We start from the raw sequence: 72,089 nt of genomic DNA on the forward strand, positions 1-72,089 counted from the left end.
GCGATCTGTTTTTCTGCACTTCAAGGGGGGAGATGCTGCTCAGGTTGGGGGCGTGGTCGCCCCAGTAGCAGGAGTCAACTTACGTCACTTGACGCCCCGGGCTGTGAACGGCTCGTTTACAGACCGTCTGTACGGCCAACCCAAACCACGAATCAACGACTCATTGTTTTCTTTTCATTCTCCGTGGGCTGGCAGACACCCCAGATAACAAAATATACGTGGAGGCAGGCTGAAAAGGTGCCTGGAGCATAATATGGGCCCTTTAAGATAAAAAAAATTGGTGCAGATGGGACCCAGCCCATTCACTCCTCTACAGTAGACTTTTTGTTCACATTTCCTTTTGAGCTACTTTATCAATCCCTGTTGTATCTTAAAGAGGACATCCTGGTCTTTCCAGTGATGTCTCTTGTGATAGGCTGGGTACTTCCTCTTCCTTTTCATCCAAAATGGATGACGTAGCAGTTCACACATTTTTGGAAGTCAAATATTGTTTATCTATTGTTTTTTTTACTATGATAATCATGTATGTTGTTGTTTATTAACATTAGAGTACACTACATCGGAATTATGTATTTAGTTCTGAGGGCAGTGAAATTATTTTGTTTTTGAAAAAATAACCCTTTCACAAATATCAATTATAGTGGACACCATGGCCATCTTAATGTACTGTTAATGTACTGTCAGACGATGAGAGGGACGAAGAGGAGTTTGAACCAGGCATAGAAGAAGAAGAAGAACAAGTAGAAGAAGAAGAAGAACAAGTAGAAGAAGAAGAAAAAGAAGCAGGAGGCTAAGATGAGCAGACAGAGACAGACGGGGACGAGGAACAATGTCGCCGTTTGTGGGCCAGGAGTTTTATCAGGTTCAGGATAATATATTCGGTTCCAGAAATTACCGACTTTTGACACTCACTCATCGTAACAAAGTACTATAAATAATATTTTTCACAGTAGATGAGTTATTCCATGTATAATGTAGACATATTGCTATGTATCAGTGTTAATTATAAGTGATCCTTCAAAGAAGGATCAAATAATGCAGTTTCAGTATGGACAACAGGAGACAATATTACACCTGACTGCATTATTCCTGTTATTAACTTTAATTTATTAGAGTTTGGTCACCATAATAGATTCACATATGGGCAACCTGGGCTTCCTGACTGACAACCCGTGCAGACTGGACAAACCAAATGCAAGATATTTCCCTGCAATACCAAAAAGATGAAATGCTTCCAGGATTGTCACTGCTAAAAAGTATATATGCAGAGGAAGAAATGAAGAAGAACCAAACTAGATTTTACATTTGACAAAAAATTATCAGTTCTAAACACTCAAAGGGACTCAAGGGTCCCATCAAACGATATGGACCTATAACGACAATTTGTTCAGTTTGAATAGAAAATATACTAAAAGCCTTGTAATCAACTAGCAAATGAACAATACAATTTAGATTTACAGCCATAATATGTTCATATTTTCATCTTCTAAGTTTGGCTGTATTTTCACACTAAAATGGTGCCGTGGTCCACTGCAGCGGACATTCTGTAAAATAAAAACTTTTTTTAGTAAGTCTAAATTGTAAGTTGTTTTGTTAACCCTAAAAAGATGTCACACAAAAAGAAAAATTGGAAGAGACAATTTTCCTTGGTTCCCCCGGAGGATATATTTTCTTTTCCAACTGTGTCTTTTGTATTGTGTTCTTCTTTTTACAACATGAATACACTTGCTAACGCAAAGCTTTCGCTGAATTTAAATATATATTCTTGTGGGGTAGGTTTGTAATTTGAAGGTAGTGTCAGATCAAAACAACGTTTAAGTGATTCCGGTGTGATGGCTGCCACTTTTTTTCCCCATTACCTTCTTTTTGACAACTGTGGTTTTGGTATTATCAGGTATCATCGGTTCATTACTTATTAGTCTACTGTTTGGCAATGCTATGCTGATTAGTTTTGTAGTTTTTGCTTTTCATTTAAATAGTTCTGTCATAGACAGAGATGTCATCTCCCTGTCTGAATGGCCTGATTAGCCACTATACTGATGCTTGATTGTGTTACGTTGACGTCTTTTATGGGCCCATGCAGTATTATTGGTATACGTATTTTTGGCACTATTTCATGAATAAAAATACTCCTCTAAAGAACCAACCTGTCTCTTTGGACTACCTGCTTGGTCCCCAACAGGCAGAATTTTCATTTACGCCACTGCAGTAAGTTTCAGAAAATCAGAGCCGTTCAGTGTATTGGGTATATTTATTTATTTTTTTTAATATTTTTTTTTGACATGCTATGTTTTTCAAGTTGTTTTACATTTACTTTGCACTTTGCACACACAACTGATGGGGGATAATAACGAATAAAACTCAGGGAAAGAAAGGCAGGATATACTGGAAGTTTATTTTAATAAAATCTGACAGTCCATCTCTTTACAGCAATAAAACAAAGACAGTAAAGTAAATATTGTTCGAACCAGTGCTGAAAACTTACTCTACACAACACTGCCCCCTGCTGTTTCCTCTTAACAAACAAAACAACAACACCAGCAATATAGCAAAAGTGATTTATAAAGTTGCATAAAATCGATTTAACAGGAGGGTAAAAAACACCATAAAAAAAACAGTTCCAGTTTAATAGGCTGAAGAATTAAGCCGTCATTACCTTGTTCACATGGATTTACAGCCGCGAGGACACGGTCCACTCGATTAATGGGTTTGCTTGAGAGCATTCGGTGCTGTTGTCATTGATCCCGGAACAAGTGTCGTACACCACTTTAATCTGCTAATGTTTTTATTCGCATTGATAAACAATAGCGAGGCTTCACCAAAATCAACCGTAGAAAGGAATCAGTTATTGTATATGCACAGTCAGTGTGCAGCAGAGACATTCATTTTGTATGTCTTGACAGTCACATGTTTAAATCAGTACGCTGATTAACAGAGCTCTGAAACTGTCAAATTTAAGAGACATATGATATTTGTAAACAAAAGCGCTGATATGCAAAACAGTGACGTGAGTTAAGAGAGCTGCTATATTAGACATGAGCAAAACATCCATCTTTTGTCAATGATATATTAAAACAGTGCACACAATGATTCAAAGTAAATTCATGTGCACTAGAGGTTAGTCTTACGCAAGTGCTGTTTGCACTGCGAAACAGCAGCACGAGTAAAGCCAGAAATAAAATATGGACATAAATACACGTGACGCCACAGTAGTGCAGGATATGAAGCAGCGCCCGGTGTTCAGACTGTGAGATGGACAATGTTGCCTATGTTTTTCCTCCTTATTCTGATCATCATCTTCCCGTCTGTTGCAACACAGTAGAGGAACAAAAACATGTAATTTTAAATATCATTATTTCCTGTTTATGATTCTATTAAACATACTTTTGCGTTCTCACAATAAAAAAAACATTGATTGAAATGATTTACACATCTATCAAAAATGCTTACACTAACTAATAAATTCATTTTTTTCCTTATAATTAAAACATGCATTCCAGAAAAAATCTCTTCAAATAATCTCACCCTTTCTGCCCCTGATGCACTTTTTGATGCAGTGCTTCCGGAACGTGAAGTTATTCTCGTTTCCTCCGCATCCGCTGTAGTGAAACACCTGGCACCTCTTGGTCTTGGGGTTGTACGCGAACCTCTTCTCTGCACCGTCACATGTCCCCGTGTCCACGGGACTGAAGCACACCCCTTTAGGCTTTGACTCTGTGAATCACAGTGAGAGACAGATAATGTAACAGTTGTTTTCACTGTAAATCGCCAATTCAGTCGGGAACCAAACCGATATGCATCATCCTGTACATTATCCTCTACATATTTAAATAACCTCAAACGACGCTCGCTGGCGTTTCATCGACATATTTGTAACTTATAACTCCACATGAGTTTGTGCACTCACAAATTAAGCTTCGGCATGACCTCGGCTCTCAGACTGACGGATTTGAAATGTAAAATAGATTTTATCATGGCTCCCCACAGGGCTGCGTGAGCGATCCTGGAGAAAAACCTACATATTCCAATCGTCAGAAACCTTGTTAGCACCCATTAATGATCCTTGACACAAGTGATGGACGTTGATTTTTAATTGTAAAAGTAGTGCATTCAAAACGTCCCACATGTACCTCATTATTACCTCATTTGTTGGATTGATTAGATTTGAGAAAAATGTCAATAAATAGTAATACTGTTACTACCTTATAACCATAAGGAGATAGATATCTATTGATGAATTGCTGTATTGGATGTGGAATTCGTAGAATTATTTGCCAACCGGCATAGTTTTGCATTACCCAAATTGTGCACAAAATGATTGAATCCAAAATGCGGTGTGATTTTTAATTCACTGAAATCCTCCCCCCCAATAAGCGCATAATAGAAAACACCTAACGAGCAAAAAGGATCCTTCCTGATGCTGAATGAAGGTGAAATAGTGGGAGTGTCGTTGGAGTATTTTTGGCCCTAGCCTGCAACGCCAATTTCAAAAGATGCATGCTTTCAGGATTAGGTTAGTTTATATTTCTCTGTTTGGACACAGGGGTCTGCAGCAGTGCAGCTTTCCCCACCGTCACTACAAGTGTCATTCACCATATCATCACAAGGTGTCAGTCTATCATCACAGTCCATGGTAACATCGGCTCGGTAAACCGACGAACAAGCTCATTTTACAGCTTTTGCAACTCAAATTCAAATACTACATTTTCAGGTCAGCAGTGAAAACAAATGTCACCTGATATTAATTATTGAAATGAATCATTACAAAGGGTTATTCGCTAAATGTGTCTCAAAGTAAGATCGGAATAAGTCATCCTTGGTCTCAGGAGATTTACTTTTCATAGCAGCCTTGTTTCTGAGAGACACTTTGTTACATAATGGAGATCCCGTTGCAGATAAGCACCACAAAAAAATAGTTTGGTAAGGAGGCAGAGCTACTGAGGATAACTCATCCTGAACATTCCCTCTGAATAACTTCTGATAGCAGTCGAGGTAAGGCAGGCCTGTGCTCTCCCACTGCAGCACAAAAAGAGCCCGGGAACACGGCAACCATGAAGTGACATTCCTCTCCCACACTGCTAACGCACAGTAACCAGTGAGTGGGAATGTGTGACAAATGGCCTGTGGGAAGGAGACACCGAAGCACTTTGGTTCTGCACGCTGCCTTTCACGACGGAAGCAATTTTTTTGCCAGCTGTCTTCCGTCTATGCATCGCTGCACCATCACTTTTTTCTTTTCTTTTCACAAAAACGTTATTGGCAGCACACAAGGGATTAATAAATCAAACTTGGGACGATCATTTAAAGGCGCAGTAAACGATTTTGGAGAGAGCTTGTCTCGCTCTTTGTTGTTGTTTTGAAGTGTTTAACCCAGGACCTCAGGTATGGCAGACCGACACGCGAACCACGCAATTGTGGCGGCATCCGCCAACACGTCTCTTGAGGTGTCGACGAGTGACGCTTACGAAATGCACTCGCGGTGTGGTGTGCTGCGGTCCGCACCATGTTTTAGATTTCATTTTACAGAGCCAGGGCTGAGCCAAAAACCCAGATTTTTTTTCGGCGCACACACAGAACCGACAGCTAGCGAACCGTGAAGCAATATTGGCAGATTTTTACAAAACCTGTGTTGCTTTACAAACACTAACTGTCCCTTTATATTGTGCCAAACTTTTGGTACTCTGCGATTTCACCCTGATGTTTTTAGTAAAACAGAAAAAAAAAACTGGCCTTTTACGGTGTTTTCAGACAGAAATTGAGTTGAATTTGACTGATCCAAAACAACCAGTGATCACACTCTTATAGCTTTACTCATCGAGTGTTTGCTTGGTGCATGCCTGTGTGTGGTTGTGTGGCGGCTCAGCCTCTGACTGATCTGAATGATGTTCTCCTGAGGTTGAACCAACCGAGGTGTGCGCGCAGGTTCATGCAGAGCCAGCGCTGCTAAAATCAGCTTCTGTCCGAACATTTAACATCCAAAGTCATATATTCTTACCTTCCGTCTCTTGAATAGTGTCATTCAGTTGCACTTGAGGTTGGAGTACAGCCAGTTCCTCTGAGAAAAAACATAACATAGTACATATCAAGAGATCGACAGAATCTCTGCTTGCCTGTCTGTCCTTCCATTGTTTCGACAACCACTCATCCGAATGACTTCAGACTCCCTGCGTGTATCTCTGAGGACCCAAGGAGGTGCAGCGTCAAATGTGAAGTTTTTCGGATGAGTAGTTCTCAAGAGGGGCGGAAAGAGGAACAACAGTTGAGGTCAGGGCTGGGGCGACACATCACAAAAGTGTGTCCATGTCAAAGCATGGGTTCCCTGCAACACAAGTTGCAGCCACAAAACCTACACAGCATCATCTGAAGTGTGGGAATACTTTAGACCGAAGCTCTGCTGATTTTTGGTCTATACATAGAATGAGTGCATGCATTTTTTTTTCTCCAAATATTTTGATTTTTCTTTTTCAGACAAGAAAAAAACAAGATACAAGACATTGACATTTTATACTTAAGGTACAGTGAGGTGTACATTCAGTCTTACCAGTTATTATGATTGGCTGGAGGGCATCAACTCTTCCAGCAGATTGTGTATGGATTTCTGGGGCCACAGTGGGTTTTGCTATATGGACAAAAAAAGTACATTCAACATTTGCGAAGGCGTCTCCGCTTAACATGAACGAGTCTGTGAGCCACCGTTTTTTTTACATCACCTATATTTAGAGCAAATCTCATTAACTCCCTGTGATCAGTTGTAATTAAAGGGAGTTTAATTTCATCAGTCTGGACAGGGTATTGTTACGAAAACAGATATCATCTACTGATGAAACCAGACAGAGTCATCTATCTGAAATCCATCAGCAAAATAGCTGAGGAAAAATAGAAAGTCACACAATGCTCTCCACCAAGGATTTTCACTACAACTGTCGGCACATTTGATCAGTTGGGCGACTTGCGCATTATTTTCTTTGACAATAAAGTAAGTCATCAACAACAACAAAGAGAGAGACAATCTATCTCCAAAACCGCTCACTGCCCCTTTAAGTCTGCCCTCATTGAGCGTGCTTTAAGGCGATTTTTAAATGCTTAATCAAGGTGCGATGTGATTTCACGGTCAACAGAAGTTGTTGTCAAGGTGGAACCATTTTTGATCGTGTCTCCACTCTGAAATGAGTTTTTTCCAGCTGTTGTGCCGTAGCTGTGATCTGCTGTGTAAATGCCTCCACTGCATACGGTCATGAGGTAAAGAAATGATTTCAAATTAAAGGACTTTTTTAAAGTCTTAGAATACTTCATATTTGTTTTATTTACAGATACAGATATGGGCAAGAGCCCTCGAGTTAGTGTACGTGGTTTTGAACAGAGCCTAACAATTCTGCCGCCGCGACAGTTGGGCTGTTTGCCAGACTTCACAGTAAAAGGTCAGTGGTTCCACGTGGCCTACCTGGGCTCTGACATTTCGCCTGGCACTCCGCCATGCTCCTGAAATTGTTGGCGTTGCCAAAGCAGCCGCCGTAGAAGAACTGCTTGCACTGCTGACTCTTGCTGTCAAAGAAGTAGCGTGTGACGAGCCCCCGACAGGGACCAGGAGCCTCTTGCAAATGGCACGGGTTCTTGTCGTCTGGGAAAAGAAGGAGGGAAAAAAAAGGATGTCAAAGAACCAAGAAACGACTTCATTGCCACACTGCAGTTGTGAGTTTGCTGCTGAGTGTTTCTTTTAAGGGCAGGACATGCAGCCGTTTTTTATCTTCATATTACATTTTGGTCAATTATATTTCAGATTTTTACTGCTTCACGGTGGGTTTGTTGCCAAACCTACTTCTACAGTCCCCATTATATCGTGTCACCTTCATGTTGTTTGCATTGATCAGCGTTACTTTCCAGTTTCTTCTAGATTCTCTTCTTTGAGTCGCCCCACTGAGCTCCACTAACAGGGACATCAATTTCCCTTTAAAAAGTAAAAAATTGAAACAAAAAAAAAGATGCACTTCATTGCCTCAGTAGAAGTTTTAGTTTCGCAGCATATGAGTTGTTCTGACAGATAATTTACTTTCTGCAGTATGAAACATCTTGCAACAAAGCCGGTGGGAGTTTTTGGTTCATGTATGTACGGTATGATGCAACGTCTGGAGCAGTGAATGACACATTGCATTTGAAAGAAAACCCATAGCAAAGGAAAACGGCATAAGAAGGGAAGACATACACCCATCCAAAACATCTGCCCAAACGATACATGGGCATCCCGTACTCTCTTCAGTTGCCTTGTCCCCGGGGAACCACATCTCCTCCTCTGCCGAGTCGATTCTTTTCCTCTCTGTCATATCTCTTTTACATCTTCCCTCGGCTCCCACTCCTTATTGCACATTTTATCACACTTATGTCATCATTCTGCATCTTTCGCTGTGAGAATTTTTCTGTCACTCTTTGTCAGAGTATTGTAAAATATGGTTTCCTGTTAGTCCGCCCTTCCTTGAACACATGATTTGCCAAATCCAACTTCTGTGTTTTTGAAAATATTTAAATGTCAAAGTTATTCCTTTTTTTCTTCAGTTCTCAGAAGGCAGTGTGTATATTGCATTCTCTTTGATCGGAGTTGTGTTACTTTGAACGTTGCCACCTTCTGAGCTGTTTTCGTGGATCCCTGCTGTTTATCCGAACAAGTCGTCACAACAGCTAAAAAATGCACGAGCCGCGGCGACAGGCGCGCACTTTACATGGGTCTGTATTACAATCACAAACCACGGCGGGGAATGCATCTCTTTATTCCAGTGAACTGGTTAAGTTTAGTGGCGTTGTTGACCAGCACAGTGCAACCTGACAACAGCAGAGTAGAGAGAGAGAAAAAGAGTGTGTGTGTGTGTGTGTGTGTGTGTGTGTGTCCAACCATGGAATGGTTACTGAATGGTTCACCACGCAGTATGTAAGAAGGTTACTGAATGGTTCACCACGCAGTATGTAAGAAGGTTACTGAATGGTTCACCACGCAGTATGTAAGAAGGTTACTGAATGGTTCACCACGCAATATGTAAGAAATAAACAAAGTGCTGTTCCAACTCCAGGCACTCCGGGTTTTTTTTCCATGATTAAATAAATGAGCCATCTCCATATTGAAAATCACGATGCTGCGCTAACCCTAACTCTCTGAATCTGTAGTCCAAAGCCTGTATTCATTTTACTTTATTTATTTATTTACCTATACAGGTATACGCGTAAACGAAACAAAGACGCTGTACAGTATTGTGCCGCTTTAGCAGAACATTGCTGCGTTTGCATCCTCTGTCACCACTGCACAAATGCAGCTTCATCATCTTACAGGGAGAGACAGGGGCTTTTCTTTTCACATGGAGATTAATTGTAAATATTGATTTGTCACCAAATTACATGCACGCGGATAAATGTTGTGCATTACTGGCCCGAAGTTTTGTATTTCCCAGCTGAGTAAACCCTAGGAAATAGAGTCTTGTGGCTGCTCGCCAAAGAAAACCTCAATATTTTAAGCAGAACAGGCTTCAAAACTGCTGATGCTTGACTTGATAGCTTACTTCAGAGTGGCTCTATATATATAAATATATACGATTATATATAAATATAATCGTATATTTTCTTTCTTGCCAAAAAGGTTCTGGACATTTTCAGGAGGGGCTGTATGTGAGAACGCAAACATTTCTCCAAACCTATGCGGAACCATTCCTGGCTGCCCCCTTGTCAAATTTCTGGCAAAATGTTCGAGTGAGCCCGTTTGAGAGCAGGAAAATCTCCGGAAGACTGTTGTTGAGTGTCGATGACGGAAAAAACTGCTTTCCACAGCGTGACTTATCATCATGTCCTGCCTCCTGCGTGCTCCACCCAGACACCACAGCATTGTTCCACAAAACTTCCTCTTTGTTCCCTCTCTGTTTTCAGACACACGAACTCCGGGAAAATTGGGTCCGGTCATTTCCTGGAGTTCGCCGTTCAAATAGGATGAACGCCGCAGAAGATAGTCCTAATCAGACATGTTCACATCCACAGGAACATTTAGGGGCTTGGCAGGGAAAGCAGCTTTCGTGTGAACGCATCCGACTCGGACAATCAATTTCCAAAAATGGGCGGAAAAAAATGGCCATTCACATATTTCGGAGTTCATGTCTGAAAACAGCTTAATCTTACTCTTGGCAAAACAGTGAAACCATTCCTTTAGGGCATGCAGCCAGCAAAGGTTTACAAGGAGATGGTGCCAATTAGCTGGAGGTGATTTGCTGCATAACAAAACACATCTCTATTTATGCTCAGTGAGGACAGCAGCTAATGGTTCCTAATGTTGGAGGATATCTAACACCAGCAAAACGGTTTGGTTTGTCTGTTAAGTCTCTGTGTAACCGCACTCTCTCGAAGGCAGGCCATCTAAATACATTTTATTGGGGTGACTTTGACTTGGGGAATGAGATGTGTCAAAGGGTCGTCGAGCACTCTCTCTCTCCAGAGCAATGCAGTGATGAATAATTCAGAAACACAATTCTCTATTAAAGCCGCGAAGGTGGAGGAGGTGATTTGTGTTTTGAGGAGAATTGTCGGTCAGCTCTCTTTTGGCCCGGGTGTGGATCACATCGTCCGCCGCTCCAGAGGGGTTTTCGGCTGCTCTCCAAAGAGAGGCTCGATATTCTACCAAAGCAGACTTCAACTTTTTAAGATGGACAGAGAGGATTTTGAGAAAAACCTTTTCGTGTTTGCTTTCATACTCAGGCCCCTTTTGTGTGGAGATGAAAAACGATAAGGTTTTAGCAGAACACTTTGTATGCCCCATCCCTCCCTTATCTCTGCCCAGTTACTTTCTCACTACTAACTTTCTTGATTCAATTTCCCTTAACATTCTTTGGAAGCTTTTTGTTGTTTAGCCTCTAAATGTGCTGACGCAGACTTGGCAAGGCCAAATGGAATAAAACATTTAGGAAGGATAAATGAACTCAGGCATTGAGACAAGTGGCCACTGGATGGAGACACATATCCGATCCTACAGACAGAAACTGACCTCAGCAATGCCAGGTTCTTTCCGTGATCCCAAACCATTACTAATGTATTCCTCATTACATTATAAAGATGTGAATAATGGAAGAGCTGTTTGCTGGTAATAGAGAGGCTGGGACTATATGGTAGGTGTGGTGTAATTACTGTAATGATTCATTTTCTGTCAATTTAGTAATTGATTAATCAACTAGTTATTTCGCCCACACTTCCTTAAGAATTCAACCTTTTTCCGCCACCTCCAGCAACATCATATTGTTTGTGCTGTTGTCTGTGCTCACAGACGGAGTACTAGCCCTGAGCCAAGGACAGAAAAAAAAAGTTCAACAGAGAATCACTGCGTTGCTGCCTCCTCGACTAAACAAGAGTTTGGGACACGGTGGCTATGACTCATTGCTGTTTCAACATTACATCACAGCGAGAAAGCGAAAGCCTTTGATAGGCTGCATAGATAAAAAAAAAAAACAACAACTCCCAGGCAGAATGAAAACAGAGCACTCCCCATATTGTCTTGTGACCTTTACAAGAACAGCCTTGCTTTAACTGTCCCTAGCCGTGTTATCACTATCACGCGAGGAGATGTGCTGTGACTTAAAGGGAAAATAATTCAAATAAGAGTGTGCCCACGAACAGTTGAAATGTCGCTGAATTGATGATAACAGCCCTGCTGCTCAGGATGGGTCGAATTGCACGCAGTGCACTATAACACATTTCGCCCCTGAGAAATGATTTCTGTAAGTTAACGGGGAGTGACATTTTCAAACGTCCGTAGCTGTTAAATCAAATCCCTCTTGCAAGGAGCCCAACCTCGCCCGCTTGTTAGCCTCTGAACGCAACGTGAAACTGGTTCCTCCACAGAGAAGCATTCTCTCTCATTACCTGGCAAATCCATCCTTACAATATCAGCCAACGCGACTGGATATACTATATTATAGTTAGAAAACAAACATATAGAAATATTAATTGGCGATGTTGATCAGTGACAATTACATTCATGTTGAGTTTGTTTGATTTAAAATGAATTTATAAAGGCTTAATAAGCTGGGGTCAATGGATCAATATAAATTAATTTCGCTCAAGGCAACCCAATTTTTCTCATTAATTGCTTCCATTTGTTTGCGTCTATCACACTCACATTTGTTGTTTGCAAATGTGCCAGTTCCATCCCGCAGGCTGGCTGTGCAGTATTCTGGTGCATCATCACCAAAACTTCAACAATGTAAATATCATCTTACTCCACACGATTTGCCTGTATCATCTTATGGCAGCTCAACAACAACAATTTACACATGAGTTATAGATTCAAATCCAACGTTCCTGCACGTGTTTATGGCAACATCATTAAGTCAAATGTCTTGTGAAAAACAATTCCTCCACATATCAGCCATTTGGTTTTCTTTGGAAACTTGCATGGCATGTGAGGTTTGAAATGTCCAAAATACTTTACACTAACAAGCTATGATACCACATAGCTGTAGAAAAGCTCAGTTAAATTAACTTTACAAAATCAGAAGATTTAATGCTTGTCTCACCACTAACTGTCATTAATTTAAAGGGGCAGTAAGCGATTCTGGAGAAAGTTTTTTTCTCTCTTTTTGTTGTTATTGTTGTGATTTTACTGCTCTTGCAGACGCACTTACCACTAGTACAAAATCGCGGACCTACAGCTCCACCTGCTGGCACGTCTCTTAAGGTGTCGACGAGTGATGCTTACAAACTGCATTGTTTGGTGCGGTCCTCACAATTTTTATTTTTTTGATTTAGAGAGCTGTTGTGTATGCGCCACACCAGCTATGGTTGCAGTTACGGCAGTTTCACGACAGTGCCGTATTTGGGGTTGTTCTTGCGGGAACGACAGATGCATAAGGTAGACGCGGAGTAAAGCAGAGTCAAGTCAAATAGCGGTCCGAGTGTTATTTATCCAACATAACACTGGCGACGACGATGGAGTTTCCGTTCCCACCTCTCTCTCCCTTCCTTGCCCTTCCCGGCGAGCCGCCCGTTCCATGGACCCGCTGGCATGTAGCGTTCGAAACTTTCATAGCAGCCATCGGGCTAACGAGTGCTAGCGACGACCGGCAAAGAGCGATACTCATTCAAAACTTGGGTATCTAGGGACAGTGGATTTTTCGGACTCTTGGACCCGCCCCTAAATACGACGTGTCGCTCTGCTTTCTGGGCATTTTGCCGCCCCACAGAACGTTATGCCCTGGCGCATTGTTTTCCGCCAACGCCGGCAACAAGTGGATGAGTCTGTCCACCATTACGTAGCAGATCTGAGGGGCCTGGCCAGCCACTGTAAGTTTGGCGCACTGGAGAATGAACTGGTAAGGGACCAACTAGCTGAACACACAAATAATCCGAAACTCAGGGCAGAACTTCTGATGTCCCCTGACGATTTGACTTTGGCTAAGGCCGTTGACCTGGCATTCCAGCTCGAATCGGCGGCGGGGTTAGCATCAAAGCTGGCATTCTCCGGTCCCTCTCTCAACCAGCCCATGCCACTGACACACACGGTTGGGCCGTTTGAGGATTCCCCTAGCCCTGGGTCCTCTCAAGACAGGTCTGAGGTGAACTTTGCTGGACAGCAAGGGTGCATCAGCACGCCAGACCTGTGGTAATTGTGGCTCTTCATCGCACCCCACAAGAGCTCAGACCTGCCCCGCCAAGGGGCAGAAGTGTAAACACTGTGGCAGACAGAACCATTTCGCTAGAGTATGCCGCTCTGCCCCCACTTCCACCAGCCCAGTGCCACGTTCACCTGGCCCGCCAGCTCCAACAACCATTCATTCAGTGAGCTCCACCTCCCGGCCATTTAAGTGGTGCACAGTGGAGCTGGACGGGGCGTGCCTGCCTCTACTACTGGATACGGGAGCCACGCGGTCACTCCTTAATGTTTCTACCATCCAGCGGCTTTTCCCGCTCCGGACACCAACTGCTGGCGCTGAGGATCTGTACGGCTATGGACATTCTAAAATTGGCATGGTGGGCACAATCGCATTCTCTGTGCGCTACAGGACCAAAACCCTCCCATCGTTCACTTTCCAAGTGTCCCGCCACGGAGCCAACCTCATGGGCATGGACTTGTTTTGTGACCTTGGTTTCTCCCTCTTAGACTACACGGGATCCGCCATCTTGTCTGTCAGTTCACCCTGGCAACAACGCTGGCCTGCTCTGTTCGACGGGCTGCCTCACGGCTTTCAACAACCAGCCCCTCCTCAACGAAGAGGTACGTCCAGTCATTCAGCCCCTTGCACCTCGCCCTGCGTGACGACGTGACAGCTGAACTGCGCAAGCTCTTTGAGGCAGGTATAATCGAGCAGGTGAATGCATCTCCTTGGATTTCCAACCTAGTAGTGCCCGTGTATCGACCTCAGGTGAGTGAACATGGCTGTGATCCCGGTCAAGTACCCACTGCCCACTGTGGAGGAGCTGGCGTCAAAATCCCACTGTTCCTCTGTGTTCTCCAAGCTTGAACTTCACCAGGGCTACCTGCAGGTCACGCTGCATCCAAACAGCCATGACCTTACAGCCTTTGTGTCCCATGTTGGTGTTTTTTGCTACACCCCCATGCCTTTTGGTCTCAGCTCCGCCCCCAGCTGCTTTAAAAAAATAATGTCCACCATGTTCGCTGGCATTCCAGGAGTGGTCATCTACCTGGATGACATAGTGGTGCATGGCACGACGCCGACTCTTCCCGATGAACGCCTGACCAGGGTGCTTGATGTCCTCGCCAGCCACAACCTCACGCTTAACGGGGAGAAGTGTATCTTCGCCGTGTCCGCCGTTGAATTTGTGGGTTTCGCTTGACCGCTGACGGCCTCAGCCCGCTTCACTCTAATGTGGAGGCCGTGCAGCGGCCACACCGCACCCGGGCCCTGACGCAACTGAGCCAGAGCTCATCCACATGCTGTTCACCCCACTACAAGCCGCGGTCTCCCTCCAGGACCTTCAGCTCGAATCAGCACAGGACCCCACACTCGCCAGACTCTGCACTTTCATCAGGGAGGGGTGGCCCACAAAAGTGCCAGAGGAGTTTGCGCCTTTCCATCGTGTGAGGGATGATCTGTCCTGCTGGAACGATGTCTGTGTGGCCCGGGGACTCTGCACGGTCATCCACGCCACCCTGAGTGGTCGTATCCTGGCTATGGCACACGAAGGACACCTGGGCATCGTTAAGGTGAAGCACCGCTGCAGGGGGTGGCCAGGTATTGACCGAGATATCGAGACAATGGTGAAGGACTGCACAGCCTGCCTTGTTAGTGGTAAGATTGGCTTGGCGCCGCCACCACCTTTGCAGCCTTTACAGTGGCCACCCACACCTTGGGAACACATCCAGTTGGACATCTGTGGGGAGCTCCATGGCGTCCCGCAGCATCAGCGCTTCCTTGTGGTAGCATACGACCTCCACTCGAAGTGGCCGGAGGTGGTCGCCACGGGGTGTGTAACAACTCGAGTGGTCAAGGATTTTCTCGCCTCACTGTTTGCTCGGTGGGGCATCACTAACGCCATCACAATGGATAATGGCCCACAGTATGTCTCAGTTGAGTTTGCAAACCTTGTGGCGGACTGGGGGATTAAGCATATTCACACAGCTTTCTACCACCCTGAGGCAAACTGGGGGGTGGAAAGGTTCAACCAGACATTGAAGAACGGAATTAGAGCACACCTAGTGGATAGTCTGCCTTTTGCAGCGGCAATGCTCCACACCCTGCTGCACTACCGGGCAACACCACACTCCACTAACGGCAGTTTCCCAGCCCTTTTGATGACAGGGCGTGAACTGTAGCTTCCACTACATTGGCTGAGGCCACCTGCATCTGTTGCACCAGCAGCAGCAGCATACCAACGGTGCAGCAAAGGGACGGACAGTCAGCTCCGAATGAAGCAGCGGTTTGACAAAAGACGGAGAGCGAGACCGCCTTTCCTACATGGTGCTGAACTGGGTCAGAGTTTGCCGACCCAACCGAAACCACAAACTGCTCTCCTTCTGGTCTGCTCCGATGCAGGTCACCGCGCAACTGGGCCCAGCCACCTTTCGCCTGTCTGATGGATCACGGTGGCACGCGAGCCGTATTAGGAAGGTGGTGCCGCCCTCCATCGCAGAGCCAGGAACCGACGAGGGTTTGACTCCATGGTAGGGGACTTAGACTTGCCTGCTGAGCAGGTGCATCCTCCAGCCGGGCGCCCACCTGCAGAACCCCTGGCTGTACAAGAAGTCCGTCTGGCCCGAGTTCGGGTCAGGCCAGGTTACCTCGAGGACTATGTTACAATGTTGTGTATGCGCCACACGTATGTGGGGTTGTTCTGGTGGTTACGACAGATGCATAAGATAGACGCGGATTAAACCAGAGTCAAGTCAAGTGGCGGTCCGAGTGTTATTTATCCAACATAGAAAGAGCCTGGGCTGAGCCAAAAAGCCGGATTGTTTTTTGGTGCACACACAAAAGCAACAGCTAACGGACTGTGACGAAATATTCGCTCTACAATTTTATTCGCTTACTGCCCCTTAGTCGTGCAGCTATCTAGATTCTAGAGCCCCATTTCCGTTTGTCTGTTTCATGCCACCTCTGTCGTGAAAAAGACGTTGTCTCTGTAAAGGCATTACAATTTGGGAACATTGCCGCTATCAATATTATTGACATTGTATTGCGCTTTTCACACAAGCATTGCCACACAAGGGGCTTTGCAGAATAATAACAACCACCACCACCTCACCCCAATCCACTAACATAGCAAAGCAATAATAACAGCAACTGGAAACATCATTGTAAATCTCATACATTTGCAATGAGGATCAACCGAAGGCAGGTAAACAAAGATAAAATGATAAAGATAAAAATAATAAAATGCTAAGAGAGAGGATAAGTTTTGAAGTGAGGAAACATTTATAGAAAGCTGGATATTAAAAGCAAACAATCCTGAAAATATACTTAGAACAGAAGGATATACCAGCTTAGGAAAAAAAAAGGGTCTAGGATGTCTAAATAAATAGAGAAATGAATAATTCAAATCAAATTAAAGGCCAGACTGAAAAAAGATAGGACTCAAGTGCCTAAAAAAAATTTCTACACTCTGTGCTGTTCTCAGGTCTTGAGGGGAGGCTCTTCCTGACCACAGTAATAAAAAGATGCCTCACTGTGTTTTTTTCTTTTTCTTTTGACTTACCAAAAGACCTGAGGCTTCAAGAAGGTGCATAGGGTAAAAGCTAGTGTGATAAATAGGTTGGACCAGGACCATTAGGGGCTTTACAAACCAATGAAATGTTCTTAAGGTAACCAGCGCAGAGACTTTTAAATCTGGAGTAATGTCTGCTCTCTTTCAGTTCTCAGTCACCACACAAGCATGAATTTGAACTACTCGTAGTTGAGCTATATATTCATTATTGTACTGTAATGCTCTGCTCTCTCTTCATATATATATATAATATACAATATATTTTGGGAGAAGCGATAGGAAAGAGCATTACGTACAATAATGAATTCTGCAGATGATAAAGAATGTGCACGACTGTCTCCGAATTGACTTTATTAAAGAGAGAAACGGTCAGATGATGTTTTTCACTAGTCTGCTGGGGTTCATGGTCATTTAAAATTTAACTCACCAGGGCAATTGTCGTAATTTCTTGAGAAAATAGCTGATAAGCTTAGGTTCTGCTTTTTAAACTTAGCTTTGTAACTGCTAACACAGTTAATAGCAACAAACAAAAACACACCTCAAATTTTGTATCCAGCTTTTTTTCCCCAAAGCGAATACACCACATTGCCCAAATCTGCTTTGATTTAGGACGTAGTATGGGATCGGGGGGAAAAAAGTAGTTTATTTCTTTCCATTGCAGTTTCGACTTTTACTATTAAACCGAAGTCACCACCCAGCAGAGCAACAATGGATACACTCACTGATGTGTGATTCAATTTAGATAAAAGAATCTACTAAAACGTGTTATGTTATATTGTAAGATGTCTTTTATCTTTTGTTCAACCAACAACCAATAAAAATACTGCCCTTAAAGTGCCATGGTACAAATATGTAAGTTTTATTGCTCCGTTTAATTCACTGTCATTTTCTTTATGATGAGAAAGCAGCAAGTGTCTTACAATTTGCACACAGACAACATGTGACACCGTGCTGACATGCCACCTTCACATTCCCATCCGGGCAGTTTCTTTTAACATCAAATTTGGACCAGCTACAGCTTAAAAGAAGTAAATCTACTGTAGCAGTGAAGATTTGTGTCTGTGGAGCCTGAGGCACATGCAGCACATTAATGTCGAATCATTTACTGAATATAATTGCCTGCAGGAAGCAAATTCATTCACAGTCCTCTCGTCTGACTTTTTGAATGCATCCCATGGCGTGCAATAAGGTGAAGGTTACGGTTCGCCAGCGGGAGAAGGCACTCTGTCACAGAACAACACGCAATCTGAAGACACTGACAAATGTGTTATGGCCGTGTACGCAAGGGCGTATTTAATGGAGTATTAAAGGTGTGTTGCCTGCTGCAGATGACAGGCAGCATTACGTACACGGCTGCCGGAGAAAATGGGGGTGTTCCTCTCCGGCATTCTCCGGTTTCCATTAGACGGCGTCCAGTGTTTTTTTCCACGTGTACATTATCTGAGCACTGTTCCACTCAGCTGAAGTGCTTTATTTATTTAAGAGTCGGCGTAAGACAAGTCGGTGAAAGGTTTAATTGAGCTTTGATTGTTTTTAAAGAGCAGCAGCTTAAAGATACATTAATGAAATTGTGCTTAACACGATGACGCACTGTGTTCCTGCACTGTGACTACACCAGCCGTTTGCTTTACAGCACACGTCACACTAACCCATTCACACACATTCATACAGCGCAGCTATTTACCGTGCTTTTTCTGTCACATTCATAGACTGCCGCAAAAGGCCATTTAGGCTTAAGTGTCGGCACACATCTGCATGCAGACTGGGGAAAACGGGGATCGAACCACTGACCACCGGGTAAGGGGGCGACAGTCTCTACCTCCTGGGCCACAGCTAGGGTTGCAAAGGGGCGGAAAAGTTAAGCTGATGAATTTTGGAAGTATTACATATTGGAAGCTTTCCATGGGAAAAATGGGAATTATGGGAATTTATGGGAATTAATGGGAATTTAGGAGAACTAACTGGGAATATAGGGTAATGTAATCGAAATGTATCATATCCAAGCATAAATAGAAACATAAGTCATAAGAAAACATCCATGCAAAATGATACAATTAAAAAACATGATGTTTCGACAGATTTGTTTGTAAGTAGAACAGAACAAGTTTTAATGATTTTATTGAACAATCATTTGTTTCATTGAAGAACACAAACATGAATGTTGAGTTAAATATTACTCATCCCCCCAACCCCACTCATTCAAAAATGCACCCCCCATCCAAAAGTCCCCACAAAGTCCCATTCAAAATTTAAAATAAAAAGAGCCCCTCTCCCTCCAAAAAGTCCCATTAAACATGGAAATCTTCCTTCAAGCAATCCTCTGCATTTTTGCCTAACCCTTTAAGTCAATGGGCTCTTCCTGGGCCTCATGAACATCCAACAACATGTCCACTTCCTCAACATCCAACTCTGAGTCTTCCTCTTCAGTGTCACTTTCCAAACTTGTTGAGGATGGCTCTGTGTCAGGCTCAAAGAGCTTGTCAGTGCAAGTCGTATAATTTTATTTTGCCGTGTGGACGACCGGTCCATGAAAATATGACTTGCATGAAACCGGTCCATGGCCCCCTTAAATTCCCGTTAATTCCCATGGAAAGTTTCCATCTTTGAAAGTTCCCGGAATTTTGCAACCTTAGCCACAGCCGCCCGGTGCATCCATCTTTTCATGATTTTCAGACCAAAATCCGTTTGCTTTTAGTCATCCTCAGGTGCTCTGGCATTGCATCAAAGGATGTGTGTCATATGAAGTGTTGTAATTCAGCTTTTTTTGTGTGTGTATCGGTATCCATTTACCAACTGCAGTCACGCCACACCACATGAAAAGATTTTTTTAAAAACCCCACCTCATCTTCCAGATAATAACATGCTCAAACGTGCGGCTAGCAGCTTTGTTCTGCATGAAGGGAGAGGAGATGATGATGATGTGTTCATATCTCTGCCTCTTTTATAATCTGTGAAATTGCTGCTACAGGCAAAAGGTGTCTTGACTCTGAATAACTCACATTAGCGATTTATGATGATGTTCATAATATAATAACAATACAGAATATCACTCACTAACTTATAGAGGCATATTCCATGTGTGGCAGGCTTGTTACCCACATGGTCTTAGGGTTGTGTGAGAGAAAATACACTTGGTCCCTGCTGATGTCTGGAGGGTTTTATTGTGGTTTTGTCCTCACCACTTACCTGGGAACACTGCCACCACCCATCCAGAATCCAATGGGGGGAAAGTATTTTTAGTTACATTTTTCATTCCACTCTAACTGAACTGAAAAACCCAAAACTCAGGATCAAGGATCTTAGTTGAATGTCGAGCCCTTCCTGCACTATTCCAGCAGCACAAACATGTTCACAAACACAGACTAATATGAGCAATTACATGCAGTGTGCATGTGAACAGATTCCTGATATAAGGCACAACCACTCATATATTATGGGAATTACTGTATGCAAATTTAATTTGGGATACAAACCGCTCACTCCTTCTTGTTATGTTTATATATTTCATTGATGAAAGATTTGCCGGCAATAACTTTTACCTTAATGCATTATAAAACATTATACTGCCTGTTAATAGACGTGTGGATGTGCGTGGATCCCTCTGAAGCTTTGGTTTCGAACTTCAGAGTGGTGTGCTTTATATAAAACACTGATATAAAGAGAGAAAAAAGGAAAATTCACCTGACACGATTCAATCTTACCTGCACAACTGAGATTCAACTCTTCATTAGCAGACATTAGAAAACATAACATTAGCTCCCACTGTTACGCAGATGACACACTGGAAAGAGCTGGAAAAGAGCTCACCTATCGGTTGTTGACAATGTTCACGTCACTATCTGCGTGAGCGAACACTAAAAACTTACGATAATATCAAACATGGTTGATTTTGTCGGAACGTCAAGACGAGAAAAAGGCCAACTTAAAACAGATCCGATCATCACTTTACACCAAACTATTGAGATGACAGGAGCGCGACTCAACTCCGGCAAAACTCTCATGATTTTATACCAACAATGGAAATTTGTCTACCACAGTGAAATCGCTTGAAAGACGCTAGGTGTAAGGTCGGCATAAAAACGAGTGAGCAAACTAAAGCCCGAGCACTTGTGGTTGGTGCACTTCAGTTAGCGGAATCATATCAACTAAGGTCTTCTTCCACCAACTAGAAAATATCTCCAAAAACATGTAGCCTATATATTGATATGTATACATGTGTATATATGCTCATATTTTATTATTGTATTATCATTCACCTTTACTGGGGCGCAAAATGTTGTCAGTTTGAAGTTAACAAAAACATTTTTTGTTTTCCCATTACGGTGGTTAATATGATGGAGCAGTAGGTTGTGGTGTGGGGAAGGACGGAAAAGTTCCTGAAGCGAAAAACGACGACGGTGGCATTATTATTTCACCTACAAATGTTAAATGTGTGCGTAGACACAAATCTAGACTTCATTAAATATGGTTTTGTCATTGGAGATGACGACTCAGAGCCCAAAGCCCAGTGTGGCTTGACGCTCTTAAATGAGGCGAAGAATAGAGAAGATTAGCCAAAATAATTTGAGATCTTTTTGGGCCCTCTCCCGTTTCAAGTATGAATAGGTGGGCCTTGAAGGAGAAAAGGTTGAGAACTTGTGATTTAAAGCACTCTGACCTGCTTTTGTATGAGATGGTGCATAAACAATTAAACCTGAGTTGAACTGATTTTGAACTATTCTTTACCCTGGTATTCCCAGCCTGACTTGCAAAGCAACAGTAACCAAGGCAGGCCTAGAAAATTGTCACTTTACAATGAGTGAACATATTTACTGTCACATGTCAACAGGACTGATGGCTGTAAACAGTGGTGGCCTTTGTAAAAGATCCTTTGTATCTCTAATCACAAGGATGGCTTATTTCTCGAGCGCGGCCAAATTATCTATGGTTATTAAATAATAGTTTGCTCCAGTGGCTCTTGCACTGTTTGCTTTTCATTTAAAATGATGGATTCAACGTTATCAGGGTCAGTTTAAGAATATTCAAAACCTGAGGATCTGAGGACATCTCGGGAAATGTGAAAAATTGGGAGATCCAGTTGCTCAGAGTTTGAACACTTTGCTACAAGTTAGGATAAATTAGTTCTACTTTATCATCAACTTAGTAGCCTGTGTGTAACCCATAAATCATACAAAACTGACTGCCTCTCTTAAAAGTGCCCTTTTTTTCAATAACAAGATGCCTTCAGGAAAGCTGCTCAGAATTAATGTGCTGGCAATATTCCACTTTAGCCCATGCCAACAAAATTACTTGGTAATAGGATTTAACGCCCAAGGTGGCATAAAGTCTAATGAGGAATAGCCCTTAAAAAACAAAACTGATCCTTTGCAAGCAACATAACAATGCAATGCTACAAAACATCCTTTCCCTTTTGTATCGCTTTGTATCAGTGGTGTTGGTGTGGATATTCGTGAATTCATGGAAACATTTTTTGTTGCTGTAAGTGTCAGACTCACCTGAGACAACACACGTTTCCTCACATGCTTCCAGGGTCAGAAAATTGTTTGCGTTCCCCCCACAGCCTCCATACTCAAACAGTTCGCAGTGTCCCGAGTCCACGTTGAAGAAGAATCTCTCCTTAATGGCTTTGCAAGGCCCCGGCTCGTCCTTAAAGGCGCACAACTCATTGAAGATGAAGAGCTCAGGTGGTGCTCCACCTGGTGGGATAGAAAGCTAATTTAGTACTTCACTTCCTGTGGCAATCTTTGGGGGGTTTTGTGTGGGAGAAGAAATTAGGTCATAGCATCAAACTCTAACCTCAGGCTTTGAGATAAGGTGCATGCATGGAAGTATTATTTCCAAAAGACTTCAGTATAAATAGTTTGACAGCTCACTGTCTTTATACTGGCTTGTGGAGGATTTGATAACTGTAGAGAATGGAGCTGTGTAACCTGAATGACTGAACATTAAGAGACAAAACACCATTTGCATAACTTTTAATTCTATTTTGTAAAATTACAGAATTGTAACTCCTGTAGTCACAGGCCTCCAGGTGTTTCTGTTGTGCTTTCTGTTGCAATGAGAATAAGACACCGGCTGTAGTGGTGTGGTTACTTCAATACGTCTCAGAAGAGAGGGATACCTGTCCAGAGAGATGTGCTTAATAAACTGAGTTTAATATTCACTAACACTGATGTTCTTACACAATCTCCCATTATTTTCCATTTTCTCAGATTCTTGTCGTTCAGATTGAAATCAGTGATTGTAACCCATCAGCCAACATGGATTATGCTTTTAGCTGTTGAACTTTGTGTTTTGTAATGTCATTTTTTGTGTGTGTGTGTGTGAATGTACGTCATTGAAAACAAACATTAAATTATCTGTCCTATAAGGTGCAAGGTTTTGTCAAAACACAGTGTTTAATCGGAGTCACCCTGCCCTTTCTTATCAGCACAACAGTCAACAAACAGTCCCTCTGCCAGACCAGGTGATGAGAGCAGCAGCTCACCACTGCATCCCTTCCTGCTTCACCTGTCCAAGTCCAAACTATGACCTGGGACTGGGGGAAACAAATCAAATATTCCCAATCTCCTCCCTTCCACCTGATCTGCTATTGCACGGGGCTTCCCTGCAGTCTTGTGGTGTTTTTTTGTGTGTTTTTTTCAATATTTTTCTTGTTGTGGCTGATAAGCAATAGCAGACTGGTTCCTCTAGCAGGGGATGTTTGCCACATCTGTTTCGGTCGGTCTGTAAGAATCAAAACCAAGTAAAGTTAAAACAGCTTGAATGCACCCAGTACACTCGTAGAGAGCAGGGCCGGTGTTAAGGGGATGTCTGTGCCTATAAGGGTATCGCTGCATGCCGAGGATGGTAAAAAATTCACGTTTTAACGGAACAATAGAATGGACAGGATATCTCCCGATGTTGCCGGTGGTCAGTCTCTCTGTGACAGATAGTCAGTCTGTTTTTAAAAGAGTGCGCTAGAGAGAGAGAGAGAGAGAGAGAGAGAGAGAGAGAGAGAGAGCAAAAGAGACTTTTGCACACAGCTCTACAATGAAACAACAGCACAAAACACTGTAAGAGACCTTTTATGTTGTGTAAAAATTGTTCCATTAAGGGACTGTGGCAGGAAAAACTTAGTTTATATAGTGTGTCTATATAGTAGTCTAAATATACAACTCGTGAGCAGCATATGCATATCTCCTCTTTTGTTTTTACTGTGATTTAAATTCATTTTTAAGTATTCTTGTTGTTGTGTTTAGTTTTAATGTCTTCAAATGGATTTCCACACCTCTGTGAAGGACTATGAAGTGCCTTGTGTCTGAATAGTGCTGTATCAATTAACTTGCTTGCCATAGACAAACCTGCTATTGGCTATTTATTAAGCCGACAGTAGCAGTTTACTTGTAATGCTAATAATTTGGTAGCCCTCGCCAAGGTGGGGCCGTAGTTCCACTATCCCCCTCACTACTTCACACATGCTCATTGTTGATCCCCACTCAACAAACTTTGCAGAGAAATTGCGCAGTGTTGATATTGTTTGCTCTCCACACTGTCACTGGATGCCTCAACCTACCATGGCTGCAGAGCAGAATCGTTCCTTTTGGAGAAAAAGAAATGAGTGCAGACGCAGTGCAGACTGGTCTTTGTGACAATCTCTTCCAAACAAGAGTGTTCAATAAGTCAGAGCTTGGCCGCCGAAGAAGAGGAAGGAAAACAGGTTCCTCCCATTGATTTCTACTCCTCTCGTCAGACACAGACCAAAGTGCAATTAGCAGAATGTCCCTCAATCTCTCATGTCCAATATCCCGACAGAGTCATTGTGAGGCAGTCTGAAAGAAACATTACAGAGGACAATGTTCTGATCCGAATTCAAAAAAATTGGCCCGGTTAAGAAGCCAGAAATGTGCATCCACAGGTTCAAATGCATTTGTGCACATATTGAAACTTTTAAAGCCCCCTTTATTTAAAGCGGTGCTGCAAGACTGCAATTTAGGATAGGATTTTGAAATACAGTATGGACAAAACTATTTACTACCACTGAAATGTGCATTCACATTGTAGATGACGACTCAGAGCCCAAAGCCAAAAGTGTGGCTTGACGCTCTCAAATGAGGCGAAGAATAGAGAAGATTAGTCAAAATAATTTGAAGAAGAAGAAAAAGTGAACATGGCAAGAGAAGGGAACGTCACAGCATCAGTTTTAACTTCAAACTCCTATAAGGTGTGTCACTGTCCATCACCTTGTGATCAACCGTGTTTACCAGTTACACACCCTGCACTCTAACAAGCAGGCATTTTGTTTTCCATGTAACATAATACAGACAAAGGCAAATTCTGTAAAAACACTCAGCAATCAGTTACCAGCACAACCAGTCAGTCAGCTCCTGTTGAGGGTGGGACATTCTGGTAGTGGTAATGCGCATGGGTGTTTTGTCAGTTGTTCTTTTTTATAAAATACTTAATTTGGTAGGGTGTTGGTTTGGTTGTTGTTGTACAGTGATGAGCATTGGGCAGAGACAACTATAGCCTTTATTTGGGTCAGGCTTATATTAGACACAGGCTCTTACTTCTAAACACCATGTTCCTCCATGTTTTCCTGTTTTCACAGTGCTTATTCCATCAGTACAGCAAGAGTCACGTCAGGCATTCCACTGTGTCCCCCAACGATGTTAAGCTACCATGAATAAAACTCAACACTTCCACCAGAATGTTCACATTAAGTCCTGCCTTTATAGGCAAACTCTCAGTGTGAAAAACCATCGTCGTGTTGAGCTTTTCAAGTTAATTAGAGTGTGAAAATATAATTTCCTCTAATGAGAAACTGAGAGCAGCAGAGTGGTGAGCGTAACACGACTGTTGTTGTACTGATGGAATTGGTTCCGAGGGAAAGTGCTAAAGTTACCGTGCGTGAGCTGTTCAGTATTCCCTTTTTTTTCTCCCGAGTCTTTATTAGCGACCGGCTTTGTTCGTGCTGGCCCCAACATGTGTCTGCAAACTTATGTATCATGGAGTTTGCAGACTAGAAATTAATTAAACTACTGGATTACAGTCATTTTTAAAAAGTGAGGGAGGGATTTGCAACTGAGTGAGGGACTTGCACACCCTTTGTGATGGTACGAGCAATCCACAAATCCAACCAAAGCTCCAGATCTGTCGTCAGGAATCCTCCACGTTGTTGAACAGAGACTAGAGTAAATAAATACAGTCCTACTCACACAATACGTCTGCAAAATCCTTGGAAGCCAAGCGACAAATCAGCGTTGATGTGTGGATCATGCTAAATCGAGAAACTGATTTTACCTGCGTCAAATTTCCATTGGCAGCTCATCTACTGACAGCCCCAGCTTGGCACACACACACATGCAAGCGCCCAAGCACGCTAGCACGCACGCACACACACACACACACTTGGATAAAGATCTGAGTTGCTCAATATGTGCACTATGCCAAGAGCCTCTGTAATTCCCCATATGGGCAGGCTGAGTTGTTTTGAGGCCCGGTCCCAGCTTGTTTAGTGTACCAGAAGATTATCTTCAATTCTCATTTCTCGGTCCTCTAGCAGAGGGGACTTAAGGACCAACTGTGCAGCAGCCATGGAGCAGCTAACAACAAAAACAGCCCATTTTTGATGAGTTCGACAAAGCACTGCAGAGCACACAATGTCATCAGGGTGGCAGTAAAGACTGATGGACTAACAGCTGGAGAAAGTGAGACGGACGAAGACAGAAAGACTCAGCGTTGAGAACTCCCGGTGGTTTTGTCATCTGCAGCTATATATCATGAGCAAATAGTTACTACTGTATGCTCTCTTTGTGATGTCATCGAGTAAGAAACATACCAAAAAGTACAGCATATGCATTTAAACACTTGCTCACCAAGTTAAATTTAATCTAAACAAAGGACATTCAGACTTGTATTAATGGGAACAAAAGAGTCCGAGTACACTCTGATGTGTACTCATTGTGTTGCATTACGGTCACTTTTAAGGTCTAATTCAGAAACTGACAAGTTTTTCCACAGTGCTGAGATGTTTCTTGTGTCCGATTATTTGCTAATATAAAAGCATATATATACACACACACTGTATCTATAATGAAATTAGTCACTGCGTTAGGAAGACTCATTTATTTGTTTGTGGACTCACTAAATGGTACCAGGAGGGTGACTGCCAGAGTAGCCACGTGCACTGTAAAAAGACTCATAATGTTCGTCAGAGCCGTGCCCGTCAGTGGACAAAGGGCTGAAGGTGAGTCACAGCCTGTCCCAAGGTTTTACAGCTATTGTGTGTGTGTGTGTGTGTGTGTGTGTGTAATTGTGTGTCCGTAAACATTTTGTCATTCAATTACAGGGGCATAGAGGAAGCACCAAATATTGTGTGTATTGGACCAAAGAAGCCATTTTTCCGAGAAACATGATTTTTAATCATGAGATTGTGTTAACGACATAAAATATACACCTTGTGCTAACTTTAAACTAAGCTTTAATTTGGGGTTGGGGTATCGTGGTTTCATTCTTGCGATACAGGATTTGTGACACCAATTTATGTTGCTGTTTCACTGCTATCAGGGGTATAAGGGTATATATGGGTGGGTTCTGGTTATGTTCAGTCAAGCTTTGATTTATTTGTGATTTATCTTTTTTTCATCACTATAACTATAGCTTGCATAATATACATACATTTATAATGTATGCCGAGATTCACATTCATCCAGGTCATATTTATTCACAAGGGTGTTGAATCGGGAGCAACTGGAATCAGTTGTTACCAAGTCCATTTGCTCCTGATTCAACGCCATATTAAAATGACATTATTGTACAAATGCATGCTTTTTCCACATGGATACAATACAGTACAATGCAAAGAGAAGCTACAGTGACTCACTATCAGACAGTAACAGCATGCTAACTTCAGTAGAACAAAAGAGGTGGTACGAATAGAATCCAAAGAGTAAACATTTGCGTAACTTCCCCCATCTCAACAAACTTCGCAAAGTGGAACTGTCAAAACTGTGGAGTATGATGACTGAGAGTCGCACAAGTGTTATGCTTCTACTTCTAAATAATATGTGTTTTATTCTCGATTTTGTCACGAGCCTCTGTCAAATTGAATGAAATTAAAGACGGGCAGAGGTCCACTCCCAGCAATTCAATCAAGAGTGAAGATAGATACTTTGTGTACGTGAGTCCAAGGCTACGAAAAGTGCTTCTGCTCACTAATACTGAATCCAAAAGAAGCGGGGTATGGGAAAACAGTGACAATGACCCAACAGATCATTTCAGATGCAGCTCATTAAAGCAATTCACCGGCATTTGTGCGACTATTGAGTGCACTTCCTATGGCGCTCCTTGTAGGGAGATCAAAGAGAGCTAAAGGGTTTTCTCCATCACATCAAAGGAGTCCCAGTGAAACACGGGTGCGTTTTGTACCTCCAGTCGGAATCTGTTGCCATTTTACCCACATAAAAGCTCTGAGAGCTCTCGTCATGTGGTTGAGAAACAACCTGGGGGCTACCCTGAAGCCTGATAGAGTAGTGGAACTACTTGTGTTGGGGCAGCAACAGGCCTGGTCCTGTATTGCCCGGTACACAGAGCATGACACAAACTTGCCAAGATCGGTGGTGTGATCGTCGCTCAAGTGGAAAAAAAGTCCAAGATCATACAACATCTACCGTAATTTTCGGACAATAAGCCGAGCCTTTTTCCCCCATTTTTCGACCCTGCGGCTTATATAACGGTGCGGCTGATCTATGGATTTTTACAGCTAACGGCCACTAGGGGACCTCCTAAATCTAACAGGTTACAGTCCACCAACTTTAACTCTACGGGCTCTATGACCGGTCCGCGGTCCACGGTCCACGGTTAAAGCAGCGAAAAGCAACTTTCGCTCAAGTTTGCGAGTTGATCCTGATGGCGTGGAGGAGTGTCAAAACATCCACGATCACCGACGGGTTCCGAAAGGCTGGACTGCTGCGTGGTGAAGAGGAGGACGCCGCCACAGGCTCAGCTGAGGCCCTTCAGAGGCGGTTCGATTCCGACAGTGACGAAGAGGAGTTCGTTGGTTTTGAGAGCGACAACGAAGGAGAGAGGAGAGTGGCTGACGAAGCCACCCTGAGCCTGTTCGTTTCCGACACTGAAGATGAGGTCTTTGGTGGTTTTAGTACGTTATGCAAATATGCAACTTGTTTGTTGAAATGTTAATAAATGGGAGCTTCCTCAAGCAGCCATCTCTTTCCCGACAATCCCCTCTGTGCATGAACTCTTAAATATGGTAATTAACCATTAAAACACCTGCGGCTTATAGTCCAGTGCGCCTTATAGATGTACAAATCATTAAATTTAGCTGCTGCGGCTTAAACTCCGGTGCGCCTTATAGTGCGGAAAATACGGTAGTACCAAAGGTTTGCCTGTACAAGCCATTGCTAATGCAACTGTGCTCTAGATAGTAGCACTGCAGGGAAACCTTCTTAATTATCTAAAAGCCTTGTGAGAGCCATGCATTTTTAATCAGAGCCTGCGTGTTGGTGCGGCAGGTGGTGAGGGAGGAGGGATGAAATGAGAAAGTTAATCGTCGAACCACAACTCAATAGCTTTTGTGGACCAATTTATCCACACCAAGCCACATTTAACATTCATCTCAGCTTGCCTTCCTCATCCGCAACTTTTCACAAGATCCTGGACAGATTTTAGAAAATCTAAGTGTCTGCTTTCTCATGAATTCAACTCTCGTCCCTGCATCTAGGAGCTGCAAACTGAACTAGCGGCTTTCATCAATTCCACCAACTTTCCTCCAATGTCAGCTCAGTGGTGGAAATCTTCACACCCTCCCCTCTGCAAAGGTATTATCTTTTCCTGGCACTATCTAATTTGAGCCCCTACCTGTTTCCCACTTCATCTCAATAACAAAACAACATTGGGATCCCGAAATCCCTCTTGCTCCAGTGACTCTGCCAAATCCGTGCTCTGACATTAGCAAAGTACAAGCACTGCCGAACCAAACATCCCACTCAATGCCAATTAGAGTCTCTCTTGGCTGGTTCTCAGACAATCAATTGGACAAAGTGCCTTTACTGGACTGGACTCAAGTGTGGGTGTGTGCGCGTGTGCGCGTGTGTGTGTGTGTGTGTTACATTTGCTGAACCTCAGGTTGGTGACAGATATTCTCAAACCACTCATGAGTTTGCAACAACTCAAGCATGCATCTTTAGGAGCAAAATGGTTGTGATGGCCCTTTAACTGAACAGTGGATGGCAGCATCTCAGTCCAGATGGAGCATATGGCAAACAATGATGCGGACATATGATGAGATGATGTGAGTTCGCCATAAGCTGCACAGGCCTGCAGGGGAAAAGGGACCACAGCACCATCTGCCAAACTGTGAATTATTCATCGCATCCCCTTGCAATAACAACCACATGATTCACGAGAACGGAGGTGGTTCAAAACCGTAATAAAAAAGTGGGGGAAAGAAGAACTTAAAAGCTTTTACTACAAACAGCACTGCCATAATTTAATGTCATTAGATTTAAATGTCTGTAACAGGGGCTCTAATAAAATTAAATTAATGAAATTATTTCATTAATAAAATGTAACTGAATCATTCTAATCTCTACAGGAACAATAACAAATGACAACCTGTATTCAACGATATCAAAATAATATGGATTTTTTTTCTAAACAGCAGATGAGCATTTTGGGTATAAAAAAAAAAAATTGTGACATACAGTAATTATCAATAGAGACCACTCTGTATTACCACTCTGCTAAATGACACAAAAAGAGCAAACGAAGAACATCTTTATGAACACTTTCTGTCATGTTTTAATTTCACCTGCAGTGTTTTATCACCATGTCCATGAATCCTCTAAGTGATCAGCTTATGAATCTGTTGGGATATTTAATCTGAAAATAATTCCTGCTCAAGTTAGTTTTACCTGCTCAGATCTTTAAATGTATGGGGATTTAATTTGCGCTCCTTGTAAATTCAATTAGCTAAAACCCAAAATGCAAACAAAATCTCACTCTGATTTCCTGCTTATAACTGCAGTATTGAAAGGGGGAAAATATGAACTGCCATCTGGCCTATCACACCATCGACAGCATTGCAGGTGGTTTGCCTCCATTAACCGTGGCACCATTGTGCCATCAGGAGTGACCAGATTGTTCATGCCCCCTTGAGTGCTTACAAAAGATTGGAGATCAGATGCAAACGTGGGAACACAGAGGGCTTCTAGGCCATGATTTGCATGTGAACCAGGCAGCTCACAACACTTAGTTAAAAAAAAAGAAAAGTTTTTGCGATGAAGCAAATAGTCACAGCTCACATCTGCTGTGTATTCAACCAAAATAATTGTTAAGAGCTGCTTATTAAGAGCGGCTGTGGCTCAGGTAGAGTCGGTCGTCCCTTAAACCCAAAGGTTGGCGGTTTGATCCCAACTTACCCCAATCTGCATGCCGATGTGTCCTTGGGCAAGACAGCTCTTCCAACTGTGTATGATTGTGACATAAAAAGCGCAGTAAAGCAGCGCTGTATGAATGGGAGGATTTGACTTGTCCTGTAAACCATTTTGAGTGGCCAGTAAGGCTAGAAAAGTGCTATATAAGTACAGTCCATTTACCATTTATTTCAGGTGGAGCAATAAGTGAAACACACAAATAAAGTAAAAGTATGATTCGGACATTATTCATTGTCCCCTTGGGGAAGCTTATAATTGGCCACATTAGATGAGCCCTAATCTGAATAAGGCATTTAAGGAGTTAGCAAATTTAACAAATTATCCACACAACTAATAAGTTTGTGAAATAAAGACTTGAAATAAAGACCCATTGCCATTGGAGACATAATTGATTGATTGATAGAATGTAGCTTGACTAACATACATACGGTTTGTGAATGTTTATAGAGCCCCTTAATGTTTTACGAGGAGCTGAAGCAAAGCACAGACTGCTTGTAAAGCACCTGCCTGATGGGCGGATAATATTTGACTTCTTTCATTTTGTAACTGACAGACAAAGAGTGCGATAGGATGCTGGCATAGGTTTCGGCATAACATCAAAAGAAGTCTGTTGAAAATCAAATTTTCAACTCTTCATACGCTACATCAGAATTCACCGTCTGTCGCTCATTCATATCAGCTACAGAGGGTTGGAGGAACCAGAAATGCAATATTGGGGTTTACTGTTGCTTAAGTGAGGCACATCTGCACGGAACTCAGATTGTTTTCTTCAGTGATTTATTTCATCATCAGAATTCATTTAAAACATCCATATTGCAGTCTTTGCAATACTGTGACACTGTTATCTCGCTGCAATATAAACAGAATATGAATTCAACATGAGCCTGCTCCTACACCATCGCTATACAGTATGCGTGAGCAGCGTTTATAGTGAGTGTGCTGTTTGCCTCAAGGCAACGTTATTTTCTGTCAGAATATCAGGCAACATTTTAGCAAGTCGATACTCCCACAGGTTTGGACCACACCTCGACCACATGGAAATAAAAACCTATTGCGTGTTCCTTGGCCCCACAAAGCATTTGAATTATAGGGGAGCCAGCGGGAAGTCCTGGGTTTCTTAAAAAGGTAATAAATATCCAAAATAGAAATAAATGATAAAAGATATTCATTAAGTCTAATTATAATCTAACACTTTGTCATTCTAAATGTATGTGTGCAGCTCTGCCCCACGTGCTAACACGACTGATCAGGACTTGTGCAGGCTGGTTATCGTGGCTCTTGGGCTGTTTACGTGTGTTGTTTTGAGTGCCCATGCACAATTATTATCAGCAGGACTCGACAACCTAGTGAAGACGCACCTCCTGAGTGTGCATTCACTTCAGCATCTTCTCTCTCATCTCATTAACACCCTCCCATAGCAATTTTTCCATGCAGCGACAAAAAAAAGGACCCATCAGCCACACCGTGCCGTCCCTCCCCCAAGTAGCCACAATGTAATTTAATCCCTGGATGCTGTCATTTGACAAAAACACTGAACTGACCTTCAAGGACTCTACAGACTGCAGCCAATACCGTTTGTGTCTTAGAGACTCATCTCGTATGATGTGGATCTGATTACGCAGCTGAATCGATGGGACAGACAGAAAGCGAGAGCAAGAGGCTCATTCTCCCCGCCTGTGCAAATGTCATCCTCGAGCGATTGTATTGTAGTTGCTCTCCAGATAAGATGAAAGAATCGATTCTGCAGAGCCAGTTATCGTTCAGACAATACGAATGAGAAAAAAAGGGGATGCTTCTTTTATTGGCAGTTGGTGAGTGTCACTGATACTGAAAGTGTTGCTTGAAAGCAGGCTCTCCTGTGAGAGATTAACCCTGCTGGTGCTGCTGCTCCTGGGATCACATCTGAGCAACAAATGATGACAAATGTAAATTCAGCTCCAAGTTCAAGTCAGCAGCATCTAATTTCTATGACTGACACAGTCACTGTGATCCTGTCATAAATCACTGTGGACTTCTCAACAGAAATACAAGCATGATTCACTGGAGTTTACCAGTAACATTGGGATTGGAACTCATTATCATTTGTTGCTTTACAGCTACTACTGATTTACATGACTGTACACAGACAAAATGCGAAGCAAATTCTACAACCAGCTTGCATAATAAAGACGTCATTCGAAAGGGAACCACAAAAGTCAATAGGAATAATCCTCTGGTAACCATGAATGCCTGTGCCAAATTCTTTGTCAATCCAGCCCATCAGACCTGACAGACCCAACACACAGCACTAGGGCTGTAACACAACCTTGACATGATGAGATGTTTCACAAGTTGGGTATGACAGTGAATTGGTGGTGCAGTATTAACCTTCAAGTGAGAGGAAAACAAACAAGTTGTGTTCAATAGATCTGAGGGGCAACAATTACAATGGAACAAACTGACTACATTGTGTAGAGTAAGCAAATTTCATGTAAAACATTAAAAAAGACAACAGCTATAATTGCACAGTTGGGCATCTAAGAAACTGTGTTCCGATAAAAATATATGTTCTATTATTTGGGATATTGAATAATTCATCTTGCTTAGAAACTCAGTTATTCCAATATCCTGCTATTACTGTTCTTTTTTTTTTTTAATCTGCCTTGAACCTCACTGTGTACTGAAATTGTGGGACCGAGAGCACAAAATTGACACCCGGTTCCTTTTTCACATTGCATTTAGTCACTTTGGAAGGCACTTGAGCTCAATTTCAATGATCAACATCAAGCAGTCAAAAAACAAGACACCCACTGCCACTCCCACCTTGTCTGAACTGGCACAGAGTGAAGACAAGTCATCACTTGTTCAGTATCTTTGAGTGTTACCTCAGCAAGTTCAGACTTAGTTCACGTCTTTCTTGTATCCCCTGAACCTTTTGTACACGCTAATGACATCAGTTGCCATGGTTGATTGCAAAGGTTATAGTCCGTACATGTCCTTGTGAGGTAAAGTAGGATTTCTTGGCTGTATTAAAGGTAAAAAACTGGGCTGGATTTTTTATACTTTTTGCTAAAATAAGTTTTAATATACAAAAGTACATTAAAACAAATTAATTAACACCATCATACAGTGCATTCAAAAACTTATTCAGACCCCTGCTTTACACATTGTACATGAATTTATTGGATAGAATCACAATGTTGGTCCTTCAGTCTACGTTAAATAACATATAATAACAAACACTTGTAAGACTTATTTTCCCCCCCAAATCTTTCATTTACAAAAGTATTCAGATCCATTGCCCTTTACACTCCAAATTGTGGTCAGGCGTGTTTTCTCAGTTGTCCTTGAGACATCTAAAACTTAACTGAAGTTTAGAAATGTAGACATTTATGTATATGAGGTCCCACAATTCTTACTGATTGCCTGGACAAAAGCAAAACTATGAAGTTCAAGGAACTCCTGTAGACCACGATGAAACTGTAGTGATGCACTTATCGGAATGAGGGAATAAAACTGACAGCTCTGAGTCTTTCCAGGAGCACAGTGGGCCTTGCTCAGGGAGGAGGTCAACAACCCTTCAGTCACTCTTGCTTCTCACAACCATCTGGCTGGACTGAAACCACTTTGAGTACAAGGTGTATGACAGCATGCTTGGCGTTTGTCAATCAGATTTTAACAGACTTTGTTGCAATGAAGAGAAAAGATTCTCTGGTCTGATGAGGCAAAATTTGACCACTTCAGGACAAAAGTCTGACTCTTTGTGAGTGACCCAGGCAAAGCTACGACGTGATATAACATCTGTGGACAGCCCTGTAAATGTTTCCCAACCACTCTAATGGAGCTTGAGAGTATCTGTCAGGAAGAATGCGATAAACTGTCCAAAGTGTACAAAGCTTGAAGGAACTTACCCAAGAAGACTTGAGGCGGTGATTGGTGCCAAAAGGGGGCTTTTACAAAAACCTGAGTTTAAGGGCATGGCTACTCTTTTTTAGATCGACAACACAATAAAGTGCAGAAAGGGAAGCAGCCTGAAGTCACTGTAGACAATGTTTCCATTTACATTTTAGGCCTCTGGGCATTCCTCTCTTCTGATGTTGTTACAACAACTGTTATCTCCCACAAGTTCAGTGCCCTAGAAGACACATCACTTCCTGAAATTTGTCCGTCCACAATTTCCATCACTATGACTCCTACAGGAAACAGTACGGCCTTATCCATCTGGAGATGCCCTGTTGAACTCTGCTGCAAAAATATCCAAGGCTCGGGAAAACGATACCAGTATCTTTTAAAACAAACCAAAGAGCGTGAGTCATGGCGGCATGACTACAACGGAACTGCATCCCTAATTAGTATGGTGTCATTCACTCTCTGTGAAAAATGTAAAACTATCTTTCCAATTATGTGTCAACATGTAAGAGACTAAAACTTCCTGTAAGTTACAGAGAAACACTTATAAAGTATCCCCAGCTGCAGACTCTGTTGTGTCAAAACTGGACAACATCCATTTTTTTTCCCTCAGTCCAATTTGTGTTACAACTTGAATAATAAACCAAACGAAACTAACAAAGGGGAATGCATACCTATCATGTGGCTTGTATATGTAGTGTATATATGTTTTGTTTCATTGTAGAGCTGTATGCATTGCTCTTTGCCCCGTTGTAGCTCATTCTCTTTCTCTCTCACAAACCCATTGACTGTCTGTCACAGTCAGGCTGACCATCAGCGGCGCCAGGAGAAATCCTGCCTGTGTCGTTGGTCCTATTAGAACATCAATAAAGTTTTTACTGTCCTCGCCAGGCAAACTGGATTCAACATAAACTCTGTCGTTACTACTTCTGTTGTGTGTGTGTGTGCGTGTGTGTGTGTGTGTGTGCGTGCATGCATGCGTGTGCGTGTGTGTTAATGCGACAAGTATACAGGTCTCAGCAGTGGCGAAAAACCTCCGCTCAACACCAGCCCTGCTATGTAAGAGCGTGTATCTCCCACACCACACACTGACAAAAGCAACAGTTGCTTGTTCTGTAGCTGTAACATGAAACACAATGTTGCTCCTAGTGAGCGAATACGATGTCACAGAGATTCCTTGGTTGTCAGTTTTGGAAAGTCTGTAAGTCAGGGCAGGACTGACAATGGAGACAGTATTTTCTCTATAAATATAGAGCCTATAGGACGTATCCTTTGTCAATTTCTACAGGTGACCGCGCACAGCACACAGATTAACCTGTGGCTGATGCTCAGCACATTGTCCCCCTCTGCAGCTATGTCAAGCTCTAGTGCACAGTTATTTTCTCTTACACATACGAACCTTCACCACAGTGCAACACGGTAGCCTTTTCTCCCTGGAAGAAGGATAATAGTGATTCAATGGTTTGATGCTCAGAGACAATTGGGCTGGAGCAGAGACTTTGGTTTGACAACCTGTTCTCTATACAGTATATGAATAAAATAAAATGTGTGCTGTCTACTGTATATCAATTCAGCAGACACTGTTTCTCTATCTCCATATGTTCTGGTTTTTGCTTCACTACTCCCACCTTATCTAGTGCCATGTAGCCTTATTTGTCATGTTATACACAAACTGGTACTCTTATTTTAAATTCAAAGGGCAGATGAATTGGCAAGAACTTCTGAGAAGAGCTTCTACAGTTTGTGGCACTACACAATTAGACTATATAATCTTCATCCATTAGTGTAAAAATATGCAGTATACACATTATATGCTGTAATATCTAAGCAGCAAATAAACCATTCTAATGCCACACTATTAAAACACAATCGAAAACCACAAAGACAACAAACACATGTCAGCTAGACAAACAGTGTGGTAGCTTGAGGCTTCACCTTGAGGGGAATTCAACCCTTTGCCTCAGAGAGGTACAGTTACCTGCAGCTGGGAATGTCAAAACTAGGCCACATGCACAAATGGGATTGAATTAAATCTGTTTTGCCATTTTCAGAACAATGGAGTCTTTTGAGATTTTTGGTGGCAGCAGTGATGAGGAAGCCTAAAACGGCTTTGTTACAGCAAAAAAATGAATGTTTGAGCTGTTTTTAAGAGGCAGGTCCAAGTCCAGTTACAAGTATTGACCAAGTCTCAAGTATGTAGCAGGTTTTCCCATGTCCAATCATGAGTCTAAAAGGTGACATATTATGCAAAAAACACTTTCTCAGTGATTGTGCACACAAATGTGTGTATCTGTGGAGCCTGACAGCCAACAAACTGGGAAAAAAGACCACCCTGTCGGGGTTTTTTTTGTGAGCTGGCTAACCCCTACAGCCTGGCTCTGAACAAATGGTCACAGTTGGACTCTTTTGGTTTAGCCCCATCTCCAATCTGAGAATCTCCACTTTTCTGGTGAAGGGGCGTGACATTTCCTACACATTTTGAAAGCAGTTGACCACAACAGACTGGGCCAGCTGGCCAATCAGAGCAGACTGGGGTTTATCGGGAGGGGAGCTAAAAGAAATCCTGGCATTTTGACGGGTGAAAAGAGGAGCTGCAGGAATGGGCAGTATGAAAACACTGATGTCTTTTCTCAACATTAGAGCATGTAAACCCTTTTCAAGTGGTAACCCAAATTAAAAGTATGAACCTGAATATGAGCATAATATGTCACCTTAAAGGGTTAAGTTCATTATAGTTTTTACAAAACAAGTCTCAAGACAACTTTCAAATCAAAGCAAAAGTTTTATGCAATTTATCAATGGTTAATTTACAATAGAATAAATTATGCTTCAAACCTTCATGCTTTTTTTTAATATGAACGCTAATTTCACAGTCTAGTTGTAAGTAATGAATCAAATTATCGCTAAATGTTAAATTCTAGGCAACATATAAGTAAGGAGAAGATGAAAGGAAAATATTTACAATGCATAAAAAGTTGCATGGCGACTAGTATGCTAGGCACGAGCTGTCTCCCCTTACTTTGGTTTAATTTGTCCATTTCTTTTGTAAAGTGTGACATTCTGCATTCTAGTTTTTAGACAGTCGAGAGGATTTTTATCAGCGATGACGCGTGAAAAAAGCCCTGACCATGACCTGACACGTAAACAGCCAGAAGCAACCAGCCTGAAGGACATGTTAGTCAGTTACTTTCTTTCATCCCAGAAAAATAAAATTCCTCTCGTGAAAATCTTTTTTTGTATATTTCTGTGTTGCTTTTTTCTGTTTTTGAATTGTCTGCTGGGCCGGATCCAATTGTCTTGTCTTATATTATAAATATTTATTACAGTGTACTATAGAGCACTGTGGGGTCTCTACTCTGTGTTTACTCTCTTCCAGTTTGGTGCCAGCAGATGCCACTGCGAGTGCATGTGAGGTTATCAAGATGTTCTGAATATAACTTTTAATGTAGCAGCACTCCAAAAACGACTGTGACTCAAGTCTGCAGTTTTCGTCAAATGATGGATGGATTTGTGTGCCACAAAGAGTTGCAGCAGTCAGCCGTAAAACAAAATCTGAAAAATAATTACATGCGTCGGCATGGCAAACAAAAACCCAGAATATGTAAAAAATAATAAAAGTATTAATTAAAATGGGAGACAACAAACAAGACTCAACAAATATCCGGCACCAAAGGCAGAGGCTGAACTCAAACAGAAAGTGAGAGTGGGTACATGTGCAAACACAGAACAGACAGGGGATCGTGAACTGCGTGATTTAGAAGAAATCGCTGTGTTTCGCTGCAGAGAAAGTCCCTCAGCTCACACCTAATAATTGTCATTTTTTAGAAAAGCAGTTTTGGTCAGTACTATTCTGAAGCCTATACCCCTGCTAACGTTAATTAAGATGCCCCGTGCCACACAGTCTCCTCCCTCTTCGTGGCCCGAGGCTCACTAATAAAAGGACTACTTCAAACAGCAAGTGAGCATCTAATTAAATTTCCCCGCAAATTAATGAGACCGAGTGTTTACGCCTCTGTGTGACGATTAGCGAAGCTACCAGGATCGTGCACCAGCGTTACATTTCAAAGAGGCTCAGTGAATGAATCCCTTTTTGCTTTACCTCTCGGTAATGATATACAAATAGTAAAAGCTAATGTTGCTCTCTTCTGTCTGATGGATGACAAATATAATTGCCAAATATGAATGTGTTTTTTATTACACTGCCAGGAGGCTCCGTTTTATTTTGAAATATTTAAGCACTCAGGATATCCTTGTCCTTTACTTTGAGGTTAAAACAATAAATGTGTGCGTTGTTTGCAGAATGTTAACTATCAATAAATGTCAGCTGATGGCTTGTGGGGAACCGGTGCTTTTGAGATGCAAAGTGCAGATGCTTGTTAAAAAGGCTATAATATTATTCAAGGCTTTACTGATATAAAGGCTCAAAAATATTTAAAACTCTAAATACATTCAGATTACATACAATGTGTTCTGCTATGTGGTGTAGACTGCAGCAGCCATACTCTAATGCACACGTGAACAAAAGGTAACGTATCACCCGCATCAGCCTGTATTAGCGTCTTTGCACTGGCTGCAGCTAGAATTCCTTTAAAAAACCTCTTGTTTTTGTTCAAATCCCTGCTCTGCCTCGCATGACCTTTATTACAGAGCTTGTAACCGCCTCACAGTAAAGCTAGGCCCCTCAGATCCACAGATGAAGGAATGTTAACCATCCCACAATCTCATCAAAAACATTACGGCAACACTTTCTTTTCAGCGGCCAAGACTCCGCAGAACTGTTTGACTCTTCAAAAAAGTGTTCTTAAGACCTATACTGTACCTTTGCTCTCTTGACACAAGTTGCAATCCGATTTTGTTATTCAAAAATTAGTGTTTGTTTGAGTGTTTGTGTTTGAGTTTATATGTGTAGTTATGCACTACGTATTTATTTAATTATTTTTATATTATATTCAAGTAATATGTTTCAAGCACAATTGTGTGTTGTTGTTGGGGGGGCCGTTGCTGTTGCTTTGTAGTACTATGTACTATATGACTGCATTCATTTTCAACTCCCTTTACGGTCATTAACGCTGATATATGAGATCTGTCTCCATGTTCGAGCTCTTTTCTCCGTGTTTCACTGGGCACGAGCTGAACTTAGAGCTAGTCGTGTCAAATGCCAGTTTGTTTAAATCCGAGGCCATTTCCTCATGGCAGGACCCCTGACCAGTGTTGCGAGACTACCACTTGGGTTTTATGTTGTAGTTATATTTGATAAAAGTCAATGAAAATAATAATTTCCCAAACCATCATTAAATGATCAAAAATGATTTAAAGTTGTGTTTTCTATACATTTTTCTTTTAGTTTTCATAACAAAATCCTAGTTGTTGCTTAAGTGTTGCTAGGTCAAAGGGGCTACCCCCTGGCACTGCCCCTGCTTGTGGGCCCAAGAAAAAAAACAAAAAAACATCCCTGACTATGGCAGACTGTACCTGATATATTCTGGAAAAAAAATTCTGACAGCAAAGGCAGTATTATACAAATGTAATATTTCAACTTACATTAATATTGATTAAATTATTTTTTTCATAACAATATGATGCATTTTGTCTGCATAACATGGTTTTCAGGCTTATCACACATTCTGCTCATGGACTGGAAATGTTCCTTCCATCCTAGGAAATGATGCAGAAAAGCGGCTGCATGTCACTGAGAGATAAGAGAAGAAAGACACTGACACCACAGACACAGTGAACGTTGCAGTTCATCTTCAGCGCATATCTGATCTAACACTCTTAAAATGACTTTTCTGCACTCTCCTCTCTAATAACTTTCATTAGGGAAAAAAAAGCATATCAGCTCAACATTTGCTCTTAGGAATGGAGGACAGGAAGGGGAGTTTAGCCGTTCTCCCTTCGCGTTGCACCAGAGCTGCGTCCGGTCTATTCCCTTAGTGGCTTGTGTATGTGCCACCCAATCCCAACAGCCTCATTGCCGCCTGCAGGCTGGTGTTGCGACATGACAGGACAGGAGGAGGTGCCAGAAGGCTCAGGTGTGGGTCGTGTGCGCTACGAGCACCGCTGCCGATCTGGACTTTGGCCCCGACTGACGCCACATCTCTCCCCACACTAATAAGGACTTAAAGGCCTTCCCAACACAACACAACAAAACAAACCATGCGCCGCAGCGACCGTGGTGTTGACACAGAGCAGGGCTTCTCTGAGCGCATAGTTTTAAAATATGGGAGCATGTATTAGTCTGTGTTGGGCTATGTTACACACAGTTGTTACATCTCAAGCACAACTGCAACATACAGCCAAGTTGCTCTTTTAATGGTGTGTTTTACGAGTCTCGCTGAAGCACAATTATTCCGTTTGAAAATGATTGTATATCACAACAATAACATAGATATAGATATATAGATATATATACATGTTCCAGGAATATTACAGCAATCATAACATAAGTAATCAAGTGACAAACTGAAGCAGCCTTACAAGAATGAACTGAAACTGGGGAGTGTAAAAGTGTGTCGACAGTTTGGACTCTATGGACACATTTTACGCACGAGTTTCTGGAGGAAAACTTTCACTCCGCTGTCGTCGGAAAACAGTTCAGACGAACTGCGAACATGGTTGAAATAGTAATCAGCGCAGACCTATATTATTTTTTATCTTTTATTTCATCATCTTACCTTGTCTGTCTCTTCTGCAAGACCCGAAACGGGCGACGCAGGAGAGGGAGAAGGCACACAAAATCCACCACTTGCTCAACGGTGCCATGCTGCTGAACGGACGACTGATCCGCGCTGAATGTAAAGTTCAGAGTGAAACTTCATCAAGTTGAAGGGCTGAAGCTGAGTGTCTGCTCGTGCACAGAGAGCGCGCGCGCGCGCCAATGTGTGGGTGCGCACTTCCGTTTGATAACACCACGCAGTCTGAAGGCACTATGAAATATCAATTCCCAGGAATTGCCTTTTCACCTCGACGACAAGAAATAAAATAATTCCCTGGAGTCATAACGTTTGCTGGAGTGAATGAATGAAAACCACTGATGATCTTTAAATGTTATTTTATCATATTACCCATTTCCACTGTTAATTTTTATTGCCAAATAAGGAGTAAAGCCTTTTATAATCATAATTATTGGATATATAGACAACATGACAAAGGCATCTCAGCAGAACCTGTTTAGCAGGTACACAAGCTCCTTCCCTCTCTCCGTCACTCTGTTAGGAGCTGATGAAATGTAGCAAGCAAGAGCCCCAGGTTGCATCTTTTCAACCTCTCAACAACACTTAAGTCCACAGCAATTCAACCCACAGTGAAGAGAAATTTCCATCTGAGGCCCATTACCCGAACTCAGCTGTCTGTTCTGTTCAGGGAAGTCGTACTGTACCTTAGTAATGGGCTTTAGAGAATCTCTGAAACCCCTTCCAGCTCCTCCACTCCTCTGCTAGTGACACGTGGTGTAATTTAACTGCAAGTTGGCACATATACACTGAAATTATAGTCTGCCAGCACCTTTTCACCCCATACTTTTAGAACTTGAGTGAATTCATTACACTGTGTTAAATACCGCATTGAACAGTAACGCACTGTCAAACATGGATGCTGCTCTTCTTCCAAGATTGAGGATAAAGGTTGAGAGGAAAAAGAAAAACTATCATTATCATCACTATCATCTCCAAATCAGAGTTTAGAGATGTACACATTGAAATGTGAATTTGTGATTTGAACATTTATTTCAAAATATACTCGACTGGTCTGCATGAGAGCAAAAGCAGTGGCATGGAGTATGCACCAGCCACAGTAAAGGACCTCAAGTACTTCCAGTCTTTGTGCCAAGCTACTTGTCCCACAGTGGTGATTAGGGTTTTTGGGGAATACACCCCCTCCTGTTTCACCATGCACAAATATAAAGATCTGGTTTTTGCACCAGACCTCAACCTATGGGGTGAAGTGGAAAGATCACACCATCACTATTCAGAACTCCACAACATTATGCCGCTGCTTTTAACTGCCCACACTTCAGCGGACGTTCAGCTCCTTCCTTTTCGAACAGTTCTCGTTCAGTTCACTTTAAAACTAACTCGACATAACAATTGTTCAGAGGCTTCAAAGCTCAGAACCTATCAAAATAAAGGCATGGTTAAATTTTGCGACTTTGATGGTGTTAACCAAACAATCTCTACTCATCTAGAGACTTATGATTAATCATTTGAATCATATTTGGAGTATATTTATAAACTCCAAGTGCTGCCAAAGGAAGTGAAAGATGTTGCAGATTGTTCTAAAGCTGATGGCCACACTCAAAGTTTCTGTGCTGTCCTCAGATGGTGCCAAGACAAGCTCTCTCTCTAGACATGACTGAGGCAGGGAGTCCTGGGTCACCTCCTCAGAACATCTGGGGAAAGCTGTGCAGGGAAAGTTAATATTTGCTTTCTCTCCCCTGAAGTGAAACCAGCCCCCTGAACCCCGAGTGCTCCCTTGTGGAGCTCATAAACGGCCAGCAGTTGCAGACAGTGGTCACACTGGTCAGTTCCCAGGAGTGAACTTTATGAGTGTGATGCAGAGCAGGAAAAGGGCAAGATGCTCGATGAGTCCACCTTCCTTTGACAAATAAAGGCTTGGAATAAAGCAATAAAAAGTGTGGAATCTCTGCAAGCGTGTTCAAGATAATTGCGTGTGATGCGATCATGGACATATTATTAACTTTATGAGTCAGTTAAATCACATCATCCACCCTGAGTAAACTATGACTGTTGTATTTTGCAATGGCCAATATCAAACCGAGGTGTACCTTGAGAAAGTGTGTCATGGTTAATAAAAGTTTCATATCCTGAGCAGTATACAGTAAATGTATTCAGGTTTAATGCACATTGCACATATTTGATTTCCAAACAGCTGCATCACTTTCCAATTGCAGCTATTCCACAGTGGCAATTCAGGTTTAAAGTACATTTAGGTTTAATGCACCATTCTGGAAAAAATAAAATAAAAAAAGCTAGCTCTCCAGCTAGCTGGTGAATGTGGTGGAACACTTGGCAGCTAGAAAGAAAGAGACCAAAACAGAGTTAAAAGGAAAGTAAATATTAGATTTACACTTATCGGACAAGCATAATCAATGCTTATGTTGCCTAATGTCTACTGGATGTGAACATCACTCAGCAATCACTTACATGTTAGCCAGTAACAACTTGTGGTGTAGGGCTGACAGCTTGTTGACCTGCCCCCAAGAGGCCAAACCATCAATTCAGGTTAAACTTGCGTTGACAGTAATGTCAGCAAAAATGTTGTTTCCTTGAATTCAACCAAGTGGTTTTAGTTGCTCTTGTTTACCATACTTTTTTGGTTCATTTCTGATATAGTAGGAGATATGTTGCAAACTGTTTTGGTTGTGGCATAAGTAAGGAGGAGTGTTGAATGAATAGAAAATGTATTAATAAAATTAATGCACATCATATCAGATCAGATCAGGTCTTTTTTTTTTACATAATAACGCTCACTTGGAACAGACGGAGCTCTTTCCATTGGCAACTCTGTTCCTTTTTAGAGAAAACAAGCCGGCACCTCTAGCAACACAACAGTCTACAGTCTTGGGACTTTTTTGGTGTGTGTGTTTCTCAGTGTGCTTGGTTTTTGCATCTGTGCATGTGCGGGGGATGTCGGTCGGACAAGAATGTGCCTGTCTGTGAGACTAATCATGCACTCACGCTTTTCAGGGAAACTGTGCCCCCTTGGTCTCGCCACCTTCCCGAGTGGAAAGAGTGAGAGTAAAAGTCACATGGTCATTCAGCTCCGATGGAATTTCCTGTGTGCTTATTTTCCCACGATATCGTGACCTCAATATTTCTCACTCAAAACCATGTGTTGGGAGAGAAGACTCCCGACACTGTGCGGGGTGTAGCAGATGAAATGATGCCATTGTCTGCCTTCTGTTCTCAAGGACTGTCCTCTCGGTATCCTCACAGATGACTAGGAGTCTGAGATTGAATCTGTCTTCTGAAAAGAAGAGATACTGAGGGCTGAAGACACATTATTTACGTATCTGTGCTATTGTTCATTGGTAGACAATATAAATTAATTTACAATCTGTTTAGAAAAGAGGATTATGTTTAATTATCTAACAAAAGTAATTATTTGATGCATTTATTTAAATTTTATATTGACTGTTTAATGTGACACAATATTGTTTATTATCCATTTGATACATTTTATTTTGAGCTAATAGTTGGTTAATTGTTAAATGCATAAAAAAGCAGCTGTTGAGTCTAAAAAGGGGGGTAGCTGTAACATTCAGTGTGTGCAGGTGGTGCAACAATTAAAACTGTTGCAGAAAAATACGTTTTAATATCCTTTGGACAGTGGAATCTCCTGAGGGATCAAAAGATAAACCCGATAGATCCTGAGATGATTATCAATTAAGGAAAGCACATGAGTTTTAATTAATTTTGTGAAATCATGCATATTTCTTCTCACCAGATAAGCAGTTGGTGTCACTTAATTCTCAAGCCATTTGCCATTAAACAATTGAAGCGGTTGTACATGTAGTCAAACCTCAAAACAAAATGAAAACAATTATGGAAAATATGTTGAACATATTGCATTTAGTCGCATGATCCAAGTTTGTTTCCATTGCACGTTGTCCTCATTATTGCTACAGCAACATCTCCACATCAGCGTAACAATGAAGCTTTTTAATAATTCATTCATTTGTTTCCACTCAACTTTTTTTCCGCGCAAAGTGAAAACACAGCTTTTGCTTGGCTTTTGAAGGTTGCCAGCCGCAACTCACATCAACATGTCTACATATTGGAGGCTAAAACTGCGGCTGCTATTACTCTACTTTCCAGAGGGTGGTGCAGGTCAGCATAAATGCTGGTCTGACAATTACCAAACAGCTCCACCTCCTGTATTATACACATATAATGTACGCAGTACATAACATCCATAGGTTTTTGGTTGGTTGTAGTCCCTCATCATTCTGCCCTACTGCAGCTCGACTTAAAATACTTTGATTCAGCTCTGCTCAAAGCCACTTTATTCTGTCATTCCCTGTTCTGCTCGGACAACAGATAGCACTCGCAGTCCTTTAGCTTCATCAGGAACCCTGTGCCACAGTCATATACGCTTCAAGTTATAATGGGAAGAAATAGAAATAGTCCCAATGTGTTGGTGGGGCAACTAAGTGAATTAGCAAGGGGAGTGACAAAGCCCTCACAAAAGAGTTTAACTTTAAATCGAATGGTTATGGGGTTAAACAGGGCAGCCAACAATTTGCATATAACTGCACAGTGAGAGAAGCTTCAGATCAATAATCAAACTAATGAGTCAGTGCAAGTCTTTGTTTGACAAAGGATGGTCCTTGAGTATAGGCTTGCCATGCGGGTAGAAATATGTGGCCACTTGTAAATCAAGGTACAGAGAGTAAGTCACAGCTACAGCACCAGCTGGCTTTAATGTGATCCCCCCCCCCCCCCCCCCCCCCCCCCCCGATCCTGTAACCACCTGGTGCTCTCCATTATCTGTCTCAATGGAATCTCAGTAACGTCTCGGGATACAGTGAATACGTTGAGGTGAAATTGGTGCCATGACTACAGTTCAAACAATCATCTACCGCAGTAGTACAAAATGTCTGAACCTTTTTTAATTTTTTTTTACAGCTGCTTTGAACATTTGAGTCAGTTGTCAAAACAAACAGAGGAGGGGGGCACACAAAAGCTCTCCCACCTGGAGCTGAAATACAACCTACTGCTTTGATGTCAGGAGGACGTATCACAACATACTGTACACAGCCGAGCACATCTGTTCCTTCAGCACCATAAACCAGTTCCACGTCCATCTAGAGTCAGTTAAATAAATGAGATGCTTTAATACAAAAAAACTAAAAAAATGTGATGTTGCTTTTGATGTCACAAGTCAGGGCGGAAGCGCATTAAAGTGCATTGATGGATAAGTACATTCTAAATTTCTTCTGTGTAATCAACATGAAAGTTTTGCAAGTGAGAGCCAGTAAAATCAAACATCATTAAGAATAACATCCTCAGTGCCATTAAGTATCACAGTCATATTAATGCAGAGACCGTCTGAGCAGGAACGTATCCAAAAGCAGTTTGCCGAGGTCTGTTGGGCTCAAAAGTAATTCAAACACAGGGAGGAAAGATAAGCTCCCAATGATACTGTCCTTTAAAATATTCAGACACCTCTTCCTCTAAAATAATGATTTCCTACCTTTTTTTGTCTGACAATCCCCACATCAGATGCACTTACATGTTCATTTCAGTTAAGTTTGTATTTTATTTTGTTATAGAACTGAAATATAATGTTCAAGTCACACTACTACAACTTTTTGTGGCAGACGCATGACCATTATTCATCCAGTAAATACTTTTTAGGTAATGATGTTATCAGCTACTTTTAGTACCACTTAAGTACTAATGTCCATCCATGACTAATTGTTTATTCCCTATCTTTCAGCTAGTTCTATTTGGTTGAGCTAATTATGTTTATCCATTACTTTTTTAACTATATTAACCCTTTATCCATTATGCTAAGCAAACTACTGTTTATCCATACATTTTTGGTAATTGTGTATACCTTATTTTTAGCTGATTATTTTTATCCATTTTTATTTTATTAAGGGTATGGGTTGTCTAATGATACACTGTGACACAGAAAACAGGTGGGAATAAAACAAAGGTTAAGTTAAGAAGTTAAACAAGTGCTCTATAAATGAAATGTATTATTATTATTATTACAAACAACAACAGACCTAAGATAAGTCATTTAAAAATGAATCAGGAAATAAATACACATTGCAGGCTGGACATAACATACACCATGAAGGACAGACAGAACTGGAAGAAAATAAAACACAAACATAGTGTGAATCACTGCTCCACTTCATTTCACTACAGTTACACAAAATCCTCTGTAGTTGCATCTAGACCAATGAAAGGGAGAGATGGTTTAATTTTGTTGGATACATAGTGCTCTCTCAGCCTGAACAGGTCGTATTGTACGTTCACATGAAAAGAACAGTCCGGTGGAACTTGATTTAAATGGAATTACTTACTAGGCTAATGTCAAACAAAGGAGCCTACGGGATTTCCTGCTCATATATAATTAGAAATAGATGTATAAAGGCTTTGCTCTGCAATCAAGGCTTTTGTTCTGTCCCAGCTCATGAGAATGTGATGGTGGTTACAAAGGCAAAACAATAAGTAGAGATTGAAAATATGACGCAATAAAGGAACTGATGAAGTTAATACATTTTACACTTCATCTGAGTTTTATGATGACACAGAGGACTCACTTAAATAAAAAAAATATGAAAAAATATCAAGCATCACAGACAAACTTACACATACACCCATAAATACATAGAGACTGCCTTATTTTTGTTTTGTTTTAATCCAGAGACTAAGAAACCTCGTCACCAAGCAGCATTTTTGCCTAAACTTAAACCAAAGCATGACTGTTTTGTTACCATGTTACAAAAGTCAGGTAGGCCTGTCGAAGAGGGGGTGGCTATTTCAGGAGACGTTCCTTTGTACCAGAGAGTAGGGACAAACAACCTCTATCATTGATAAAAGACGAGTGTAGGTTGATTAATCACTGACATTGGTTTAGTTTGTAACCAATTCAGAGCATCTCTGCGATAAAAGGACCATGAAAAGATATAAACTTAAATCATATGAGCGGCAAATTCATTTTGGTCTCATGAAAGATAAAACAGACTAATTGGTCCCAGTAAATGTATTTTCCAAGGCCATTGAGAGAATTGTGATCAAGAGACAACATTTTATCTTGAAAAGCAAGTGTGGTTAATTTATGTATATGTGAATCTTTGCAATGAAAAATCTTGCTGATTATTTTATCTGCCATTCCAGCATTTCTTAGATGCCTTTCGATTAAAGGATACCCCAAAATAGTTTAAAAAAAATATGTCTTAGAGAACTGAATACAGCTATAAATATCAGAGATCTCAATAAATGAGAGGATAAATAAAGAAGTGTTTCAGTTTCTTTACAGTCACTAAAGCCTGTGTTTAAAAAAAACCTGATACTCTATCATTCTGTGTTTTTACACTTCAATATAAGAAGCATGGAGAAGGTTGCTTGATAAATGTCTTATTCTTCTCACCCTACAAATACATCATCATCGATACCTGGTACCTCACAAAACAGAGGCAGGTTACAATATGTATGTGTTCAATTTGTTTAAGTTCTTGGAAGTTTGATAAATACAAGCCGAGATATCAAACCTACCAAACACAGTATGGGAGATTATGGACCCTTGTGTTAATGCTGTTTTGGCAGCTCATGATGAACGACACCTTATGCTGTTATTTGTTCGTTTTTAATTCTCACATATAAGTGTGGCTGTCAGACAATGCAGGGGGGTATATCTGATTCTGATATTTCTATAATGATATCAAATACATCATACTTCTTTACAACATAAAAATTGTATGGTTGGGTTGTTGTGGAAGTTAAATGACTGTAAAATAATAACCTTTTAAAAATGACCTTTCAGAATTGTAAATTAAAAAAAAAAATGTGGTTACCTGACAATTTACTGAATGATCATATTTCAAAAGATGATGCACTAAAACATTCATTCATGTGTGTTTCTTTGAATCTAATTCTAGTTCTCTGAGAGGATATGCAACTGGCTGACAGTTTGAAATTAGAGGCCCCTCGATAAATTTTGCCAAATTGCAGGGGTTTTTCCTTTGCAAGCTATTCTCCTCCGCTGCAAGAATAATAGGCTTCACTGAGGTGATCACATCAGGCAAAGCAAAGCCAACTCTCTAAACCCATTTTAATCGTCCCCTCCTTGACCATGGAAGCGTTTGCTGTATAGACCCAAAGCAAGAATATGAAATAGGCTGTGACCCATCTGTTATTCCACAATTCAACATACTTTTTAATGAACTTATATATGTTGAGTTATGATTTATCTGATTGAAATAATAGTTACTGATCCATAGCGCATGAAATAATGCTTTTAGTGACTTTATGGAACCTCTCAGGGTTTGTGGTTCAGGAACATTTAATGCACTGTTTGTTTGGGGAACTGAAAACTTTTGTTAGCCCTCGTCTGGACAGAGGGATTTTTTCTACTCAGGCGATCGATATGCTCAAGTTCTTACTCTTAAAATGCTTTTAGAGAAATCAATTGCACATGAATCTTCTCGTGATTGTAAATTACTTTTTTTAGACAAAAAGACAAATAGTGTTTTGAACAGACAGTTGATGTTCCAATGTATTTGGAAACTATGAGGTAGTCCTGCAGGCAAAGCAAACGAATCAAACGTTTCTATTTCTAACTTTGTAGGTGACCAGTTATTAAAAAAAAAAAAAATCTTATATTGCATGGACAACACGCATAGGCTTGTCATATATCAACAATACCTTTCTCAAGAGGAAGAGAGCGATCGTGAAGAAACATCACTCGGTTCAGTATTGTGGACTTTGCCTGTGAGGGCCCCTTCCTAAGGATATTAATTCAAGAGACCAGAACTCATTTAGAACTATTTTACGTTTGCAAAATTCATCGGTAACCGGTGTCGGCTGCGGCCCGCGACGTGGAGCTGTTGCTGGGGCAGAGATGCCGGCTGTTCTGGACGGTGAGGGAGCGGACAATCCGTCGGCGTCTTTGCCCCATCAACAGCTCCACATCAAGTCAGCTTTGTCCAGCTTCCAGTCCCTTGTGGGCCACCTCCAAAAGGTTACTAAAGAATTTTGTGTGGTCGGGGAGCAGGGAGATAGTTTCTCCAGGGCAGAAGCAGCCTCGCTCCGGGAAAGGACGGTCAGAGCCGGCTCTGAGCAGGGTGAACAGACCCACGGTAAACAGAGAAGGTGGTTGGCCAGGCCGTGCGTCACTCAGAAAACAGTCGGCCAATCAGGAGCGAGGCTCATAACATAAATTAGAAAGTCCAAAGTTGACCTGTTTCTTTGCAGAGCTCCTTAAAAGAGCTATAAACCATATTGAGATGTTTTTTGGTACTAAAAAAATATATACAAATATGTATATTCTTAACGATATCAAAACTTCAAATAAAACACCAGAAAGGTGTACAATATGGGACCTTAAAATATCTGTCACACTGGAGCAAGATATCTGTTTTACTCAAAGTAGGAGCCAGTCCTGCTTGTTCTTGTTCATTATTTAGAAATGACTTAATAATTGTCATTACTTAGAAATGACAATGAAAGCAAGCAACAAATCAGGCGGTTGTTTCTGTCATGTGCGAGCAAAGACTTTATTTTTGACTGGATATTTTTCATTTTTGTCGTATAGTCATATTATTGGACTCTGCGGGAGAGGAACCATTCGTGATGTAGATATGTAGGGCTTATATTGTAGCGAACGATTCAGGTGATTACATACTAATGAGAACATAAATATGAATATTATTCTCGTTGGTCAGTAGATCATTCTACATCTGACACACTGGACTGTTGGCATTTATTATTTAATGTTTTCTGACATTTTGTACACCTGGAGCTAGAAGGCAGTTACAGTTCATGATAAGAATCAAATCAAAACTCCACACTTTAGTTTTTGTGGGTAAAAAGCACGTTTTATGAAATATAAATAAAAAAATTAAAAAACTGTCACTCTGAGGATCAACAGGTGAACCCAAACCCAGGACACAGACTCAGATCTAAAATTTGCAAAGTTCACTGCTCGATCTGAGGGAATGAAGGTCAACTGGGAATGAGGGTTCTGGCAGGCATGGCAAAGGGGAAGTGCTGGCAAGCAGGACACAGCTGAGTGGGAGAGGAAGGCTGGGAGGTGAGCACGGGCTGCATGACTGACCACCAGGCAAGGAAAAGAACAAAGGAGTGGGCAATATTATACATAATAAATATTTTGTATATTTATGGAGCCGTAAACGCATTAAAAAAACTTTTTTCTAGTCTTCAGTTGTCAAAGTGACTAAATGGTGATATTAGATTTCAAGACAGTGAACAATGAACTCAAGTCAAAGTGCACCTTAAAAGACAAATAGTGTTTTTAACAGACAGTTGCTGTTCCAATGTATTTGGAACCTATGAGGTAGTCCTGCAGGCAAAGCAAATCAATCAAACGTTTCTATTTCTAACTTTGTAGGTGACCAGTTATTAAAAAAAAAAAAATTCTTATATTGCATGGACAACACTCATAGGCTTGTCATATATCAACAATACCTTTCTCAAGAGGAAGAGAGCGATCGTGAAGGAACATCACTCGGTTCAGTATTGTGGACTTTGCCTGTGAGGGCTATCTTTTATTAAATCAAACAAGACATCCAATAGTTGGATTTGACGCAGCGACAGAGTAATCTCCCCGTAAGCTACAAGTAATAACTGCTGCTCCCTGCTGCCTGTCCTGACAGTATATACCAGTGGGAGGCAGAGAATAAATAAACACGTAAAAAAAAAAAGCGTGAGCAGGAAACATTTTCAAGACAGGAGACAGTTCAGAGAAATAACAGACATGATGTAAACAGAGACAAGATGAGCAACAGACGAGAAAATCTGCAGTTAATAATTCAGCGGCTCACAATTTTTTTTCTTAGATAGTTGCAAAAATGCTGGTAGCACTTAAGATATATGGTGTTACATCCTTACTACCATGAATCATGTATATCCGCCTGTGGCCGTATCCTTGTTTCTTTTTGACGCGTTTGTTGTATTGGCTCTAAAAAGAGTCTACTGGGACTTTATGTATGTCTGTGTTGTCAATACTCGGCTGGATCCCTCATTTGCTACCTGTCACGGGCTCCAACAACACGACTAATGAAGTAAATAAATAAATCTCTCCCCCTCCACGTCCTTTCAACTAAATGAAAAGCTGCTCAACTGCACTGAGATCTATTTTGAGGTTACACTTCCTCGATGCATCTGCCAAGCTTCATCAAGCGGCATTAGTGAGGAAATGCAGCGCTCGAGAAGAAGAAAGGGGGAAAAAAAATCTATCATAATCAATGCAGTGAATGAAGTGTACCTCACGTTTAGGAAAGATGGCCTTGAGCATGAAAACAGCTACCTTAGGTAGCACTACACAGAACCAACTGACCATGGGGGAACACATCCATATATTATACTCACTGATTCATTCATAATCTTATTGGAAATCTTTGATCATTTTCATGGACCAAAAAGGTGCTCGTCAAATGTTGTTATGCACATTCAACATACTATTTCTATGTACTAATATAAATAATACTACTGGAATTACTGCATACTGCTCAGAAACTGTCTTACAGTATGCATGAACAGAAAGATTAAAGGGCCCATGTTGTAAAAATTAAGATTTCCTGGCTTTTTTCATAATAAATAAGGTCTAGGGGCTCTGTAAGTACCGTAAAAGTGTCAAAGCGGTCAATAAACAGACAAATACACACAGCCTGCATTCAGCAGCTGCTCTTTTTTACGATGCCCCAGGACTTCCGCAGAAATGTGATGTCATAGTGAAGCAGTCACTGCCTTCAGCCTTGCCCCCAGCACTCACCCATCATTCCGTTACTGAGCTATCAACAACATGAGAAAAATCTGGAAGCTACATCATTGCACAGCATTCCTAAGGATAATAATTCAAGAGACCAGAACTCATTTAGTACTATTTTAAGTTTGCAAAATTCATCGGTAACCGGCGTCGGCTGCGGCCCGCGATGTAGAGCTGTTGCTGGGGCAGAGATGCCGGCTGTTCTGGACGGTGAGGGAGCGGACAATCCGTCGGCGTCTTTGCCCCAACAACAGCTCCACGTCAAGTCAGCTTTGTCCAGCTCCCAGTCCCTTGCGGGCCACCTCCAAAAGGTTACTAAAGAATTTTGTGTGGTAGGGGATCAGGGAGATAGTTTCTCCAGGGCAGAAGCTGCCGCGCTCTGGGAAAGGACGGTCAGAGCCGGCTCTGAGCAGGGTGAACAGACCCACGGTAAACAGAGAAGGTGGTTGGCCAGGACGTGCGTCACTCAGAAAACAGTCGGCCAATCAGGAGGGAGGCTCATAACATAAATTAGAAAGTCCAAAGTTGACCTGTTTCTTTGCAAACGATTCAGGTGATTGCATACTAATGAGAACATAAATATGAATATCATACTCTTTGGCCAGTAGATCATTCTACATGTGACACACTGGACTGTTGGCATTTATTATTTAATGTTTCTGACATTTTGTACACCTGAACCTAGAAGGCAGTTACAGTTCATGATAAGAATCAAATCAAAACTCCACACTTTAGTTTTTGTTAGGTAAAAAGCACGTTTTATGAAATATAAATAAATAAATAAAAACTGTCGCTCTGAGGATCAACAGGTGTACCCAAACCCAGGACACAGACTCAGATCTAAAATTTGCAAAGTTCACTGCTCGATCTGAGGGAATGAAGGTCAACTGGGAATGAGGGTTCTGGCAGGCATGGCAAAGGGGAAGTGCTGGCAAGCAGGACACAGCTGAGTGGGAGAGGAAGGCTGGGAGGTGAGCACGGGCTGCATGACTGACCACCAGGCAGGGAAAAGAACAAAGGAGTGGGCAGGAGGCCAGTGAAGCAGAGTTGGTTTTGGTGGTGGGAATCGTGCAAGCAGGCGAGTATAGGTACAGTAGGCATGAAGTGATCCTGGAGAACAGGAAGACAAAAAACAACAAAAAGACTCAGGATAAAAGCACCACCCATCCATGTATTATCTGTACCAATCCTGTGAGGGTTAAGGGGGGCCTGAGCTGAGAGGCGGCGTACACATCTATGCTGACTCATTGCCTCTCCGCCCTATGTAAATATTGTTTGAATGCACTGATTTATTTGTCTATTTTATCATTTTTGATTAGTATCAATTTCATTTACAAAAATTTATGATTAAATATAATCGTCAACAACATTTTTTCTCCCCCATAACTAAGATGAGAGGATGACAAAACTCAATTTTTCCAACATTTTTAAACGGTCCCTGAATGCTTTTTATTTATTTTACCAGGGTTTACCGGCCAACTTCTAAAGTGGTGCTGATCTGTCACCAGATGTTTAACGAACAGCAGTGACACGTGGTACAGATGTAGGTAATAACCACTGCTCAGGAGGTTTTGTTTTGGCCCGCGTTGGTCGTGTGTTTGTTTGCCAGCAGGATTATGCAAAATCTACTTTACAGATTTCTAACAAACTTGGTGGGACATTGGCCAAGAAAGAACCCGTCGTGGATCGGGACAAAGGTGCGGATCCAATTCTAGTTTCATACTTGTCTTCAAAACTTTCTGCCATCCTGCCATTCATGTGCAAACTACATCTTGTGTATGTAGCATTACTTTCTGAGTATGTGCAGAACCAACACAGGATAGACAAGGCAACCATCATAAGCACACAAACACAAAAGCACGTATATCTCCACCCTACAACCAATTCCACTTTTTTTAAATTAATATTATGACCGAAAAAATCTCTTCACCTTAAATGAACTTGGGATGTGACTGATCCTTTTGTGTGTATCATATTTAGTTTTTTAAGCAAATCACATTCATCATGAAAGTGGCACGTTTTCATTTCATGTTTTTGTGAAGAACACGATGCGAGACGCACACCAGGCCCTTCAAGTATTAACATCAAAGAGCCGTTGAAAATGTGAAGTTGATGGAATTGTGGCATTTGCCAAAGCTTCCTTTGTTCCTGCTAATTAGCTGGCTGAGTTTTCTTACATTATCTCATTATTCACATTTCTCAGCAACGTGAAAGTGTGATGCAACACACCACTTGAGTTTTCTCTCTATCCACCCTGCTTGTGCAAACACGTTTAACAGAAAGGCAAATGCCCACTTGCAAAAGGAATTCCTTTTCATCTTTTTAATACGGTGATATCACCATGGACAGCACAACAAATGTACCACAGTCCTCATTCTTTCTGTGTGTGTCCATTACTCAGAGCGACCACAACACACAGACAAAGGTGGGATCAGCGGCGGAGGTCGGCGGCTGTGCAGGAGCCGAGGCAGGGGCAAGTTGAAATGCCGCGCATGGGGCCGGTGGCTGTCATCCAGGATGAAATGCAGCAGCCCTGCAATTTGGAGGCTCACGCCTACACCACACTCTCCCGGTGGCTCTGAGGATTAACCTGAGCCCGTATGCTCTGCCGTTGCTTCCGACCAACAAAGCTGGTCAAGAAAACCGGGATTGGAAAAAAACACAAAGTGCAGGAATTTGACTCAAGGAAATATTCATATTTATATTCATATACTCCTGTGGCATTCTGATCAAAGTAGATTTCTCTGTTGAAGCAAGAGGTGTGTTCTGAAACAACCAGATTTTTAATTGTGACCTTGCAATAACCTGTTTCCTTTACACTCTGTTTCTGTACATTCAGAGCGGCACGGCTCTGCATGGCCGCCCCCCTGCTGCGAGGCTGTAGTGGAAACGCACGTTGTAACAGCTTGGCTCGTCGCAGCCCGGCTCAGCACAGCGTGGCTAAAGTGGGCTAATGGAAAAACACTAATGAATGTCACTGACCATTTTCTAAACCCCCCTCTCCCTAAACAGTGATTGCCCAATTATTGCTTAGCAACTGTAACTAAGCACAGGGAGCCTTGTGAAAATGTTGGACTCCTCGTCATGCTGTGGTTGAGTACACAGGGGCTGGAGAAAGAGCTCCACCAGAAAGCTTGAAGGTCGGTATCATTTTTCATTTCCATTAATGTCCATGTGTTCTACATGGATCACAAACTGCTGATGATGCTGACATTTTGCCCTGGACAGTGATTCCCAACCTGGGTGGCGGCCCCTCTGAGGGGGGTTATAGAGCCACTGCAGTGAGACCTGGATTCCTTTGGTAAAAAATATGGAGTCAAAATAAATTAAATGAATATGATTTATGTAAGAAAAGTGAAACAAACTAAATTTGTTGTAGAGGAATTTCTGTCCTCTCCTAAAAAACCTGCAAAGATGAGTGTTCTCCGACATTGTACGAGGTCATCTTAACTGTGGCAAGCAAAGACAATCGATGGGTAGCTGAAGGCTGTCTCGGGTTGTCATAGTCGCGGAATTTGTGCAAGACACATAGTGGTAAAAATAGTGTTATTATGGAGATAGCTATTCTGTTTGTGAGATGACGACATTACTCTGACAGAGCTAAATAAAGAGACCGTAGATAGGCAGATTGCCTTCGGACGCCATACACTGTGAACGTGTTGATCTGTGTAGCGAACCAGAAATCTCCTCAATATTGAGATCTTATAATAAATACTAATGCTTAAGACATCCACGATTTCCGTCTTCCTGAATCAGCATCAATTCCAATAATTTTTCCATCATAATTTTGTGCTGACCTCACTATTTCACTTAATAATCAACTCGGATTTGTTGCTTTTCCATCGCTGTTAATTTAATTCAATTCAATTCAATTTCATTGTCATGTCATCAAACCACAACATACATTATCTCCAGGCCCTTTTAGGTTGAGACCTGGTGATATTATATAGAGACATTATATAGAGACAACCAATAGTTAACACAATGAGCAAGATGATTGATTGAAACAAATAATTTGATAAAACTAACGAGGTGAAGGCGCTTCTGAGGGGGACACGCCAAACAAAGTTTAAGATACACTGGCTTTAGTCGTTCAGTATGACATTATTATGCCTCAGAGACTGCGAGGTCTGTCTGTCCGTCCAATTCCTGTGAGCTAAATCTCGCCAACTTTCAAAAAAATCAAGGACCCATTGTTTTATGTATGTATTATACTATAATGAAAGCCTTGAAAAACTGCAGTCACTGTATCCATGTGACTCAAGGCTTAGGAAAAGGCATATTGTGTTGCACAATAGCAAAAGGGAAGTCGGATTGGCAGCAGAGAGCCAATTTGAAACCCATGTTATCTGCCTTGAAATAATAATTAACATGATAAAAACAATAATTGCCGCCAAACATTATGAAAAACGAATTCATCGTTTGGGTGACTGTCAGACAATCATTTCAATCTAATGGAATTGTGGAATTTAACTCATGTCAACCACAACAGTGCATCCTCACTTTACTAACCACCTCACCTGGATGTCTCTCCAGCTGACAGTTCTGTCTTCGTCTCTCATCACGAATGGAAAGTTTCAAAATCAACAAGTTCATGAGTTCATGTATCAACGACGCCACGAGGCAGGATGCTGACGTGTGCTCCTGTGACTCAATTTAGGCGGGACTGGCTGCAAACCTGAGAAGAGGAACCAATTGTGACCTCTAGGCGGTTTTAACCGGCGGCAGCGGATTATGCAGTGTCAGTGGGTGAGGTGTTGTTATTCACCACATCTGAGGGAAGTGACAGTGGGTTTATTAAGATTTTCAGGGTCCTGTCTCTCACACACTTCAGCAGCACTAAGTAGGGGGCTTTGGATTATGGCTATAAATGCTCTTTGCATTGGCAGCCTGTGGAGGAGATGCCCTTTGTGCTTGTTCTGTCCTCCAGCTTTCTTCATGTTTCCCCTAATTTTCATTGCATCAGAAAAAACATGTCCAAATTGATGTTTTGTAAGAGTTGTGCTGATAAATTAAGTGCAATAATATATTTAGTAACGGCATTGCTATCCAGTTAATGTGCACTGCTAGATGGGTTTGCTACATCCCGCCAAGGAACCTCTCTTCCCGAAGATATAAGTGCAATGCGGTGGAGGAAATAACCTCTGTGCGCTGTGGGAAAATACCAGTTCGATGGTAAAACCCTGCGTCCTAATAGTAGAGCGCGGGTAGCACGATAGTTTCTGTGTGGGCACTGACGAGTGGCACTGGATGTTAACCGTGCACTGCAGAATAATCTAACATGAACCTAATTCCTCTGGATACTCGGCTGTGTGGACTGTGGTGCAGGTGGATTCCGTTGCTATGCGGTAACCACACAACTAATCTAATCCCTGATTATGAACCAGAACATAAAAAGACAAATGCCAATTAGTTCTTTGATGTCTTAAAGTGCTAGGCGGTAGTCATTCTTTGCCACCTTCCTCATGTTTTCCTGGGTTTTCCCCTTCCCTTATGGGCCTATTGTGTGTCCTGTTGTGGGCTGGCACGGAGCAGTGTTTAGCAATGTTGCCTCACAAATCAGGGTTTGGACCAATCAATCACCCTGGGCCTTTCTGTGGAGTCTGCGTGACAGGCTGTATATAAAAATGGACTTACAGTAAGCCAATGCGGAAGTGCCTGAAGCCTGTATTCTCTGGAATCACCAGCAGGGGGCGACTCCCTGGTTGCAAAAAGAAGTCAGTTTCTATATAAGTTCATGGGAAAATCGACCCTTGTTCTCTACTTTTCACTTGATTTATTACGTCAGGAAACATTTTCCTGAGGAGTTTATGGTCTCAATCACTAGTTTCAAGTCTTCTTCAAGACAGCATGATGCTCGCAGTGGACAAGCTCTCAGTCAGACTGACAGTTTCAAAAAACAACAAGATGGTGCTAGTCAAAATGCGAAACTCGAGGCTTCAAAACGCCAGCTCACAAACCAACGGGTGATGTCAAGCTGGGTTGCCACTTGATCTCCGGGTAGTCAAGCTTCCTCCCACAGTTCAAAGAATGTGAATGTGAGAGTGAATGGTTGTTTGTCTGTGTATCTTGGCCCTCTGACTGGCGACCTTTACTCAGCCTCTCACTCACTGCCAGCCCCCCAGTGATCCTTATAGGATTGTATGTGTGTGTGTGTGTGTGTGTGTGTGTGTGTGTGTGTGTGTGTGGTTTGCTGGCTGGATGTAGCGTCCGGATGCATCTTTCCCACCAACTCACCTACTTTCTCTTGGACTGAAGACAAGAATGAACCAGTTTTTAAGTATTTACAGCATTTTGCCTTCACTGCTGGTAGTCAAGTCATAAGAACCAATCAGGAAGCGAAAGTGGGTGACTTGTTTCAGTCTCTGGTTTTTGCCCGTCCATACTACAATGCTCCCCCAGAGTATTCAAACTAAAAAGGGACAAGGTGTTCAAAAACTCTAGAGTAGTGTATGTAATATTTCCCCTCTGGCACACTATTAAACTTATCAAATAAATGGATCACGATCTCTGATAGTTGATGCAGGTTTTATTCTCTTCACTTCCAGTAGCAAACAACATAGAGTTGAGTGCGCATCTGGACCTATATCCCGGTCTACGGCAAGTGGGGGGGGACATTTTATGTCGTAACAATGACTGAACACAAAATACTACAGTTAAAGACCCCCTCCAGGCACGTTTTAAAGTATATTAAATTAATCTGCTATGCCATATATTTTGTTTAACATTGTTTACCCCCCAAAAAGTTTTAAAAAACCCTCTGAAATGGGACTGGAAACCATCCACTCTCTCTCCCTGATTGAGGAATTCTGGGACTATTAATATTCATGAGTACACTGGTCGTGGGCCCCGCCCACCAGAGCTGCCTCTGTGCTGTGCCGTAATGCCTTTGCGACGCGGCTTGATGGACCTGATGTCAGTTGAATAATCATTCCCAGACTCTTGCCCCTCTCACACACATTGCCGTACACTGGCAGACTCGCTCCCTCGGAAGAAAAAACAAAAGTCTCACAATCTGGAGTGCTGTGGCCTAAAATTTCCATATTCGACAGCGATTGGTTGTCGTACCAAATCTAGCTTGCCCAGGATTAGTTTGGATGTGAAATTTCAGAGAAGTGCACGGAAATCTCCTCCTCCAGGAGAGGAATGTGAAAAAACCTCTATAGCGATAAAATTTACTCAGATACAAGTCCCTACAGTCAATGTCAGATATTTTAGAGGACAGAAACAGAATAAAAAAAACTTTTTTGACTGGAGGGGTCTTCAAGCTTTGATTGACCTGATCAAGCTAAAAATAGCAATTACATATGTGGAGGTGGAAGCGATATCTATTCTCAGAACAGCGATGTGTCTCATAAAGGATCTGATTTTGGGTGGCGCCAGGGCGTAGCTTGGTGAATTTGGAGAAAACAAAAAAGAAATGTATGAACCTTGCGTTATGTGACTAGAACGCAGTCTCGCGACAGGGGTCAGGGGTCCTGACTGATACATTTCTCCGAATAAATCAGCACATACGACCACAAAGCTCTCCGTGTCATGTGCAACATGGAGATGATGGCGCAAAACAGGGTGAGAATCACTGGGAGCTGGATTGGGATGAAAAACAGGTGCCCGCAGCCCATGCATCAGGGATGATGACCCTAACAGCAGAAGCCTCTGTGGGAGATTTGCAGTAAAGTTGCATTGAATGTGCCCTGCCTACTGGATCTGTTTGTGTGCCTGCCTGCCCTGCCCTGCCCTGTTCTTCTGATATCAGTTGGACTCAGAGCCCCGGTCTGCTGAACAACATCCAGTCTACTTGCCCGCCTCACTTCATTCATTCACGTTTTACAGTAAACATCTTAAACCTTTTCCCGTCTCTTCTCCTGTGTCCAAAAAAACCCCCAACTTTGGCCAAACTTTCTTTAAATGAAGAAAGTCATTTTGAAATAGCCCACTATCAAATACACAAGTAGAGTAAAAATAGCCTCTGGCAAAGAAAGTTACAGGTACTCTCGAGGACAATGGTTATTTGATTCTGCAAAGCTAACAGAAGCTTAACTGGAAATAGCAACTCAGGGTGAACTGGGAGTAATCACCTGACGTGATTCAGTACCTTGTGAGCTCACACTTTGTTCCAACATTTGTCCTTGAGCTGATCAAAGATGCCATGGTGTGAACACGCCGAAAAAAAGCCTCTACGGAATGGGAATCCATTTATCTCCCCGAATGGGATGTCTCATCTGACATCTGAGCCGCCTGTGTTGATGTCTTCTTCAGTGATAGTGCCCATTTTATATCCAGCTCTCTTCCTTTTTTTTCTTCTTTTTTTTTTTTTCTTTTAAGAAAACAAGCCTTAGACTGCAAGGTTAACACAAGAGACACAGTGAAAACAGAAAACACAGCAGTGGTGTGTAGACACAAACACAGATAGAGATGAACAGACAGAGATAGTATCATCCGTCCACAGTGATTAGTGATGCATCTGTGTTGCATCGGTTTTGTGTGTAAGTATTGTGAAGGGAATTCAATTCGTTTAATATTTATTTATTTATTCATGTGAAACAGAGGGAGTGGCAAATGAGCACTTAGCCCTCTTGGACCGTTTGAGTCCCACCTTGATGCACTGCAACCTGCACTTACTCTCGGGATGGATAATGAGCTTCTGCCTTGCGTAGAATCTTAACATACAGACGGACAAAATGAAAGTGATGTGAGTGAAAAATATATACAAGGTTGGAACAGACCTCCTTAGCCAACAGGCTATTATCATCTCCTCTCAGACAGTGGCATTTTAAAACAATAAGAAAAGGATTACCCCCAAATAAACGTCTCCCTGTGAGCACCTCACAACAGTTAACATTACCAGAGTTTTCTTAACGGAGCTGTAGACTTGTGAGCAACGTTTTCCCATAAAAGGTATAGTGGAAGTAAATGTCAGAGTGATGATGGTCTGCATTTTATAGGCTGCGCTTCTCGCGGGGCCCGCATGCTTGCTGTATCTCAGGTTTGCTGCTCAATAAAGCCGCACTTGTGAGCTGTGAAGTTAATTTTCGGAGGGAGTTTTCTTATTTAGGGACAGAGTCGGCGCATCTGCTCCGTTTCCCGGAGGAATCATTTCCCTTGTCTATAAGATCTTGTTTTTCTCATCGGCAGAAGGTGTTTTGCTTGGTAGTTTCACTTTTAGATTGCTGACAATGGTCATGAGTGCAAATCTTTACCAACCCTACATATCTGATATGTATTCTGAGCAATTGTCTGCTCCACATACATTCATTCAAAATGTTTTCTTCTGTGAGAGGCAGACTGACGTAAGGATACTTTGACCTTCTGTACCATTGACTGGTCTATAAATCCATCAAAGAATTTCTGAATGCTTCTGATTGATTAACACAAATCGCTGAAGCCTTTAACAGTCTGGAACAACAAGGCCTCAAACATGAATGTCAAAATAGGTCATTTGGCAAAGCAATCTAATCCAAGCATTAATTGAATTGCGTGGTCAAGGCTAGGAAAAGATCTTGGCCATGGTGAAAAAATAAGTGGTGATGGGACACTTAACTGCAGTCTCTGGTGATAAAGTCATCTGATTTTGTCCCTGACTACCAAGCCTGACCTCTTCTCTAAGGTTAGGTTAAATCAGTTTAACGTTTCCAGGATATGCATAACAGCCCTCTTAATTTAAATGTGGTAAGAATGATGGGATGAGGAAGAGGTGGATTGTTTTTTTGTGATGAGCCACGTTGTTGGAGAGCACAGGGTCGCCAGTGAAGATTTTGCACCTGATACTTTCATCACAGACAACTGGGGGTTTATGAATAATCTGCTGTTACGGGAGAATCGGACCAAACCGACTATCTGCCTCCCCGGTCTTCATCCTCCCGTCCAGCTAACATCTGGTGCCCTGGTCAACAGTATAAGACAATCAACAGTTGGAGTTGCATTTGGGTCTGTCCCATTTCCCCTCACATGGCCCCACCCCTCCGTTCTTCTACTCCACCACAAGTCAGCATCTGACCACCCAACTTTTAAAATGTTAGATAACCCCTACCCCTTAATCTTCAAAAGAAATGGGACACCCTAACCAAAATGGAGGGGTAGGGCAGTGTGGGGGAAATGGGACGGACCCATTGTGTGTAGTGACTAAACATAACTAAGGGACACCTTGCTTGACAAGAATGACACAGGGTTCTGTGTCATTCTTGTCAAGCAAGGTGTCCCTTAGTTAGACTCAATGTTTGGACTCAAGAGCATGAGAAAGACAACGCTGTAAAAAACTCACACTGTCCTTTAATTGAAAACTCAGGCTGGTACACAGGCAGGCAGTCAAGATAGGCAAACAAAACCAATAAAGGGCGAGGCAAAAGACCAGGTCAAAGGGATCAAAAACACTAAGATGACTACAATAAGGAATTGCTGGAACGGTTGCACAGAAACAAAGAAACAAAGACCGGCAGAGAGACGAGGGAGCATGCAGACTACTTACACTAACTAATACGCATTAGTTTGGCTGGGCCAAACTAATGCGTATTAGTCTGGGACCTCTCGGGTCATTTTCGATTCCCAAGAGGCATTACCAATGGACGCGGACCAAAATGCTTCCGGACACATTTAGATAGACATACAACCAGTGAGAGCAACGAATCATGTGATGTCTGTTGAGGGATGCGAAAATGACAACAGAGCAAATAGGAGATGTCTGTGTGTCTGCCAACAAGTGTTGCCGTTTTTGCAGGAGAAATTTGAAAATATTGGGTACTTTTAGTAAAATGCTCGTTCATCAAAGGCAGCCTTGGTTGTTTACAAAAGTCGCTTCTCTCCCTGTCACTATTTAAACCCCCGCCCATTATCAAATAATCTGTTGTTTAAGGACCAGCAAGTTTTCTGCTGGAGGAAATCTCTTTCCACAGAGCAAATGAGCTCCCAGTATTTGCCTGGGTCCCAGGCTATAAATACACAGGAGGGTGGAGATAATTGCACCAGATGAAACAGATTAGGGCGGGGCAGACAATCACAGAGGCAGGAAACACACAATGGCAGGAAGTGGAGACCTGAAAGGAAAAGTTAGAAAAACTAAAATAAAACTTGACATCGCCTTACCAGGAGACTGTAAAATCAACACCTGCCCCCCACCAAATGCAGGTGCTTTTTTTTATTATCGTTGTGAGCGTGCGCTGTGATTTCACACTTAAGCCGGGCATACACTGTGCGATTTTAGAAATGCTGTTGTTAAACTCTCCAACTCAAACTGTCCGAGTAAATCGTCTGCGATGTGAAGCCAATGCTCAGAATTGATGTGCTCACAATGTACGGTCCGACCGTCAGCCACGACTTGAACGCTCACACTGTGCGTGTGAAATGCCCGTCGGCCCCTGCGGAAAACTCCTCTGAGGCAGAGAAGTTTGTGTTTACCACAGAAGAAGAAATCTCACAAGACTGAAACGTGCAACATCTGTGTAACAAAACCTCAAAAAAGAGGCAAAAAAAAAGGGGAGCCGGTGTATAAGGACTCACTACATGTCCAATTAACATAATTGATTATATTACAAACAAGAACCATTCATCAGCGAAGGGACCCAGTGATACGCTCCAACACACTGACTATTTATCACATATAATATACTACTTGTTTCTTATCCTCGAAGCCAAATTGACCATGTTTGCCACTTCACGCAGGCGCAGTCAGGAAAAAGGCACAGAGTTTGAGCAATCGACTCGTGGCTCTGCTTCAACTGTGCGATAGGCTGAACTCCGATCCATTATTCTGGTTAGTCCCATTCATCAATCCTACCCTGGAACCAAGACAGCTTGAAAAGTGTTCGACATAAATGCTAGGTTTTCAGAATGGAAGATCAAAGTGTGAAGGTCATCAGCAAAAAAAATGTCAAGAAAAGCTGACAGTGATAAGACTCATAAATTGACCCAATATCTCCATTTGTTCTTTTTTTTTGCACAGATGGTTATTGTTCTAGCAAAGTGATGACAAATTTCTTTTTTTTTCCTGTTTTTTGAAAAAGCACACAGATGGAGCAATCAAAGAAGATTTATTGTAACACTTTTTTGCAAAGTGATTGCACATTTTATTCTATTCTCTCTTTTTTTAAGTTTAGTGACAAATGTCAAAAAAAATGTGTTTTGTTAAAGTGAAAGTTTCCTTTTGCACATTAATAACTGAAAGAATGAAGAAAGTGATGTTCATGATCCTGACATTATTTCTGTAAAAGTTGAAGCTGGCTGTTTCTTTGACCATTTCTTTTTTTTTTTGGGGGGGGGGGGGGTATATATTTATTTTCCTCCAAAGGGGGGAACCACTGATGTACAATAAGGTCCAAAAGTCTGAGCGTTTTCCACAACCACCTGCTGTCGCCCCCGATAGCAGGACATCAAAACGTTTCCAGGCGGAAATGTATTGCTGTAACCTTTGACCGGATGACAAATTTTAGTCATCGGACATCTGGATCTTAAGTTATCAGAGAAACGAGCTGAGCAAACAGCCCCTCCTGACGTCCTGTTTTCACAGAGCAGCATTGGAGAAACATTGTTGGTTTTTTTTGTTTCTTTTAATAAGTAACAGCTTTATTCATTGTTCAGTGAGACATCTGCAGCTAATTTGGTTCCTGGAGAGAACCCCCCAAAATTCTTGTGAATCTTGTAATTGTTAAAATGTACCATAGAATGCAGTTTGATACTATCTTCATATTCCAATTTTTTTTTAAGTTAAATAAAACATGCAAAACTTTTTGAGCAGGAGCAGGAGTGGATGTCATATCCGCCAGAGTAAAACCCTGAAGTTTCCGACTGGGAAAGTATTCTCATAATTTTGAACACCTCTGCATATGGCCATGTTTTTTTTTTCCAGTCCACGATCTGCTACGTTGTCGTAATGCACACAAACTGCAGGGACGTGGTCGAGGTGCATTATGGGCATAAATACTGTAGGACCTGGTTTAATTAACCATCAAAACTGGAAGTCATGCCTCAATATTCAACCAAGAAAACGTCCGTTTTCTTAATGTGCACCTTAATTTGAAAATATCATCATCAATCATTTCCAGCTTTTAATTAAACAACAAAAGGTGTGACAAAAAAAAAAAACTATGACATGATTAACCACACTTGCTGTTAATCAGCGTAATAAACCAAACTAATGCATGCATAACATCGCATTGTTGATCACAGTGGTTGCACTTTGCCACTGATGCGGTTCCCACATCCATGGGTATTCAGCTCACATGGAGTCCAGCCACTACTCGTTTGCTCTGCGTGGCCTTTCCCTGCCTGACCTTTCAGTGATGAATGCAGGGCCGGAGCCTCTGTGTTTTAACCTCCACACACCTCCGACACAAACTCCCCCCTCAGCTGTTGCCTCGCACGCCCGCTGACATTGCACCAGCCAGATGCTGAGACAGAGTCGCTGGAACGTTTCGTGGGCAGTATGTAATTAATGTGTTTGACAGCACATCAAACCTAAAGCACTTGAGGAGTCCAACAGCTCCCAGAGGAAGGCTGCATGCACTTCGTGTTCTGTGTGGCACAATGCTGCCTGCACCTGCCAAGGACAGTTGCGTCGTATTTTTAGACATTGTCATATGTGTGAACCGTTAACTTAATTTTTTTTACATGTGATCCTCATATTAAGACTCGCCCCGGTTTCGAAGGGAAGTAATGGTGGCCGACGATAACGCGAACATAGAAAAACACTTTAAAATGTAAGTATAGGGCTTTAAAAATATACAAATTTGATGTTTAGCTCACTAAAGGTACATTATGGTCAATAAACCGAGCTGCCTTGAAAGGTGATTATTGCTGTTAAAATAGTTTTTTTGTTAAGTTGTGTGACAGTTGCGGAGCTGATGTATCAGACGGATGAATACTCCCAGCACATTAGAAACGTAATAAATACTTTTATTACTGGTAAATCAGAGTGTGGATGTGTTGCTGCTTTTCTTGGTGGTGCATGTGAAGTAAAACTGACTGACTGTTGTGTTTTGTTTCAGGGAGCGAGAAGCAGACTGCTCACTTCATACAACTGGGCTGTTTTAAAGAAAGGAGATGTTCAATAAACAATAGCCAGATATTAATTTCTGTCTTTTTCACCTGTGCAATTTTTCTCATCCTGTGCAATATATCTATGTAAGTTAGTGTATATTAAAGGGCCCATATTATGCCCACTTTTACACAAGTTACATTGGTTTTGTGAACTACATGTCTTTGCCATTCCATATCAAAACACCTCAAGGATCAAGCCACACAGCCCCCTCCTCTTTCTGTATAAACAGCCCTGTGAGACTGCGGTCGATTCCAGCGTTGTCCACCTCACTCCTCGCCCCCCTCCCTTCGTGTTCCGCAAAGCTCCGCCTCGCTCCTCCTCGCTCCTCCCCGGGTCTGCTGCCATGACAACAGTCTCACGTAACAAGGCACATACACGACGTAGAGACCCGGGAGGCCCAGCGAACACGTTCTCCATAATTACACACAGAGAACAAGGGGCTGGGCGATAGAACGTTAACGGCATCCCGGCCGCGAGTCTAGCTACGCCGGTAGCCGCGAGCTCCGCCGCAAGCCGGCAGCCGCGACCGAACGCCGGCAGCCGCGACCTCCGCCGCAAGCCGGGAGCCTGTCAGTGTTTCAATATTATATATATAGTTTAAAAAAATAATATTACTTGTTCATGAGCATGTTGCAATTTACTGGTGCTGGTGTTTTGAAGTTCAGCTGATTTTACTACTCTGTTGGTACATAATCCTACAGCAATGCAACATGTTCTATAAAAAATCATAATATTAAGATCAATAAATTTTGACATTTTACAAAGTTTCATGCATTATTTCTCTGATCTAACCTATATTAATCCGATCTAAAAAGATTATTGTCTCCATTGGCAAAAGTTGCACAGGCTCTTGCATTTATGTTAACATCCAGCGGGTGGCGTGTCTGGTGATATATATATATATATATATATATATATATATATATATATATATATATATATATATATAATAGTATATGTGTGGAGCCATGCGTTTGTTATGTTTCTCCAATGTACATGTCAGCAACTCTGCGCATTCCTCTGTGCATTGAACTGCATATACTAAGTTGCTTTCCTGTGTGTGTGGTGTGCTTTCTTTGGGGTGGACTTGTCTTTGCCTTAATGCAGTCTTAATGTGTTACTGCAGCTTCAGTCTGCTGCAGTATGGTTACAGTTGCGTAAGCACAACATAGGATGTATTGTTAAAACTGTGTGCAATTAAAACACTTGGGTAAGGTTTAGAAAAGAATTTGGTTGTGCTTTAATATTAAAAAGTTGCAGATCTGGACAGTCTGCCTTGCTACATAAAAGGTTCTGAATGTTTGCTGAAAAAAACCCAGTCAGAATTATGCTTGAATAGTATAAAACAATTAGATAATCCAAGAAAATGTATACATTTACAGTGAAATATAGCTCCTTGGATCTTTGCGAAGTTGTATTCAATTTCACGCACTTAAATCACAGGCACCAAATGTAATGTATGTAAGATGCCTGGTTGCAAGGTATACACTGCAAATTGTCAAAGTTAGAGGACTGATAATGAGACAAACTGAGAACACAACAGCACCACAGGTGTATCCAAAATGCAACACATCATCACCTAATTAATTATTCTCAAGAGTCATATTCGAGTAGTACTACATGTCCTGGGGTCTCATTTATAAACGTGGCGTACGGACAAAAAGGTGCTGGAAACGTGCGTATGCCACTTCCCACGCAAAGGTTGTGATCTCTAAAAACAAACTTGACGGGAGAATGTGCACACCTGTAGGCAAACTCTGACCCATGCGTACGCACACTCTGGAGACAAGGGGAATAGGCGACACAAAGGGTGAGGTAGTGAACTGAAGTCAGACTGTAGAAAGTAAATGTGAGAAGAATGATTTTAAGTATGGATGCCTCACACAGCGCTCGCAATTATTTTATTTTTCTCACTCCGGTGACCAACTCCTTTTAGTTCCTCGGAAGCGGCACACAGAGAAAATTCCCCTTTGCCCTGAGACACTGCAGCATTTATTAACAGACGGACTGAAATCAGCCCTGCAAATCCACGACTGCAGCCAACTCTGTTTCTCTGGACCTCGCTATGCTCACTAATGCACTCGAAAACCAATGAGAACGACATGAGTCATGCTTTGTTAGAATGCAGTCAGAGGCGCCTGACTGAATGCAGATGACACATGAGCAAACTAATGACCACAATAGCACCTCTAACTTGTGAAAATGGATTTTAGCAAATTCTGGTCTGCAGTGGCGGAGATAATGCATGTGATTAACACACGAACATGGAGACGTGTCCAGTCATCTCCCTGATTTATGATACGTGAACAGATAATGGGCCGAAAGACACTTTTCTCATGTATTTAATTAATCTGGTTTGCACTTAGGTTAATCTTTCCTGGAATCTGTGATGTACTGGATTTTTATTTGATGTATTACAGTGAGGGCTGCACGGTGGTTTAGTGGTGAGCACTTTCGCCTCACAGCAAGAAATTTCTGGGTTCGAATCCCGGTTCAAACCAACCAGGGCCTTTCTGTGTGGAGTTTGCATGTTCTCCCCATGTATGCGTGGGTTCTCTTTGGGTTCTCCGGCTTCCTCCCACAGTCCAAAGACATGCAGATTGGGGTTAGGTTCATTGGAGACTTTAAATTGACCGTAGGTGTGAATGTGAGAGTGAATGGTTGTTTGTCTCTCTACGTGGCCCTGTGATAGGCTGGCGACCTGCAGGGTGTATCCCGCCTCTCGGCCAATGGGATTGGACTCCAGCCCCCCCGCCCCCCCCCGCGGCCCTTAAATGGATAAAGCAGTAGATGGATGGACGGATATAACAGTGAATGCTTTACAAACACAGCCATATTACACAATAATACATCATAACCTAATGTTCTGGAAAAAAATTTTTTTTTAAAAAACTTGTAATTAAAATATATGTTTCTAAAGAGCATGGAGTTTTCAATTTCCCCTTACTTTAATGACGCCGCTTTTGACCACATCACATCACCATGATCAGCACATTGATCTTGGTTAATTTCCATGGAACTGTAAATGCTAAAACCTGACTCCAAGCACCTTGAGATGAAAAGTTATGGTAACAAAAACCAGAGATATTGTTACAATCCAGGAGACTCACTGTACATTTCTAAAGACTAAAAGAAAACTTCCAGTGGGGAAAAAAACCCTCTGCCCTCTGCTTCTCCACTGTGATATTCACTGCTTAACAGGACTTCATTTTCAGTCCAGATAAAACATTACTACATTAGTTTCCGAGTAGAAAAAGTGGATAACTTTAAAATCTCAAATTCTCCATCACGCAGACAGATCCCATCTCATTAACAAAGTCTTACCTGGCCGGTCGTCCTCCTGCCTATGTTTAATGAACCAGTGTCTTGTTGGAGGATATTTTTATTATTAATCTTTTGGTAAGAAATTCTTCACTCACCGGCCACTATATTAGGTACACCTGTTCAATTGCTTGTTAACACAAATAGCTAATCAGCCAATCACATGGCTGCAATTCAATGCATTTAGGCATGTAGAGGTGGTCAAGACAACCTGCTGAAGTTCAAACCGAGCATCAGAATGGGGAAGAAAGGGGATTTAAGTGACTTTGAACGTGGTATGGTTGTTGTTGCAAGACGGGCTGATCTTTCAGAAACTATCGATCTACTGAGATTTTCACGCACAACCATCTCTAGGGTTTACAGAGAATGGTACGAAAAAGAGAAAATATCCAGTGAGCGGCAGTTGTGTGGACGAAAATGCCTTGTTGATGTGAGGGGTAGAATGGGCAGACTGGTTCGAGATGATAGAAAGGCAACAGTAACTCAAATAACCACTTGTTACAACCAAGGAATGCAGAATACCATCTCTGAACGCACAACACGTCGAACATTGAAGAAGATGGGCTACAGCAGCAGAAGACCACACCGGGTGCCACTCCTGTCAGCTCAGAACAGGAAACTGAGACTACAGTTAGCACAGGCAATAGAAGATTGGAAAAACGTTGCCTGGTCTGACAAGTCTCGATTTCAGTTGTGAAAGCATGGATCCATCCTGCCTTGTATCAACGGTTCAGGCTGGTGGTGGGGTTGTAATGGTG

The 72,089-nt window shown here is 41.9% G+C and overlaps 1 protein-coding gene across 1 annotated transcript; it reads right to left on the reverse strand.

Moving 5' to 3' along the window:
- Window positions 1–2,376: 2,376 nt before the first annotated feature.
- Window positions 2,377–42,342, reverse strand: tfpia (tissue factor pathway inhibitor a). Its single transcript, XM_035604160.2, has 7 exons — window positions 42,173–42,342; window positions 22,671–22,871; window positions 7,442–7,618; window positions 6,542–6,619; window positions 5,996–6,055; window positions 3,526–3,714; window positions 2,377–3,305 (listed from the first exon to the last, which is right to left on the reverse strand). Exons 1-7 carry the CDS (start codon window positions 42,258–42,260, stop codon window positions 3,241–3,243), a joined length of 858 nt encoding a protein of 285 aa, XP_035460053.1. The 5' UTR covers window positions 42,261–42,342; the 3' UTR covers window positions 2,377–3,240.
- Window positions 42,343–72,089: the final 29,747 nt, after the last annotated feature.

This window comes from Scophthalmus maximus, chromosome 14 (assembly GCF_022379125.1).
Source record: "Scophthalmus maximus strain ysfricsl-2021 chromosome 14, ASM2237912v1, whole genome shotgun sequence".
NCBI lineage: Eukaryota > Metazoa > Chordata > Actinopteri > Pleuronectiformes > Scophthalmidae > Scophthalmus > Scophthalmus maximus.

Coding starts and splice junctions, on each gene's coding strand:
- tfpia (XM_035604160.2), bottom strand. CDS start 42,260: ATGGCACCGTTGAGCAAGTGGTGGATTTTGTGTGCCTTCTCCCTCTCC. Junction 22,872..42,172: donor TTGCAGAAGAGACAGACAAG/GTAAGATGATGA, acceptor CTATCCCACCAG/GTGGAGCACCACCTGAGCTC. Junction 6,056..6,541: donor CCAGCCAATCATAATAACTG/GTAAGACTGAAT, acceptor GTTTTTTCTCAG/AGGAACTGGCTGTACTCCAA.